This window comes from Phaseolus vulgaris, chromosome 9 (assembly GCF_051622355.1).
Source record: "Phaseolus vulgaris cultivar YP4 chromosome 9, ASM5162235v1, whole genome shotgun sequence".
In the NCBI taxonomy this organism is placed as follows: Eukaryota; Viridiplantae; Streptophyta; class Magnoliopsida; order Fabales; family Fabaceae; genus Phaseolus; species Phaseolus vulgaris.
In genome coordinates, this window is record NC_143506.1 from 8,011,769 (window position 1) to 8,083,857 (window position 72,089).

General features: G+C 30.7%; 7 protein-coding genes across 8 annotated transcripts; 2 read left to right on the forward strand and 5 right to left on the reverse strand.

Moving 5' to 3' along the window:
* Window positions 1-2,609: 2,609 nt before the first annotated feature.
* On the reverse strand, window positions 2,610-6,426 carry LOC137821847 (uncharacterized). 2 transcript variants are annotated; one of them, XM_068626623.2, is made up of 2 exons: window positions 6,310-6,426; window positions 2,610-4,105 (listed from the first exon to the last, which is right to left on the reverse strand). In XM_068626623.2, the coding sequence occupies exons 1-2, from the start codon at window positions 6,364-6,366 to the stop codon at window positions 2,717-2,719; spliced, it is 1,446 nt and encodes a 481-aa protein (XP_068482724.2). In that variant the 5' UTR covers window positions 6,367-6,426; the 3' UTR covers window positions 2,610-2,716. The 2 variants fall into 2 exon arrangements, with proteins under 2 accessions (XP_068482724.2, XP_090151600.1); XM_090295474.1 differs by having other exon boundaries at window positions 2,610-4,108; window positions 6,310-6,389.
* A 10,532-nt stretch (window positions 6,427-16,958) lies between these two features.
* LOC137821996 (BURP domain protein USPL1) lies at window positions 16,959-18,408 on the forward strand. The gene is made up of 2 exons (XM_068626835.1): window positions 16,959-17,310; window positions 17,429-18,408. The coding sequence occupies exons 1-2, from the start codon at window positions 17,251-17,253 to the stop codon at window positions 18,305-18,307; spliced, it is 939 nt and encodes a 312-aa protein (XP_068482936.1). The 5' UTR covers window positions 16,959-17,250; the 3' UTR covers window positions 18,308-18,408.
* Window positions 18,409-29,548: 11,140 nt separating this feature from the next.
* LOC150025135 (uncharacterized) lies at window positions 29,549-30,285 on the reverse strand. The gene is made up of 2 exons (XM_090295975.1): window positions 30,128-30,285; window positions 29,549-29,962 (listed from the first exon to the last, which is right to left on the reverse strand). The coding sequence occupies exons 1-2, from the start codon at window positions 30,173-30,175 to the stop codon at window positions 29,738-29,740; spliced, it is 273 nt and encodes a 90-aa protein (XP_090152101.1). The 5' UTR covers window positions 30,176-30,285; the 3' UTR covers window positions 29,549-29,737.
* A 12,166-nt stretch (window positions 30,286-42,451) lies between these two features.
* LOC137820800 (BURP domain-containing protein BNM2A) lies at window positions 42,452-44,157 on the forward strand. Its single transcript, XM_068625049.1, has 2 exons — window positions 42,452-42,721; window positions 42,990-44,157. The coding sequence occupies exons 1-2, from the start codon at window positions 42,665-42,667 to the stop codon at window positions 44,040-44,042; spliced, it is 1,110 nt and encodes a 369-aa protein (XP_068481150.1). The 5' UTR covers window positions 42,452-42,664; the 3' UTR covers window positions 44,043-44,157.
* A 4,296-nt stretch (window positions 44,158-48,453) lies between these two features.
* LOC137822158 (uncharacterized) lies at window positions 48,454-50,543 on the reverse strand. The gene is made up of 4 exons (XM_090295630.1): window positions 50,379-50,543; window positions 50,207-50,299; window positions 48,626-48,985; window positions 48,454-48,528 (listed from the first exon to the last, which is right to left on the reverse strand). The coding sequence occupies exons 1-4, from the start codon at window positions 50,541-50,543 to the stop codon at window positions 48,454-48,456; spliced, it is 693 nt and encodes a 230-aa protein (XP_090151756.1).
* Window positions 50,544-51,643: 1,100 nt separating this feature from the next.
* Window positions 51,644-55,152, reverse strand: LOC137822160 (uncharacterized). The gene is made up of 4 exons (XM_090295631.1): window positions 53,004-55,152; window positions 52,613-52,921; window positions 52,415-52,520; window positions 51,644-52,336 (listed from the first exon to the last, which is right to left on the reverse strand). Exons 1-4 carry the CDS (start codon window positions 54,257-54,259, stop codon window positions 51,644-51,646), a joined length of 2,364 nt encoding a protein of 787 aa, XP_090151757.1. The 5' UTR covers window positions 54,260-55,152.
* LOC150025136 (uncharacterized) lies at window positions 54,289-55,257 on the reverse strand. Its single transcript, XM_090295632.1, has one exon. The coding sequence runs from the start codon at window positions 55,255-55,257 to the stop codon at window positions 54,289-54,291; it is 969 nt and encodes a 322-aa protein (XP_090151758.1).
* Window positions 55,258-72,089: the final 16,832 nt, after the last annotated feature.

Here is a 72,089-nt window from a genome sequence, read left to right on the forward strand (position 1 = left end):
CTGAACAGACCAATATAAATAATTGTACAAGATTCTCAGGCTTGCAAAATTTGAGTTGTAGACAATAAATCAGAACTTAAATAAATATCTTCAAGATTAAGCCAGCTAAGACGTTCAACATATTACTAATCTACTAAACAATGCAATTCAACAAACCATCCAAATTATAGGCAAGAAACTACTTCTGGCAAAGGTTGTGTTTGCAAGAACAATCATCAGAACAAGAGTTGTAATGGTACTCAACTGTTGGCTTCTCCTGCTTCATTTACTCTTTAGACTCTGGAAACAAGCCAGAGGTAATTTTCGGAGTCATTAGGCTGGTCTTCTGAACAATAGGTGGGAATTGCTGACTTCCAAAGTGATACAATCTTTCAAGCAAAGAATTCTTTTCTACTCCCCCATCATCAGTGTTGGCCACAACATAACCCATAGAAGGTAAAGGGTGGAAATTAATCAAACCCCAAGAATCCAGAAACTCCATTATCTCTTGCCAAGCTTCCACATCTCCAAGATTAATCTCTGACAAATCTTTCAATTCAATCTGTACATTTGGATTTGTGTGAAACCTCTTCATAATATAATTTCGTATCTGCTTGTAAGTATCAGAAATCCGGTTTTCAATTTTGCCATTAAAGAACGAAGGCAGTGGCGAGTTTCTCAATCTGATGGACATTTGTCCATGAAAACAACCTGAACGAAGGCAGTGGCGAGTTTTGCCTTCAGATTAAAGTTCAAATATGAAAACTGCAATTAAATATTTAGTTGGAAAATCAATAACTTCAAGAAATTTTAATCATCTTTCAGAAATTAAGGAAGATTTAATGTAAACAAAATTATTAAATAAAAATCAATTTTATAGAAAAATAATTAATCACTTTATTAATTAAATTATATATTATTTTAAAAATTAAAAACATTATTAATATTTAAAATAATTTTTATTATTAATAAAATTTATAAACTAGTAGTTATCAAAACTTTAACTATTAATTATTTAGTTTCTAAAATTAGTAACTAAAATCTTGGTAACTAATTAGGTGCCAAAATTAGAAATTATTTTATAAATTTAATTAATAATAAAAATTATTTTATATATTAATAATTTTTGTAATTTTTAAAATAATATTTAATTTAGTCATAGTTAATTATTATTTTTCTTCAAAATTGATTTGTATGATTTTTCTTACAGTGATGACACTAAAATTGTGCATTTGCATAATGTCATTCATAATAAGTTGTCAAAACCATGGAAGCATTGTACTTACAAGTTACCACTAAAATCTAAAAAAGAATTTCTTAATTGTTTTGCAGCATATTTTACTCTAAGGGTGATGATTAGTTGTGGTAATTTTTTATTTTTAATCGCAAGAAGGTTCTGATTAACAATAAATAGATATACATACTATGCAAGTGAGTTCATAAGTCATTCTAGCTTTCATTATCCACTATCAGAATTGTTGGCTTTTTTTCTGAAAAAATATGGGATAATTCGGTATGAATGAGTCATGAATATTTTACTTAAGAAAGTCAAATACAACACTTATAATTCAAAACCTTAAAACCTTAAGACAACGGATATGTGAGTCTTCCATATTTTTATCACAACGAGACACGCATATCTAAAATCAATCAACATAATGCGTATATATCAACTTTAAATAATTAACAAAAGATTCATTTAGGTATTGAGTTTAAATTTTTAAGGTATTACATTATAAATCAAGTAGCCATACAAAGTAATCTACTTTACCAACTCTAAGAAAAATAAATAAATTATTTTATTTTATTAAGAGATAAAGCTAGTGAAATATATTAAATAAAGTTAAATTCATCATATTGACTTTCTCTTTACATGAACATCTAGATAATGAAATTGAAGTATAACAAGAAGTTCTAAAGTGTTCCAATAATTAATTACTTCAACAGTATATATATATAAGCAAATAAGTATTTGAAAGCATAATATATAACTAAACAAAACTATTCAAAATACATAACAATTGAATGATTGCGTTTTTTATTACTTTTAAATATTTATTGTCTTAGATATTTTTGGGAGACTTTAGATCAAGCCTAGTTTCATATCCCTTTATATTATTAGACGTGTGGAAATGTTCCTAACTTTAGTTATTATTTAAGGGTATCTTTAACATGTTTGGATTTTGTATAAGGGTTAGAGTATCTCTGAAATGATACACTTTAATTTTATTTCATTCTTTAATGATAAAAAAAAAGACATTGAATTCTTAGTTTCAAATATTTACATCATCATTATAGTGTGTTGTAATCCTGAAAAGACTTGTTTGAAAGAATATTGGGGTTCATTGTTTAGGAAAAAAATTGAAAGAATTAGTTTGTACATAGTGAAACTTGGTGGTCTAAAAAAAGGTAGACATGGTCCTGGTGGTAAAGACAAATCGATATAAAAATTATCTGTTGAGTTGTTCTTTCTTATGTTTTGAAAAAAAAACTTTTTTTATTAATGTTGACAACGAAGGAAAGGTTGTTATTTGAAAAAAAAAATCCTTTTTTTTGTGTTTTCACTAGCAATCTACCTTCAAATAAGTTATATTTGTGATTTTCTAAACAATACAACCAACTATACACTCTTTTAAAAAGTCACAATATATCATTCCATATTATTCATTAGATATATAGCACACAAACTTTTTTATTGATAAGTTACATCATTGGTTCTAGTTGTAGTCCACTTCGTTTACTCATCATAAGTAGAGACATTTGGCCTGGGCTCAAAATCTCCCTTTGCAAAGTCATTTCTTTCCTTAGCATAGATGTCATCATTTTCATAAGCTGAAACATTAGGTCTTGGTTCAAAATCTTTCATGGTTTTGCTTTTTTCCTTCACATTAACCTTATTATCACCATAAGCTGAAACATTGGGTCTTGGTTCAAAATCTTTCATGGCTTTGCTTTTTTCTTTCACATCAACTTCATTATCACCATAAGCTGAAACATTAGGTCTTGGTTCAAAATCTTTCATGGTTTTGCTTTTTTCCTTCACATCAACCTTATTATCACCATAAGCTGAAACATTGGGTCTTGGTTCAAAATCTTTCATGGCTTTGCTTTTTTCTTTCACATCAACTTCATTATCACCATAAGCTGAAACATTAGGTCTTGGTTCAAAAATTTTCATGGATTTGTTTTTTTCTTTCACATCAACCTCATTATCACCATAAGCTGAAACATTGGGTCTTGGTTCAAAATCTTTCATGGCTTTGTTTTTTTCCCTCACATCAACCTCATTATCACCATAAGCTGAAACATTGGGTCTTGGTTCAAAATCTTTCTTGACTTTGTTTTTTTCTCTCACATCAACCTCGTTGTCACCATAAGCTGAAACATTAGGTCTTGGTTCAAAATCTTTCACATTTTTGCTTTTTTCCTTCACATCAACCTCGTTATCACCATAAGCTGAAACATTAGGTCTTGGTTCAAAATCTTTCATGGCTTTGTTTTTTTCCTTTTCATCAACCTCATTTCCACCATAAGCTGAAACATTAGGTCTTGGTTCAAAATCTTTCATGGCTTTGTTTTTTTCCTTCACATCAACCTCATCATCACCATAAGTTGAAACATTGGGTCTTGGTTCAAAATCTTGCATGGCTTTGTTTTTTTCTCTCATATCAACCTCATTGTCACCATAAGCTGAAACATTAGGTCTTGGTTCAAAATCTTTCATGGTTTTGCTTTTTTCTTTCACATCAACTTCATTATCACCATAAGCTGAAACATTAGGTCTTGGTTCAAAATCTTTCATGGCTTTATTTTTTTCCCTCACATCAACCTCATTGTTACCATAGACTGAAACATTAGGTCTTGGTTCAAAATCTTCCATACCTTTTTTTTCCATATTTTTTTTCTTTTCCATGCAATCAATATCATTGTGATCGGGACTTGCTTCAAGATTTTTCACAACTTTCTTCTTTGACTTAACATCAATGTCATGGTTTCTATAGTTTACGGCATTAGATTTCACATCAAAGTTTTTTAGAACTTTAAATTCTTCCGGCACATCCTGATGTTTCGTCACCATTTTCCAATATTCTTCTCCCATCTTTCTTGACTCAACGTTTGTTACAAACTTCTCAAATTTGGTAATAAAAAAAACAAAATATACTATCAGAATGCAAATTGTAGTAAAATATATCTTAATAAATAAATAAACTGTCACTGTTTTCACTAAAAAATGAATAGTATTATTAAAGTCACAATTAAAAAAAATAACATGATAATTAAAAATAAAAATAGGATGGGTTAAACAATATTTTTCTTAATTAAAATGTCTATTATATTTAAAAAATTAATGGTGTAAATATTTTTTAGCATCTTAACATAACCTTGTTAGGTTTGACATGACTATTTGAAATTTTCACTTGCCATATTAATTTGTTAAAAATTTATTTCAAATTATAGTTTTAGAGATGTATAGATTTATCTTTACACATATTAATCAATTAATTAATGCCTATAAAAAAATAATCATAGTCCCTTAGAAAAATTCAACGTAAAACAAACTATATAGAAAAATGCAACTGCAACTTATGGCTTAGGATGAGGTAGAAATGTCTCGATTATACATTGTAAGAGATGAATCTAACTTTCCTGACAAGATATAAGTTTATTTTTAAGATTTTATATGAATTTTCCAGTAATTTACTTAAAGGTTTATTTTGCATACACGAGGTGCAATTTTATTGTTAACAAAATAGGTTTGACTCTTTAGGTTATAAACATGCTTGAAATTTACGAATATAAATAATATATTATTTTAAGAAATTATAAAATATAAACATAGTAATAAAATTAAAAAAATATATATTTACTTAAATAAAACGGACATTTACATTTGAAAGCTTTTGAATAATATAAATTTTGACTTTTAAATTTATTTAATCAAATTTAAACAGGTCTTGATTTAATTTATGTCTTAAAACATTTGACGTACGCATATAGGTTGTCATTCTTATGGGAATGCTTGACCTATTTATGTGGTACGACATATAGGTTGTCATTCTTATGGGAATGCTTACCTATTTATGTGCTACAAATTCAAAACTTAAGCCAATAGATTACAACACATAAACAAATAAATAAAGGGGGAAAAAGTTTAATTACTTGTTTGTGTGCAATTTTAAAAAACTTGAGTTAATATATAATCTTAGGAAATATGAGAGGTGTAAGTGCAATTTACTTTGAAGTTAAATAAATTTTTCATTCATAGGAAAAATAATTGTTGAGCATAATTTATAATGCAAATATTACATAATTATAAAGATGAAATAATAATTAAATCACTACAATAAAATTATTAAATAACAATCAATTTTAGAGATAAAATAATTAGTCACTCTATTGACTAAATGGACTAAATTAAATATTATTTTAGACACTAAAAAAATATTGATATTTAAAGTAGTTTCTATTATTAATACAAATTTATAAAATAATTTATAAATTAATATTTATATTAATTATCAATATTTAGTTAATTATATTTTAATTTAAAATTAAAATTTAATAAAAACTAATTTAATACATAAAATAGTTAATAACTAAAATTTTATAGTTAATGATTAAATACTAATTTAAAAACTACTTCATAATTAATAATAAAAAATACTTTAAATATTAATAATTTTTTTAAGTTATAAAATGTTCTTTAATTTAATGAATATAATAATTAATTATTTTAATTTTAAAATTAATTTTTATTTAATAATTTAAATTTACTAAAATTATTTGCTTTCTTGAATTTCTATTAACAATTTGTTAATAATCTCGGTTCAGATAAATATTATATGATAGGCGAAATCATAGTCTATGAATTTCCTATTAAAGGAATATAAAAGTCTAATTCCAGTGCATAAATTATTCAATCCGGTTCAGAGACAAAGTATTTCTAATTTACGTTCTTTTTTATTTTCTTCATATTTCCCTCTTAACAGCTGTGAAAATTTTATTTTTGTGACAAAATAATATCCAGTAACAAGACATGATAGTGTAAAGACCAAAGTGAAGAGAAAAGGAAGATATAATTAATAAATGGTGCAGTTGGTTATAATATAATAATATTTTGTGTGTTTTATGATCACCTTAGCATAAGAGAAATGGATCTTTCTACAAATTTTAATTTGAAAGACATTGAGAATATGAAATGCAGATGGTTTGAAGTGAAAAGAGAAGATTAAGTTAAAAAAAAGTGAAGTAAAAGTGGAATAAGTATTGAAGTTTTGACATGAATTAAAAATAGACATTTATATGCAAAATGAAGAAATGAAAACATACCAGGAAGATGAAGAGGAGAGGAAGCACAGCAATAAGAGATCTCATTTTGTAGAGCATTTTGTAGAGTGAAATGAAAGGCTTACTATGAAGGACTTGCAAGTAACCTTCCCTATTTATAGCCACACACATAACATACCGTAGCTGACGTGTCTTTTCGCATGTTGTGTTTGCAAAATAAAATTAATCAAGCCACAACAAATTGTCTCCACTATACTAGGTTACACAATATTATAGTTCCCCACGTTTTCAGTGCTGAGATATTTATTTGATCTTTTAGTTTTAGTTTCTCTGCTTTTTCATGCAAATTCATTTGTATATTTAAAAACTAATTTATTTCTTACTTTTTTTTTCAATTTTTTTATCATTAAAAAAAAATGTGGTGCACTTAAGAAATAATTCAACTATTATACAAAATAAATAAAAAACAAACACTTCACTTTCCGAATACAACATATCCATATGAAATCTCCTGTTATTATTATTGACAAAACCAAATAACAAAGTAAAGTTAACTCTCTTACTAACAATTTCATTTTTAAATTATACTAAATAGGCCCAAAGGTTGAAAAATCGTTAATGTATTAAAAGATAAATAAAATTAAAATAATATAAATAAATAATAAAGTAAGATGATATTGTATCAAGAGTAAAAAAATAATTCAAAAACATTAAAAATATATTTAGTTACTGCAACCAAGATGTGAAAAGTAAAAACTAAATCAAGTTAAAGTCCAACAATATAAATAGGTGATTTGTTTAATAGGTAAGTATAGAGTTTTTATTTGATAATTAAATAAATACTTTATCATGAAAGCACATCGCAGATACATACCCAACCGAAAGTTAATCTGGATCTAACAATCAAAAGATAGCCCAAATTCAGTAGTTGAGAAAATGTTCAATCCCAAATAGAACCGTCCAAGTCAATCGATCCAGTAATCGAAAACGCAAAACATCACTAAAAGACCAAAAAATCGAGAGAAAGAGAGAGAAAGAGAAGTTAGTTGATCCAAAAGTCGTATAAAAACATAAATAATATTTTTAATTAATATTGTTGACTTACTCGAAGATAACATTTTATTATTAAAATAAAGTTTTTATGTAATGATTTAAAATAATAGATAATTTTCTTTTCCTACTGTAAAACGAAGAGATTGAAAATAGAAGCGGAATAATATTAATAGTTGTACTCGATATGACCGTGATTGAAATCATGTATGAACCGAGAACATTTTATGAACCAAAAATAAAAAATTTAATTGAATTATATTATCAGATTAAATGAGATTAACTAAAAAATTGTAATAATCTAAATATATAAGAAGTGTTCTCACTCATCTTTATATATACATAAGTTAATACCATGAAGTAAAAAGTAGGCTTTTAATAACTTTAAATACTTCAATAATATTGATTGAAGTGGGAGACAACTATTTTGCAGATACTTCGAAACGACACTTATAAATAAAAATTTAAAACCAACAAAATCGATCATGACACCTTCATGATTAAAAAAAATTAAAATTAATAAATATATATATATAAAAAAATATTATTTGAAATATGAAATAATTGATTTTAATAATGTTTTCATAATTAATTGTGATTAACAGCACATCTCATGTTTTTTATATAGTAATAATAATATTTTTATCGAATTAAATCATTTTCATTTTATTTTTTGTCAAATAAACATATTTTTTTACCAAATAATAACATGTATTAATAACGACTCTGATACTTTATTTTAACTTATACTTTAAAATATTGGTTAAGATGGAATGAAAACTTTCACTCTCATTCCTTCAATTTCCTTTTATTTAATTTATCTAAATAATAAAATTTAATATCATTTATAGAAATCCTAACAATTGTTTTTTAAATTTGAGTTGAATTAATATACATTTTATCCTATAATCTTCACACCATTTTTTTTTCTTAATCCAAACTTTAAATTTAAATATTTATAATAAAAAAATTATTAAAATGAATTATTGTCTATTTATTATTCACAAATGAATTTTTAAAACAAATTAAAATATTAAAACATTTTAGGTTAAGTTATAATTGACATGAATATTATAACGTTATAGTTTAAGCTGAAACTTTAGTTACAACATTCATATTTTTTACCTAAATTCTTCACATTTATGAATTTATTACTCACGGAAACAATAAATGTAAATAAAATAACAACAACATCTAATTTTTTTTATTCATAAAACTTGAAAACTCACGCAATTGTTTAACTAACTAATCTAAATCCCTTAATAATACATAGTACTCAACGGAACCTACATCCGTACTTGTTTTAGATACAAACGCAATTTGTTTTATTAAAATAATTTTTTATTATATTTATTAGTTTATTTAAAAAAACTTAAACGTAGTTGAAAAGAAATAAATATAATCTCTAATATCATTTTTTTTTATCTACAAAAAATAAATAAAATAAAATGAGACATTTCAGGAGGTGTCCAAACCCTTATACAAATAATTCAAACACAAACTTCTTATCCCCAACTAGCTATATACATTACAATACATCAACTACATTAACATACCAAAACAAGATACAAGAGTACATCAATATACAATTACATCAATCCTCCAAAGGAACACATTCTCAAGACAAGACACAAAAGTACAACAATTAAACTCAGTCTTTGCGAGCAAACAAAAGTAAACCAAACACCTCTAAGCGCCAAACCCATCAAACCGATCCTGCGATGAGGATATAGAAACCAAAAAACCTACACAAAACACCTCACGTCTTCCAATTCTGGACAAATCGTTAAACAATAATCACCAAACATCAATCTCTTAAATATCTCATATAACATAAAGGTTCTAAACACCAATCTGAGTAGGATAAATCAACCAATCTTTCTTTTACCGTAACCCAAGACCAAAATCTTCACACCAACCCTGCCAGGAAGAAACAAAAACCAAGAGAAGCTGCACAAAACACACCACAACTGCCAAACCTGCACAAAACGTTAAATATAAATCACCAAACATCAATCTCTCAAATATTTCATACAATAAAGGAGTTCCAAACACTAATCTGAGTAAGAAAAATCAGTCAATCTTTCCTTTACCGTAATCCAAGACCAAATCTTTCTTTTTACCGCAGTAAAAACCTCAACTAGATCAACATACTCATTCTTAAAAACCATCATATTCCTATGATTCCAAATTTAACCTATAATATCTACCCAAATCCCCCAGCACCTAGCAATAACATCTTTCAAATCTATAGGTTTAAACATCTTAAAATGCATTTATGCATCACAATGTAATACCGAAGAAATCTTCAGTCACTCGAGACACAATCCTCAAATTCTCCATAAGACCATACACACAAAATACAGATAATTTACAATCTCTTCTTCCACACTACATACATAAAGGACATTAATCACATTATAAAAGCACTCGTCATTTTATAAAAATATCGTATTATTATAAAAAACATCATCATATTATAAAAACGTTGTCCTAAAACCTAAATCTCTAATCATCGTCATATGTTCATATGTTGTAATTTTGTATCTATCTCATTGTTGTGTAATGAGTTATAATTTACTCAATATCACCTAAAAACTTGAAAATCATGTATGCAACTTTTAAAAACTCATATAATTAACCTTGGTAGTTAATGATATATATATATATATATATATATATAATTAATTATATATATGCACACACTATAAATTCAAGTTTCTTAATATAATTAATTGAACAAATAAATATAATTTATGATTTTTATCGTACGACTACCATGGGTTTTACAATTTTTTCAGGAGGTCTTTTGAAGTCATTTATGTTCTCTCGTGAGTAAAAAATATTAATAATTCTAAACTCAAAATCTCGAACAGACTAATCAGATAGAACATACACAGTCAACAACAAGATTCGTGTTACGTTAAATTCAAAATATTAACATTAGTTTATGAATCAATTTCAAGAATATTTCAAAAAAAAATTAAACTAATGCTTAAAGTTGAACTATTTTGCCAAAAAGACTAGCTCTGTTGGTCTGTAAGGCGTAAATTGTTGTAAAATTTCTCTGACCACATGCAATTTTTAGGCATAAAAATCATAACTTTCCGTTACTCCAAATCTTTTTTATTTCTTCTCCTTTACATAAAACTGTAATAGCATAATAATACATCTATTGTATATCTATAATTATTCAATTTAAATATAACTTAAAACAAAGAAGCAAGGTTTGAGCTGCTATATACGGTGGCATTCAATTTTGTAGTAGAATAAAATAATTCAATATCGGACAGAACAAACACACATTTGAAAACAATATCCGGTGAATAAAAATTGGATCTAAGTGGACCGTCGTGTAATTAAAATACAAAGATAATACGTGGATGGTGTGACATTAACTTTAAAAAATTAACCATATTATATGATAACAACGAGTAGCATAAATTTTAATGAATCAATTTTAATATAATTTAAAAATAACATATAGTTGCATATAATTTAATAATTAAATCAATAAAAAAATATTTTTAAATAAGAAAAGTTTGCGAAAATCTTATTATAAAAACATGTATAAAATCTTAAGTTATTTGTAATTGAGAAAAAGAACATTATTCGTGTCATAAAACAATATAAAAGAGTGAATTATTCGTGTCATAGAACAATATAAAAGAGTGAATTACCCTGTATGTAACATACATCTCTTCTAAATAATAATATAGTGATTTTTTATATTATTTTCTCTATAAATCTTTCGGTGTTAGTCAAACGTGATTTTTGTTCAACTAGTACTTAATTTTAACTATGAGTAGTTACATTTCAAATAATACTTAGTTGTGTTAGTTAGAAGGGGTTGAATTTCAAAAAATACTCAGCTTAGTCATAAATGGTTGTGATCCAAATAATACTTGATTTTAGCTAGGGCTGTTTGCATTACAAATAATACTGTGTTTAACCATAAGTGGTTGCGGTTCAAATAATACTCTCTTCTAATCAGGAGTGACCACGATGACTAATACTCAATTTTAGTCAAGAATGAGTGGGATCCAAATAATTATCGTTTGTATCTTCACAATATTAATCAGTTTACTAAAACTTAATCGAATGATTGAATATCAGATGTAATTTTTTTTAATAGATCAACCAGTGTAAAAACACATTGTAAATCTTTCTTTTTTTTTTCTTATCTCTTTATATTGCATGTTATTTAATTGGAAATGATTTTATGAGAAGAAATTTGTGAAAACAACTTTTAGAAGTATTTGTAGACACAATTCTCTCATTAAACACAATTTATTAAGAAAAGCACTTGAACACTTTGTAGGTCAAATGTACATTTTATTATATGTGTACGTGTGAGTGTTGAATATAATATGCCTGCATTGAATAGACAATCTTATTTCATTCCTTAATTAGTTAAAATTTTCATTAAAAAACAATTATATCCTTATAACACTCATAAACAACTTTAAAAAGTTTTAAAATAAATGAAAACTATACATGACAAATTAATTTCAAATATAGGATTAATAAATAAAATTTAATTCTTTTATTAAATTTGGCCAGAAAATATCATTTGAATGACAAAGTGGAATTTCTTTTTTGTTAGATAAATATGAATAAAAACTCTACTATCAACGCTATCTCTGATCTGTTAACAAATTTAATTTTTGAGCTAATTGCGCAAAAAAAAGTTTACATGCAAAACTCAACATTTTTGTTTAAAAGTTAATCATATTATTTTCTTCAAAACAAAACTAAGCTTTGTTCCCAATTAAATCAAAGTGAGTTTTTTTTCCAATTCAAAACACTTTATTCTCAAAATATACCTTTTTATAATTCAATTAGGTTCAAACACTCAATTGTTAATTAACAACACATTCAACACTAAATCCAACTATCACAACACAATAAGAATAAATTCAATACAATATCAAAATAATTCAACATATATAACCTCATTTTAAAATAATTCCACCAACTTCAAAGATTTGTCTAAATTTATTATTTTTTCACTGATATAAATTGCAACTTAAATTTAGCAATTTTTTTGTCAAACAATATAACTCTCATTCTCAAATCAAATATCACAATCCTTATTTCTAGTTTGAGACCAACCCAATATCACAAACAATACATTTACATTATCTATCTTAGTGTTTTTTTTTAAAATCAACATATATTCTCAAAATTTATAATCCTCGTCCAATAAAGTGATTTGAGTTAACTTTAATTTTCTTAACTTTATGCTTTTAAAAAAATTTATCAAAAAAATTAGGAAAATTAGAGAAATTATATTTTACTTATTAAATACCTAATTCATAACTCCAACATGTTATCACGAACTTAAATTAACACGTGGTCATTCCTTTTTTACTTATATCTCACATACAAGCAGAAAAGACTTATCCATTCTTATAACAGGAAAAGAACTACAGAAAAACCAAAGTATGAGAGTCTCATACTTTTAACTCTGATTCATATATTTTGACAAAAAAAAAAAGAGAAAGGACTTCATAAACATAGAGAAGTCAAATATTTTATATTATAAAAAATTAAATACTTCAAATAAATAAAAATACACTACAAGAAAATCATTTAATAGAAACCAATTTTAGAGAAAAAATAATAATTAGTGGCTATAGTGTTTAAATTAGAGACTATTTTAGAAACTAAAAAAATTATTGATTTCTAAATTAGTTTCTATTCTTGATAATAGTTTCTAAATTGGTATCTAATTAACTACCAAGGTTTTAACTACCAATTATTTACATTTTAAATTTGGTAGCAAAAACCTTGGTAGTTAATTAGATATATAAGTTTAGAAACTATTTATCAAAAATAGAAACTAATTTAAAAATCAATAATTTTTTTAGTCTCTAAAATGGTCTTTAATTTTGTCATTATAATAACTAATGATTTTTTTTCTCTAAATTTGGTTTCTATTTAATGATTTTCTTATAGTGATAAGTTTATTTTATAACTTTTTAAATAATAAAATACCAATTCTCCATTTAATTCAAACTTATTATTTAAATCCATAAAATGGGTATTTACATTTTAAATTAATATTAATTATAAATTAATATGTAGGTTAAATTTGTCTTTTATTGATAATTTGTTAATCTAAAATTGATTATATGTTAATTAATAAAAATAACAATACCTTGAAGTTCTATAGATAGATAGGATCTGGGAGTTATTGGATCCAAGTGGCCATATAGTATAACTAAACACGACAATGGTAGATGCTGATAGTGGGCCATAGTCACATGAATGAATGATAGTAAGGATAACACTGATTGGGCCAACAGTGATCCTATTTAAAATTCATTTTAGTACTAATAAATTTAGATTTTTTAAGAGGATTCTTTACGAATTAATTAGTTATTTAGATTTTTTGCAACTGCTATTTTGAAATTATGGAAAAATTTAATACAATATTTATTACATAAATGGAAATGAAAAATTATTTTTAACTAGAAAAAAACATTAAAAGTACTTTTCAATATTTAATTAATATAAATTACTCAAAAATATTTTTAACTTTTCAAGTATCATGAAATAGAAAAAAAATTTAGATAAAAAAAATAATTAGTTGTTATAGTAACTAAATTAGAGATATTTTAGAGACTAAAAAAAAATTGGTTTCTAAATTAGTTTCTATTATTGTTAAATGGTTTCTAAATTGGTATCTAATTAGTCAAAGTAGCAAAAAACGTGGTTAATTAAATACTAATTTAGAAACCAAAATTTTTTTAATCTCTAAATTGGTCTCTAATCTAGTTATTATAACAACTAATTATTATTTTTTTTCTAAAATTAGTTTATATTTCATGATTTTCTTTTGTATTTCACTATAAGTGATTCTTCATTAATTACTTTTAATTACATCTAGATACATTATTAAAAAAAACTAGATTAAAAAAATTATTTATAAAAATATTTTTTGAAAATCATTTGCTTTTGTTTTAATGTTGATGGAATTTAGAGTCAACATCTTACGCTATGCACTAAAAAAACTAGTTATTTAATGATGTATTATCATACATTTAATAAGTTCGAGGTCTCGTAATTCTTATCATCATCACCAAATCCTTTTAAAAAAATTGCCTTTAAAATAATAAAATAAAAATATATTTATCTTAAATTGTATTGAGTTAAAACTACTATGTATTTTTGAAACGAATGATAAATATACATTATAAAAAAATCATTAAATACAAACTAATTTTAGAGACACAAAAATAATTAGTTGTTATATCACTAAATCCTTTTAAAAAAATTGGCTTTAAAATAATAAAATAAAAATATATTTATCTTAAATTGTATTGAGTTAAAGCTACTATGTATTTTTGAAACGAATGGTAAATATAAATAGAAACTAATTTTAGAAACACAAAAATAATTAGTTGTTATAGTGAATAAATCAAAGACATTTTAGAGACTAAAAACATTATTGGTTTTTAAATTAGTTTTTATTATTCATAAATAGTTTTTAAATTGATATCTAATTAACTACCAATGTGTTAACTATTAATTATTTAAAAACTATTTATCAATAATAAAAACTAATTTAGAAACCAATAATTTGTTTAGTTTCTAAAATGGTCTCTAATTTAGTCACTATAATAACTAATTATTTTTTGATTTTAAAATGAATTTGTATTTAATGATTTTTTTTAGTGATATAATTTCTATCCACTCATTCAGAAATAAATTTAATTTATAAAGATGTCATTCTAAAATCAAACTTTCAAATTATATAATTTTTAGAGTTTAATAATTATGTAATTTATGTTTAAAACTATTTAATACATTTCTATGTTATCATATATTACATTAATTTATTTTCATTTTTATTTTAAATTAAACGATGAATTTTTATACCGTTAAACTATTATCCTTTGAATTAGGGTCTTTTGCTGATAAATTTTTTTTCTTTAAACTAGGGTTTTCGAGTTTAAATTATATAAATAAATAAAAAAATGTCGAAAATTTCAGTACTAATAAATTTAGATTTTTCAAGAGGATTTTTTACGAATTAATTAGTTATTTAGATTTTTTGCAACTGCTATTGAACTTTCACATTTTGAAATTATGGAAAAATTTAATACAATATTTATTACATAAACTATGGAAATGAAAATTTAATTTTAACTAGACAAAAACATTAAAAGTACTTTTCAATATTTAATTAATATAAATTACTCAAAAATATTTTTAACTTTTCAAGTATATTTGTGTTTCACTATAAGTGTTCTCCATTAATTACTTTTAATTACATGTATACATTATTAAAAAAAACTAGTTTAAAAAAAGTATTTTTAAAAATTAAAAATATTTTTTTGAAAATCATATGCTTTTGTTTTAATGTTGATGGAATTTAGTGTTAACATCTTACGCTATGCACTAAAAAAACTAGTTATTTAATAATGTATTATCATACATTTAATAAGTTCGATGTCTCATAATTCTTATCATCATCACCAAATCCTTTTAAAAAAATTGCCTTTAAAATAATAAAATAAAAATATATTTATGTTAAATTGTATGAGTTAAAGCTACTATGTATTTGAAACTAATGATAAATATACACTACAAGAGAATCATTAAATAGAAATTAATTTTAGAGAGACAAAAAATAATTAGTTGTTATAATGACTAGATTAGAGACCATTTTAGAGACTAAAAAAACCTAGGTAGCAAAAACCTTGGTAGATAATTAAATACCAATTTAGAAAATATTTATCCTTAAAAACCAATAATTTTTTTAGTTTCTAAAATGGTCTCTAATTTAGTCATTATACCAATTAATTATTTTTTGTCTCAAAAATTAGTTTCTATTTAATGATTTTCTTGTAGTGATATAATTTATATACACTCATTAAAAAATAAATTTAATTTATAAAAATGTCATTCTAAAATCAAACTTTCAAATTATATGATTTTTAGAGTTTAATAATTATGTATTTTATGTTTAAAACTATTTAATATATTTCTATGTTAACATATATTAGATTAATTTATTTTTATTTTAAATTAAACGATGAATTTTTATGCCCTTAAACTTATCCTTTGAATTAGGGTATTTTGCTGATAAATTTTTTTATTTAAACTACGGTTTTCGAGTTTAACTTATATAAATAAATAAAAAGAATGTCGAAAATTTTCACTGAAAATAAAAAATTCAACAAAAATCGGTTGATCCTTGGTATAACAAAAACATAATTACAATATATTGAAGGATATTTGGGATAAAAGATAAAGAAAAAGAAAATTAGGGTTTTGAGAATGGGTTGGAGGGAGAAGAATGATTGATTTTTTTTTGGAAGATATGTTGTAAAGAGAAAAGGACAAGAAAGAAATAGGGCCAACAAAAATCAACCTACTCATACATAATACATCATATGCCAAAATGTTTCCATATCTAATTATAATGTTAATTATTTGAATCCAAGGTGTCATAATCTACCTTTACTTGTCGACATGAAAATCTCCCATGATTTTTCTTTGTTAACGAAATCCGCAATAACTTGGCATTGAGACATTTCAATACAAAATAGCTTAATCTATGGTGCAATTCTTAATTCGATTATACTAAAAGTGGCGCATTATATGCAACTACTACATTGTTTGAATCTGTTGTTGACTAGACAAGTAATTTTTATTGCATCCAAGATTGATCCACCGAAACCCACGTTTACATCAAGTACAATGTTTATCATAGAAAGAACAGAAAAGGAAAAGTATTTATGACAATTTGATGGAGGAACATCGTATTCAATCAGTTTTGAAAATAATTTGTTAGATATTAGAACCTTGACTACAACCAAGTGGATTTTATATTTGAACATTTTTACTTATTGCCCTGCTCAGTTCAAGATAAACTAAACTCGTAACTGGGAAAGGATTCAATAGTATACAGAAGCAGAAATGTACAAGGGCATGAGTTTTATGTTTTGGTTCCTCTTTATTTATCTACTAGTAACCCTGGTATACCAAATGTTTAATTTTGCTTGAACCTGTTTTCGTTGTTGGTTAATTTTCTTTAGTTAAGAAGCAGTAAGAAACAGTTTGTAAGCAATGATCTTTTCTAATCTTTTTGTTGCAGTGCTCCTATGGATGCGGAGCCAGAGAATTGGCTGGAACAGAAAACAAAGTCTTGGAAATTGCACTTGAAGAGGGTCACAACACCTCTAACAATATTCAAGATCATGCCATGAATCACCCAAATAAACCAGGTCACAGTGTTATTCCAAAACTAGACACTCATGAGCATAGGCATATGGACCCTTCACTAATGGTGTTCTTCACTTTGAAAGATTTAAGGGTAGGGAAGAGAATGGCCATTCACTTTCCAAAGAGAGATCCATCAAAATCCCCCAAGTTGTGGCCCAAAGAAGAAGCTGATTCACTCCCTTTCTCGTCCAAACAACTGCCATACCTTCTCAAACTCTTCTCTTTCTCACCACACTCCCCCCAGGCCACAGCTATAGAGAACACCCTTAGAGAATGTGAGAGCAAACCCATCAAAGGAGAGGTAAAGTTCTGTGCCACCTCTTTAGAATCCATGCTAGACTTTACACAAAGAATTCTAGGGGTGACATCAGAACTCCAAGTTTTGTCCACCTTGCACCAAACCAAGTCAAGTGTCACTTTCCAAAACTACACTATCCTAGAAACCCTCATGGAAATCCCTGCTCCCAAGATGGTGGCTTGTCACACCATGCCTTACCCTTATGCTGTTTTTTATTGTCATAGCCAAGATAATGGGAATAGGGTATACAGGGTCTCACTAGGTGGTGAAAATGGAGATAGAGTGGAAGCTATGGTTGTTTGTCACCTAGATACCTCCCAATGGGCACCTACTCATGTTTCATTTCAGGTTCTTGGGATTACTCCAGGAACCTCTCCTGTGTGCCACTTCTTCCCAGCGGATCATCTCATTTTTCTCCCCAAACTGCAAGCTCACGGTTCTTCAACCATGTGATACTACTATTCTTACTTACTTATGAACCAATGCAAGACCTTAATAATGTACAATTTCTTATATGAATAAGCAAGGGTTTCTGCCTCCTAAGTTCATCATAATTCTGATCCTCACTTTTTTTCGCAAAGTTTTTAGTTGCTTCACTTACGTAGAATCACAACTCAACATAGGAGAGGTTCCAACTGGTGCTAACTCAAATCGTAAAAGTCTGAGATCATAGTTAATGGATTGGTTTTTTTACCAAAATGGTGCACTTTTTTTTAGATTTACGGCAAAAGCAGAAAAATTTAGTTGGGCAATTCTTAGTGAAAGTTGCTCATAACGTAGTCAATATCAATTAAATTCATTAATTTCCCTACTTTTCTTCATTTAATTAGAGTTTCCAACCGGATTGACAATAATAGTTTAAATAAAATTTTATATTGGATTGGCAACTTAGGTATATTTTATCTCAATTGAAATTTTCAATTCTGTTGGCAAGTTTAGTTGATTTTTTGAAATAATTAATATTTTTTAAAGTTAAAAGATGTATATAGTAATAATTTAAAAATTACAAGTGAATAAGAATAAGAATATTGAGACAAATTGTATTTTTATAGATAATTAATATTAAAAAATTAAACTAAATTTTGTTTTCACAAAAAATAAAGTTACATAAAATTAAGTTGGATTTAAAATAGGTTGTGTAATAAATGTAAAATATTTAGTACCTTTTAAATATTATTAAAATTAAAAATATTTTTGTGGTTTTTAAAAAATTGAAATTATGTTCGTGAAATAACGTTTATAGTTGATACAATTATAAATAAAAATGGTAGCGTTTAAACAATATTTATAAAATGATATTATACATGATTAGAAAATAGAAATATAGGAAAAGTTGTCATCTATGAGAAGTTGTGCCACATGGTGGTCTTCTTTGTTGTCTTTGTGGTCGTCCTTGTGGTTGTTGTTCGGATGGAAGGGTAGAAGGGGGGCGGAGGTGGAATGTCATCGTCAGTGCCTTCGATTTCATTGTCATCACTCTGATTTGCGGACACTTGTGAAGGCATTGTTGGTCGATAATACTGCATAAATGATATTGGATTGTAGGCAGATGGGGGGACATGGTAGAGGTTGCAAAGGGATTTGACGGGCCAGCAAAAAATTGTTGTTGAGATGGAAATGTTGAGTAGTTGAAAGGTGGTTGATGGAATGATGATTGGAATGACATGTGAGATTGATCCCTATATCCGAACAACTGGGTCGGTTGAAAACCTGGTGGACGAAAAGATTGTTGTTCAAATGATTGAACTTGAGAAGAAGACCCGACATGATGTTGATAGTGAGGTTGTGTAGTCTCCTGTGGCATATCATATTGTTTTGAAAATATGTGTTAATTTTGGATGAGTGAATGAAGAATAATAAATAATTTTGTAATTGAACTTACATCGTAATCAGACGATGACTGTATAGGCGTGATGTAGTGGATAGTATGGTTGATGTACCATTGCATGTATGTTGAGTTGTCATGCAAATGGCCATTTCCATTAAACTGATTTTCGTGAATTAGATGATTATGGCGGTCATTCCACATAGCTATCCATGCGACATGATATTGTGGCATGTATCGATCAGTTTGTCCTCTCATATCCTCTTTGTGAAGTTGATCAAGGTTGAATGGGTCACTTGGAATACTCTGTCAAAATCCAAATTGACGCATATCCCTATCAACCTGATGAAATTCAACAGTTGCAAAACATATGAGAGGAACTACAGCCCGTGCAGTTGGGGAAACCTCAATAGTGATCAAGCACCTAACATAATCCACTCGATATGGAGTCCAAAGAAACTGTAAATAAATGTTTGAAACATCAGTAATATGAAATATTCAGTTAAAATGATATGTTAGTTTATATATTGGTCACAACCTCTTTAGCTTTAATGCCATCAAACATTGCTCGTATTTGTGGAACAGTGGTTCCTCCTATGTGCATCCTATGCATCCTCCGAGTCCACCTAACGAAAACAAAGGAATATTAAGAACTTTGTTTTCTTATATCGAAAATTAATACAAAAATAACATACCTTTTTCCGAGTGGGAGACCAACTCCTTGTTGAACTTCTTCATTGGTCAATGGTTGAAGTTGTGGAGAAATGCATGTTAGGCGTTCCCATGCCCAACATTGTAAAAGCAACATGCAACCTCCAATATTATCTTGATTAAAGTCTATACCGTGATCGAGCGCACACAGAAGCCAATACAGCTGACCCCCAACTATAATTCCTGACGTTGTTCAAGTCAGCCAACAATAATAGATACATTAAGTGTACCTTACTACCTGAAGAATCAGGCATCAATAGACTCCCAATAAGTGTTAATATGTGGGCTCGAGCATGTTAAGCAATAACATCATCGGTTGCATTATGAGGCAGTTCCTGAAAGATATTAAATCACCACTAGTAATCTCGGTGACAACCTGTCCATCAATAGGTAAACCCAATATTAATTCAACATCTTCCAAAGTAACAGTTGTTTCACCAAGAGGAAAGTGAAAGGTATGAGTCTCTATTCTCCATCTTTCCACTAATGTTGTAATTAGTATGTGGTTGAAGTCAATGTGCTTAAATTTTAACACATGTCCAAAACCAGAATGATCAATTAACTGTTTGACTCGTTGGTCAAGTATATCATCATGCTTTAGTACCCAGCTTGCATGTCTTCTGGGTCTCAATAGATTTTCATTACATTCCCATACATATATTAGTAACATGTTTTCTCTTGGAGTCGCAATACAAACATATTCGCGGGAAGACGATGAGATGCCATAAAATTCTAATAAAATGATTCCTGAAAATACAACCAATTTTTAGAGTACCTTAATAGATAATTCCTACTAAAATCAATAAACATTAATTTTCTTAAATTAAAGATAAGAAAAAGATATTTACATATACTAATTAAAGAGTACTGAATATAACATATTAAAGAGTACTGAATATAACATATTATAAAAAAATTATTGAAAGTAATAAATTATGTACAAACAATAAAAATATAAGAAAAATAAAATAAAAATATTTTTTTAGCAATTGTTTGTCAATGTTTGAATTGTTAGACGGTTTTTTTTTTCATTACCGGCTCGAAGGAGAAAAAAATTGACAGAGGGATTTGATATCAATTAATTATATTAACTTGTCTTTTTTATAAATTGATATTGATTAAATTTCATGTTTTAAACTATCATTTTTAAATTCCTTTAACAGAATATAAGTATTAAAATATAAGTATTCAAATAAAAGTATTAAAATATAACATATATTACATGTGCGTCTTTTCTGATATCATTCATTCAACTATATTCAGTTTAATATTCAAAATTAAAGTTTCTGCGTGGATAATATGTGGCTACCTTACACTTTGGCCTTTTCTGTGTTAGGTCAAGAACTAGGCCTCTTCTGCCCATTGCCTATATCCCACTAAATGGAGAACAGTTCATTATTCATGTTTGTCTCTGTTCCATCGTCAGAGATTCTTATCCTACTCCTTACTATTTATAAAATACTAATTCTCTATTCTTTAAACTTAATCATAAGCTATAATGGAAGACATTGTATGAAAATAAAAAATATTAGTTGAATTTTGTTAATGTTTTTAAAACAGATTTTAAGTAGTTAACTTTGTTTACAAATTTAAAAATATTAGTACATTAGAACTAAATTATTTACATGTAATTTTCCCTCATATATATAGAACTAAATTTTAGTCAAAATCAAGATATAATTTTCTTCTGAAATGAAGGAGGGTTCATGAGTAATGCCACCATGTAATACAAAAATACATACAGATCCATCCACAGAAAATACAAAAAACAATTTATGAGAGCTAAAATATACTGATAATCTTTATTAGCATGTGTTTGCTACTACAATTAATTAAATAATTAAAATATTAGAGAGAACTTACCTTTGTGATTGAATGCCACCCTTAAGCACTTTGGAACAATGGCAAAGCTCGAGAATGTTTTGCATAGGAGACAGACTCTATTAAATAGAGTTGCTTGTGAGTTTGAATAAATGAAAGTTTGAATTCAAACTTCATTTCCAAAAAGAATATCTGCCATGAAAAAAGAATCTCTGCCATGAAAACTATAGCCATGTGAACGTAAAGTTGGAGAGAAAATAAAGCATTGCTTGGTGGAGCACGAAATTGCAATTGAAGTTGCCAATGGTGTGTGAAATTTTTTCATTTGGTGCCTATGCAAAGTTGCCAACCATGAAAGCAACTTTTAATATAAGTTGTCAATGGTGAATGCAACTTCTTCCAAAGTTGCCAATGGTGAAGTCAACTTCTTTGTTATGAAATTGGGAAAAAAAAATTAAACAAAGTGTAGCTTGGAATGATGCCTTTCTGTCACACAAATACCTGAGGACTTGACTTATGAATAAAAATTTCAAAAATTATGTTAAAATTATATTGTACTCATACAGAACATTTGTTATATAATGGAACAACAATGCAGCTCTGTAGCCTTGCACTCCTTCTTTGTTCTACACTTTTTCTTGTCTTAATTCTTGCATCCAAGTAAAAAAAAATTGAGGACAAGGTTTGTGAGATATATTATTTTCTCCTTCTAGTATAAAGTTCAAAGAAAGTTGTAAAGGTAGTGTAAATTTTCCGTAACATTCTTCTTTATCATGTTTTCTAAAAATGCAGATGGACACATGGAATGTCGGAGGAACGTCACTAAGTCGACATGAAGAACTAATAACTAGAGACATCGTGGATGACATAAGTGAAGATGGAGATAACTACGACCTTGATTTGGATGATGAAGATCAGTTCAATAGATCTTCACAATATATTCCGTCTGGTAGTCAATCCAGACATAACATTGACTGCAACCTCAATGAACACATGTCTTTCATGTCAAAGGAGGCGACATTGAATGCCATAAAATGATACCACATAAACAACGGTTACAAATTTGTTGTCGTGGAATCAAAGCCAAACAGATATGTGGCTCGGGGCATACATCATGATGGAGGGTGTGAATGGAGATTGCGTGCATCTTTTAGTAAAATCCGAAATCAATGGGAGATAAAAAAAAATTGATGCACAACATAGTTGTTTGTCAACAAATCTTAAGGCAGACCATGTTAATTTGGATTCAACCCATATTGCGTCCATGGTGCTAACTTCAGTAAAAGCAAACCCTTCTGTCCCAATTAAAAGCTTAATTGCAGAAATAAAAAATCTGTATGGCTATACTATCACGTATAGAAAAGCTTGGTTGGGAAAACAAAAAGCTCTTATTTTGGCATTTGGTGATTGAGAATAGTCCTACAATGATCTTCCTAGATGGTTGAAAGCAGTAAAAGAAAGCAATACGGGGACAATTGTGCAGTATGCTTCTCCTTGTATGGTTGATGGTGTTCAAGACAAATCTTGTTACAAGTTGGATCGCGTGTTTTGGTCTTTCAAGCCTTGTATCGATGGTTTCAATTTTTGCAAGCCCATTGTACAAGTTGACGGGACATTTCTAAACGGTAGATATAGTGGAACATTGTTGACCGCAACCGCTCAAGATGGGAATCGAAACATATTTCCATTGGCGTTTGCGATTGTTGAAGGCGAGACTCAGGAGGCTTTAATTTGGTTCTTCCAATTATTGCGACAATATGTGACACCTCAGCCGAATTTGTGCATGATTACTGATAGAGGAATCAGTATAATTTCAGTATTACAATCCGAAGAAGTTGGATGGGAAGGAGACAACCTTGTTTCTGTGTATTGCATACACCATATCGCATCGAATTTCAACAAAAAATTCAAAAATGTTGAGCTCAAACGACAATTGATTAACATGGGTAATGACATTCCATACCTTCTTTCACAGATAATTACGATCTTTTACCATTTAACTAATTTCATTTACTTCTTTATGACAGCTTATGAGATGAAACAACCCATAGTACAAGCAAAGTTATCAGTTATGCGATCTGAGTTCAAGCAAGCATTTTCCTAGATAGATCGCATACCATTAGAGAAATGGACTCAAGCATATGATGGGGGAAAGAGGTATGGTCATATGACCACAAATCTAGTGGAATGCATTAATTTCGTGCTTAAGGAAGCTCGTTCCTTGCTGATTTCTGCTTTGGTTAAGGCAACTTTCGAAAAAACAAAAACATGGTTTGTTGAACGAGTCTTCAAAATAGACACCATGTTACGTGCATGTCATTATTATTCAGAAGATATCACAACCTTACTTAGAAAAAATCAACAACATTCGGCTATGTGTTTTGTAGAAAGGTTTAATGCAAAAAATTCTGAATTTGATGTTCAAGAATTAGCCACCCCCCAACATGGTCGGCAACCTTAATCATATACAGTTAGATTAAATGATTGGTGGTGTGATTGTGGCCACTTCCAAGCTTTTCGACTTCCTTGTCGTCATGTTATTGTTGTTTGTTCCTCTTGTCATTTACAAATGACGACATTCATTGATCCAGTTTACAACCTCCACACGATTAGAAAGGCATATCAAGTTGAATTCCACCCCATTCGAAACGAGGATTATTGGTCTACTTATACCGGGCCAAATTTCATACCAGAACCCCACATGCGACGTAAAAACTCGGGACAACCAATTACAACTCGTTTGCGAAATGAAATTGATCAATCAATTCAGAACAAGACAAAAAAAATGGTCTTACTGTCGCAATGAAGGTCACAACAGAGGAAATTGTCCATTTAGATAATAGAGTCATCATTTGTAATTTTGTTCTCATCAAATATTTTAATATCATCTTCTTTTAATGACATATATTCAATAATTTAATTTATTTTACATAAATACATGTATATTATTACTTTTTACATATTATATAATTTATACTTTCATATATTATATAATCTAAAATTTTATACATAAATTATATCTCATTTTTATAAGTGTATTTTTAACTTTAACAATATTTATAAAATACTAAATATTTTTAATTTATCAAAAAAATATTTTTAACCCAATTTATTTAAAATTATTGTAAAAAATATTAATTTTAATTATTCAACTTTATATATCATTTTCTTAAATAAAACAAAATTAAATTTTGGTATTATTTATAAAATACTTTATTAATTATATATTTTTATTTTTAAAATACTAATTATCATTTGTTTAAACCCTAAAAATAAAATCAAGTGAATTTGCCAATTGAATTGACAACTTTAATTGAGATAAAATACACTAAAGTTGTCAATCCTGTATTCAATTTTATTTAAACTGAAGTTGTCAATTCAGTTGTCAACTTTAATTAAAAAGACAAGTGCGTCAGGATTAATGAATTTAATTTATGTTACCTACACTATTGGCAACTTTGACAAAAAATATTCATTCCTGTAATTTTTTCTCAATCTGTCCATTTAAGTAAATCTAAAAAAAATTACACCATTTTGGTAAATTTCCCTAATGGATTAACCTTGTTGTCAGCATCAAATCTTCATTCTCCATCCAGCCTTAATAATCTTTCAATTAACCCTAAAACGTGATGGCTAAATTTTATCAACTACCATTAACCCTAAACCTTCAACATCAGAAGATTATGATTGATTACACAATATAATCATCAAATAAAAACCAATTTTAAATACTAAAATAATTAGTTGCAATAGTAACTAAATTACACACTGAAACTAAAAACAATTTTGATTTCTAAATTAGTTTTTATTATTGTTAAATAGTTTCTAAATTGGTATCTAATTAGCTACCAAGTTTTAACAACCAATTATTTAGATTTTAAATTTGGTAGAAAAACCTTGGTTGCTAATTAGATACCAATTTAGAAACCATCTAACAATCATAGAAACTATTTTAGAAACCAATTTTTTTTTCAGTCTCTAAAATAATCTCTAATTTAGTCACTATATTAATTAATTATTTTTTTTATATTTCATGATTTTCTTGTAGTGACATATGATTTTACTTCCAATGAAATTGGATTCATGATCTATACTGAAGTTGAAATTATTTAAAACATTTTTCGTTTTTTATATACAATACCGAACATGAACTAAACCTTTTACCAGTAAAAAGTACATAGTTTACAAATAAGCGATCTCGTTGCAAAATTAGGTCAGATACACGATGTTAAATATGGTTGCTATAAAGTTTCAACCTTAAAGAAAAAAGGGCAAATAAATGTTGGAAAATGTTTTTGGGTCCAGAAGTCTTCTTGAGATTTATAAAATCCGAAGACTGTTTCTTCTTGCACCTCCATACCTTTTTCTCTTACCTCCATAAGTTTTCAAATTTCCAAAAATGCCCCTTTATAATATTCCGAATTATGTAATCCAGAAGTCATTTTTTAAATTTGTAATTAGGTACCGGATTACATAATCCGGAAGCCATTTTTCAGATGCATGATTATTCTCCAGATTACATAATCCGGAAGTCTTATTTAACTTTCAGATTATGTAATCCGGAAGTCTTTTTTCAAATGAGTTTCCGAATTACATAATCCGGAAACTACTCTATGGGGGTGACACAAGAAGGACAAAAATGTATTTTCATGTTGTGTATGGAGGTGGCAGAAGAAAATATGGAGGTGCAGGAAGAAACAGTCAAATCCGAAACTTTCTTTGGATTTGAAATAAGTCTATGGATTATGTAATCCGGATATATTCTGGATTACATAATCCAGAAGTCAATTATTTTGAAAGACTTCTGGATTATGTAATCCGGAAACTAATCACAAAATGCTTTCAGATTACATAATCTAGAAGCTAATTCAGGATCTAGAAAAAGACTTATGAATTATGTGATCTGAAATATTAAAAAATGGTATTTTTGAAATACAAAAAACTTATGGGAGTCGCACCAGAAGGTATGGAGGTGCAGGAAGAAGCAGCCCAAATTTTAGAGTAGCAAGGTCCCGAAGTAGTACTTGGAATTTGAACAAAGACGATGAAGGGTATAGGGCCATTTCTCTCTGCATCCCATCATGTCTATGAGCACTCTATGAAGGTGATTAAAAGATCAAACTGCCCCCTTATTGTTGGCCCCAGCCTCTTCCTTGCCGTCCCTTCACCTTTGTGTATGTGTTAGATGGACTCAAAAAAGAAAATGTTGAATAACTCGGAAGAAATTTATGGAATATGTAATTTGAAAGTAATTTTTTTTATATAAAAAAACTTTTGAATTGTGTAAAAAAAAAAAGTTTTTTTTATATTATATAATTAAAAAGTTAAAAAATAATTTTTAGATTGTGCAATTTGATTTTTTTGTAAAAAAAATTACTTTTAAATTATACCATCCATAAGTTTTTTTATGAAAAAAAGATTACGTAATATAAAAGTGAAAATTATAAACTTTTTCTTACTTTTGAATCATGCAATTTAGTTAATTTTCATGTAAAAAAATTCCTTATAAATTATACAACTTGAAAACTTTTTTTTAGGGCAAAATAAAAAAAAAATTATATTTACGAGAGTGCAGAAAAAAATTATGGGGCTTCATAAAGAAATTTCCAAGTATACTCTAACATAAACTATGTACGGCCCGTTTGTACGAAATAATTTTACTTTTTTACGGATGATATGTTGTTCCTTGTTACACTTGGATTTTTAGAAATTATCCCTACCTACCTTTAAATTTATGTTTATGTAGAGAACAATACTCACGTACAGTCTTACACGTGATTTGTTTACACTGAAAGATATAGAATATAGTTAATTAATATTTAAAAAATATAAAAATGAATTATGACATATTGAATAAAGGATAAAATTGAAAAATTTAAGAGCTATGAAGTTCGGACACTCCACACTCGTATGAAACCTATAGGATACGTATTCGTGAAGTGTCTAATTCAAAAAGTATTTGTTAGATTTCTAACAACTCTAGCACGGTTCTAACACAATTTAAAAAAAAATATAATAATTTTCTAAAAATTCAAATTTTATTGTATAAATTGTTATTATGATTATAAAAATAAGAAACAAATCATTGTGAATCAGTTATGAAAAACATCTTTCTGCTCCAAAAAATAATTTGAAACATACTTGTGATATAAATCTTTATTGTTAATTTATATAATTCATAATTATATAATATATAGATACATGTCCTCGTATCCTACATTTTAAAGATTTTATGTATCTCCGTGTCCGTGTCGATATCGTATTAGTGTCAGTGTATCGTGTCTCAGCTACATAGTTTAATTAAGAGAAGAGAAAAAAAAAAAGGAATAATATCCCATATTTAATAAACGTGACGGTTGAATAGATTTAATATCTGATTAGAGGGAAGGGCAAAACTACACGTAAGACAATACCCCTTAACCAAATTAATGAATAAGAAGTATTTTATTGAGCCAAAAGTCTTGCATGAATAAAGATTAAGGTCAAAAGCATTTTAGGAAAACCATGTTTTCTTAGCTACTAAGTCACCTTCAAAAGGTGTACCGAATATGTACCTGGTGTTCTACCGTGTTCATGGTTTTCTTAATTTAATCTTTTTTCCTTTTTTCAAATAAAATACTCATCAGCAATGAGACTTTATTCTACACGCACCATTCTGATAAACATAACTTCTACTCTAAAATATGCAAATTTTGTATAAATTCTAATTACTCTATGTAAGATAACTTCTCTAGCTAAAATAATACTATATGTACATGTATTTGTCAAGATAGAGACATATATATCTCACTTTTATTCAAATTTGACTACAATAATATTTTATACTAAATTTTGTAAGAGATTAAGCAAATGTATATAATAGTAGCAAACCAATATAAATAATATTAATATTTTTTAACTTATCAAATTATTTACTCGTGTCCTATTTAATTAATACTCAATGTTATGGCAGTTTAAAGTTTTTTCATATATATGAAAAACAACAATAAATATGTCACTTTTTGAAACCATATCTTCAAATATTTTCTCCTGTCCAATAAATACATTGTTTTATGCAAATAGAGAAATTAATTTAAAGAAATAAAATAGTGAATGCTTCATTAAAAACTGAAAATATTAGGCAATTTGAATTTTTCTAACAAAACTAAACTATTGTTATTGTGAAACCCAGGTAATATATTTCTTTTGTTTCTTTTAACTATCTGTTCTTCAAAAAAAAATTCACAATTATTTTAAAAGTTTGAGACAGCATTAACTATATCCTTTTATTATCCAGTTAAACTTTAATTTAATCTGTGAGATCCACCAAACAATCTATATGAGGATTCTGAACAATCTGGAGAGGAAAAGTTGCTTATTATGAAGAGAAAACTATTCTGACAGTATAACAGTGACAAAATTCAGCAAGACCAAAAAGAAGCAAGATGCTGCAAAGGGTTCAAAGTTTGAGTACAAAATTTGAAACAGCAACAAGAGCATCATAAATTTGGTGCTAAATAAGTCTGAAACTGCCAATCACATAGTCTTCAATCTTTATTCTTCTGCCTCTGCTTCATGGGCACAACATGTGTGTGATATAATATGACATTAGGCTTTACATCGAAGTCCCTAACAAAACGACCCTTCCCTGCTTCTGACACTTCTTCTGAATCCTCAATAAGGTCTTTGATTGCTTCTGGCATAGCTTGCTCCTTCATCATATCCTTCCAATACCCTCTCATGTCTTTTCTTGCGCAGCTGCAACTTCCAACCTATATATATATATTCACAAAACGTATTTTTCTATCAGTTTCAGTGCAGACAAAACTGAAAGGTTGTTACATATATATCAGCTTCAATTTTCCAAAAGTGTAAACAAAATTACAAACAGAGGTGAAAGAGCAACAGAGTTTTTGTAGAGAAGATTAAAGAGGTACCAGAAGAAGAAGAGAAAAGACTACGAAAATAGCAAAATTGGACTTCATGTTTACGCTAGTCTGTGCAGAGTTGTTGTCAGCCTCTGGACATTTCTTTAAGCCACAAGTCACCCACTATCAACACATATTTATGTATACCAGTTGACAAATAAAATCAAGTACATTATAAATTAAAATATTACTATTATATAGCTATCCACGTGATTCTAAAATTATACTATATTCTAAATATATATAATAAAAAACTCATCACTAATACAAAATGTTATGCAGAGTACTGGAGGGAGATTGCTTGTATTTTTCCATTATCCAATTTTCGGTTTTCGCTCTTTTCGTTCTTTCGATTTTTTCCTTAAAAATATTTGTCATGATAATTTTAAAGTTAATTTTAAGGTTAAAAGTGTTGTAAATTTTAGGTTAAGGCTTTGTTTTGATTAAGGTTATATTTTTTATATTTAAAATAATAATTATATTTTAAATGAAAATAATAATAATTTAAGTTTAAAATAAAAAGGATAAAAAAGTAAATGAAAATTAATTAATATATATATATATATAATATATATATAATATATATATATATAACTTTCTTCGTACCAAGAAAGTTCTGCGTGAAAACTTTTTTTTGATTGTTGTGTCATTTTTGTTTTTATTACATGGTTTTCTTCGTTTTTCATTACCAATACTAACTTTTCGTTTTTCTATGTTTCGAAACAAACACATCATAAAAGTGTTGTAAATTTTGAAAAAAGTTTTGTGTGGAAACTTTTTTTTGATTGTTGTGCCATATTGTTTTTATTACGTGGTTTTCTTCGCTTTTCATTACCAATAGTAACTCTTCGTTTTTCTATGCTTCGAAACAAAGCATAAAAGTGTTGTAAATTTTGAAGAAAGTTTTGCCAGGAAACTTTTTTTTGATTGTCGTGTCATTTTGTTTTTACTACGTGATTTTCTGCACTTTTCATTACCAAGAGTAACTCTTCGTTTTTCTACGCTTCGAAACAAACACAACATAAAAGTATTGCAAATTTTGAAAAAAGTTTTGCGTGAAAACATTTTTTTGATTGATGTGCAATTTTGGTTTTATTACGTGGTTTTCTTCGCTTTTCATTACCAACACTAACTCTTCGGTTTTTCTACACTTCGAAACAAACGCAACATAAAAGTGTTGTAAATTTTGAAGAAAGTTTTGTGTGAAAACTTTTTTCTGATTGTCGTGCCATTTTGTTTTTATTACGTGATTTTTTTCGCTTTTCATTACCAACACTAACTCTTCGTTTTTCTACGCTTCGAAACAAACATAGCATAAAAGTGTCCTAAATTTTAGGATTAAATTTTCATCACTTACTTTCTAAAAAATAATTTTTTATTTATAGTTATAATTTTGGATGTTAGAGTATTATAAATTAATGTGATCCAATTGAATCTAATTTATCTATTAAAAGTAATTTTAGTGTGATTACACATGATATATGCTTAACGATGTTGAAAAGGAATTACCAAACTAGTTAGATGTTTGCGTGTATCATGTTCGACCTCTCTCGGTAATGCACAAAACATTTCATAAAGAAATATATTACAATTCTTGTTAATTTTTTTCTTCTTTAGTGACATCATTTGTTACATTTATTATTTTATATTCTTTAAAATAGATCTCTTTTATTTATCTTAATATATGCATTAAACAGTGTGTGGGTTTATTATTTTCCGGAATTAAATTATTAATTTGAAGGTGCAGATGAAGATAAAGCGGCATAAAGCACCCAAATTCGATCTCCACTGTTCACGCACACGCCACACAATAGAAAAAGGTTTTGACTGAATGAAGAAACCACAAGTCTAAGTTTTATATTAATTTCCAAAATTTTCATTGTTTAATAATTTTTTAAATTTTATTATTTATCGTATTTGTAATTCTAAAATATCTACTGAAATAATTTATATTATATGATTTTCTTATTTTAACTGGTTAACGTCACAGTGTTATACAAAACTTGAATGATGTTTTGTTGGAGAGTGGAAATTTCAACTGAAGAAAAGTACAGAGCATCTAGATGGAAAAAAAATAAAAAAAAATATGAAAAGTCTGGATATAATAAGAAATTTCATCGTCATAAAAAATAGAAAGAAATGAAATACAGAAAGTACGTATATACTCATAATAATCTAGAACAAATATTTTTTAATTGATAAAATAAAAAAGAGAAACAAACAAGTTTATAATTATATATTTAAGGTGACCATGTAAAATCATTAGTAAAAGTTAATTTTCTTTTTGTTTTATTATAATATATTGTGTTTTAACCTTGTCATCCAATGTATTGTCTTTTTTAGTTTGTAACAGTATTACAATTTTATTCTTAAAACGTGTGTTAAAGATTAAATGAAGAAGGACGTCAATTCTTTTAGAAAAAATATTATTAAGATTAATTACTGTATTTAAGATATTAGTTAATTGAAATTCTATTATGATATTGTTCTTAATCAGCATCTCCAAAATTAAAAGAAAAAATAAATAAATTATCATTAATCCTATTTTTTAAATAATATATAAGACTATTTAACTTATCGAAATATATTATATTGAAATTTAATTTCGTATAGAATATTATAACTATGGTTAATTTATCCAATGCAATGAAAAGGCAAAAGTTATAGCATTCTTCTTTTATTAGCTCCTATCAAACATTATGCAAATGTCACATTTTTTTAAGTATGATTTTTAATTTAATGTTGTCATTGTCAATGAATTGTGCATAAAAAAGTCTCTATTATCGCTTACACAGAATGATATTTTATAGTATTTAGTGAAAAATCAGTTATTGACAGAATTATCCAAGGAATTAGAGACACATCAATCTACGGTCACACGTGTTTGCAAAAAGTCATAGCATTTTGTCGTGATATATATATATATATATATATATATATATTATCATTATTATTATTTTTCTATAAATAATTTGATAGTTTACTGTTATCAGGTAGTGCAAGCCCACCGTGTATGTAAAGCAATCCGTTTTTCTTTTTGAATTCATAAATGTAGTGGAAATGGGAGGCACCCCAGTGGGTATTTTTTATAAGGGTTGTTAGCTTGTTCACCCAACTGAAACAATAACATGAAAAAGATTTGAATCTACTCAAGAAAAGAGTTTCTTTTGCTACTTAGCCACTTATTATAAGTTGAATTAGTTTTAAATACATGTCTTAAAAAAATTAAATCTTATAAAATTGGTTAGTGTATTGTATTCACTTCTAGGTCTGTTACACATGTCTAGATGATTTAACTCGTCGTGTGTAAGACTATATATTTATGGATGATTCAATAGTAGTCTGATAGCAGGTAATCTGACAAATCCAACAAAACTTATTAGGGTAGACTCTAAATGACTCTAATATCATGTTAATTTAATCTTGTAAAATCATTTACTTATATACTATGAAATATATTTATCTCTGGTACATGTGCGATTTCTAACCATATCTACTTAAAGTTTGAGCGATTTCTAACCATATCTACTTAAAGTTTGAGTGAGAGTAAATTAAAAAAAAATAAAGTTGTATAAAAATTAAATTGTCATATTATTTTAATTTTAAATATGTTTATTATGGAAAAGGTGTGAGTGAGAATTAATTTTAAAAAAAAACATATATTTTTTTTTATAAATGAATGGTATGAAATTCAATGAAAATGACATTTTTATTTATTTTTGAATAAAAAAATAATTTGTTTCTACTTATTGTCACTTTCACTCCACCCTTTTTATTGAAAGAAATGATAAGAAAAAATGGTGGGTTTGGGCTGGTTTGTTTGGAAAGTCAACTTGAAACGTGCATACTAAGAAGATGAATGTGATGGAGATGAATAAATGAATAAATAGGGGATAAAAATGTAGTTGCAGCACTTGGTTTTGTTCCCTAGCACATGTTCATGCACATACCTATCTATCATATGCTTTTTTTTTAGCAAAGTCAACTATATTTCTGCATCAGATGGCCTACTTATTGTAATAATTATAACAATTCTTTCTTTCAAAAAGGGGTTTCTATCACTTCAAATTATCAATTCATTATACTAAATAAACACAAAATGCCATACTTCCTTACTTCACCACATAAATTAAATCAAATTTGATACATGTTGCAAATAACCCCCCAAAGTTAAGTTAGCTCTTCAAGTTGTTCTGTTTAAATAAATAAATGATAATGTTGAAGTCTTTTAAAAAAAAAATAACATTCCATTCTTGTCATGTTATTTGAGGCTTCAGCATTTTTTTTTTCATATTTAGATTGTGATTTTACAAACTAGTGGAGTGTAATTATTGTTCATTATATATTTAAATATTTACTGTATAATTATGAAAGACAAAAAGAATTATTTAGGAATTGCATATTCATTTTTATAATATTTAAAATATTAGTTACATTTTTATATATTTTTTATCTAAACTTTAAACATGAAATAAAATGAGAGTAGTAACTTGTTTAGTTTAACATTATATTTTTATTAGTTAAAATACATGGGTTAGCGTTTATATATATATATATATTTTAATTTAAATAATATAGTTTTTATTAATATGTATAATTGTGATTGTAGGATTGTCTTTCTTATAATAAATGGAATTTAAATTTAATTCAATCTTATACAAAATTAACTTATAATATTTCTAGTTACTTATATAATATATGAAATGTTTTTATTTATAATCTTTATCTATAGTTGATGTGCAATCTCTCAATTCATATGTGTGATTATATATTCATGGATGATCTAATAATAAATGACCTGATAAGCTCAAGAAATTCTTGTTAAGATACACTCTAAATTGTTTTGATATCATCTTAAGAAGTTGACTTTAATCATAACTCAACCTTACCAAATCCACTAATAAAGTGAGATTTGTTTCTATTTATATAACATAAAATGTCTTTATCTCTAATCGATAGAAAGACCTTCAACAAATGTTAAAACTTAGATGAAATAAAGTGAGAGCAATTACATGTTTAGTTTAATATTAAAAACTTGAATTTACATTTTAAATGTGTAAAACTAAAAATCAAGTGAGTATAACTTAAATATGAATAAAGAATTTTTATTTAATTTAATTTTTGTGAAACTAAAATGTACATCCCTTTTGACAAAACATTGATAGAGTGGAAGAAAGCTAGGTCATGTACCTTTCCTCATTTTCCACATCTTACTTCATCTTTTTCTTTTTCTTTTCCTTTTTAGCTCTTTGGCATATCCATTAAAGTGGGGGCAAAATCAGAGGCACAATTTAGTTTTGGTCAACGAAAATATTGTGTTGATGGTACTATAAGGTCAAAAGGAGGTTAAAAAAGGTTTGGAAGGAATGGAAATGGTTCACACTTAAGTTGAAAAGTAGAAAGTTGGTTAGGGTGAGAGTTTGAGAAAGCATATTTGATGATAATGGGGTGTTTGTAGGTGGATGATGTGATGTGAAGGAATAAGAATAATAGAAATGGGTTTGTGCATGAAGGTTGCCACTTTAATTGGTTTGCAACAGGTGTTGAGATGGGTTTGAATGAGAACCATTAACAAAGTTGAGTGGGTTGTGAAAGGTGGCGCAGAAAGAACAGTTTGGTCAACCTTCTTGGTTTCCCACTATGCATGTCACACTCCCAATAGTCAAAAGCATTGATTATGACACACCATTGTGCCTGCAAAACTCAAAGGAGACAACCAGATTGGATCGTATCATACTTTCATATAGTCAAAAGTTGCAAATTTACTTTAATTAACCAAGTCGTTTTAAAAAAACACTACTTTCAAATAGATATATTCAAAAACAATTCTGCAAAAAAAAACTTTAAAACAATTGTTTTTATATTATTTTAACACGTGAATTTTAAAACCAAAAATGTTACACCATTTACAAGAAAATTATTAAAAAATTAATTTTAAAGATAATAATTAATTACTTTGCAATTTTTTATTAAGATGTTAGAAAATAAAGAAATTTGTATTAAGAAAAAGATTTTGTATTAAGATGTTAGAAAATACATTCTCTTGTAATTTTTTTGTAATTTTTTTAGTATGTTTTGAAACACTCCAAAAATACATCTAACTTTTGCAATACAAATACTACATGTTTATATACAAGCTTAGAGTTTTTCAAAAATATTCCTAATACATGATTAGGACTTATAGAAATACAAATATTTACAATATAAGTTTCAAATCAACAACTTAAAGCTCTTCAGACCCTCCGACACCTGTATGATCGTGTACGCAGTACATTCATCGCAGTTCAAACACAACAAGAAAATAAAGGGTAAGCTACTGAAAATATAATTTCATAATATGCACAATTAAATCAAAACAGAAAACCAAATTACATTAATCAATTTCTTAATTATTCAATATTCTTCAAATCCCAACATAAAATAATCACATGGATCTACACATTCAAGATATTCAATAAACAAAATAACATCTGACGCTTTCAGAAGACCCGTATTAAGTAAGTCCTACTAGATACTAACACCTGATCCAAAGATTACTAGCGAATCCAATAGAAAGGATTAGGGTAAGTTCAATACAACCCAAGTTGTGCATCTCATATGTCACGGTGTGCATGAACTCCCTCATCAGCTTCTCATCACCTGATATCTTAGTCTATGTGACTTAAATTATCAGTGAAGCTCGAAGATCTTTGTTACCACATAGGCATCAATACTTAATACACAACAAACATTACTCTATACATTATCTCAAATGTATGAATTCAATTCCATACCATTTTCATTATACAATATCATTCAAAATGCAATCCACAATATTCAAAATCCTATTTAACATTAAAAAAACAACACTTAAATACTAAACCATCAAAATTTAATATTTCTAGAAGTTTAAATAATATATAAACAAACAACACAATATATAAACATACAACATCCCTACAAGAGAAATTGAATATTGGGACCACGTCCCCTCCACAACCGGATTTTCTAGCCTAGGGTGCTATTAAAAATTAAATTTAGCTTTCCTTACCTTAATTGCTTGATTTCCAAGCAACTTTTAGAAATTTATTCCCTCAGTTTGGATAAGCTTCACGATTTAAGGTCCAATGGAAGTTTTCCAAACAAAATTTTAGTATATAGTAGAATAAGTTAAGAGGATTACTCTTCTCAACTGACCCTACCAAGATTGATGACTAAATTATAAGGAAACACATATAATAAAGGATCTTTAGAGAAAAAATGAACTTACTTTGTTTGAAAATCTGATCGGGTAAAAATGTTCCTTAACTCTTCAACTACAACGCGGTGCAATCAAATTCTAAAATATATGATTTATAGAGTGAGAAATCAAAAGAGAAAGAAGAGAGTTGGAGAGATAGAAAGAGAAAAGAAAATGAAAAAGGAATTGTGGTGGTGGGATATCTGGCTTTAGAAAATGTTGATTTTAATAATATTATTAAAATATTAGTTTATTTTATGAAATAAAAATAAAAATAATATTATTAAAATATTAGTTTGTTTTATGAAATTAAAATTAAAAGTACATTTAAAAAATGTGAATTTTATTAAAAATAAATTTAAAATCATGTTTTTAAAATTTCAAATTATGTAACTAACTTTTAGAGGATGTTGATTCATTCTAAGTAATAAAACCATCATATAACATCTAACAAAAGCTTTAAAAAATATAGTATTTAAAATGGAATACACACTATTTACTAGTATACATAGTTATCTTCTATTCTTTCAAGACTTTTAAGATCATTTAGTCATTTATCAAATAAGTTTACATTGAAAAACATAAAAAAAGAAAAAGCTAAACCCTAAACTCTAAACCATAACCTCTAAACCCTAAATCCTAAAAAAATAATGTTAAATTACTGAAAGTAACACCTTAATTCATTCTAAGTATTTTTGGTCTACAAACTTCAATTAGCATACTAGCTTAAATTCATTCCATAAAGTTGTATTAGTGTTATGTATAATTGATGTAAGAACTCTTTTTCCACTTCTCATCACATGATATTTTAATATATATGTGATTTAGATCACCATTGAATTGTAGTCATCTCGTTTAATTGCAAATCACAACTCATTTCAATTCAAATACTCAAAGTAAAACATTAACAACATAAATACAAAATATTTCATGAATTATTACCTTAATTCTTATATTGTTCAACAATTATTCCAGAAACTTAGAAAACCTGAAGAAATCATAATTTTTCTTATGATTTTTCATTCATAACCCAAACATATCTAAGGACCTGATTTAACATATATTAAAAAAAACTTGAATATGAGAAATGAGAAAAACTTTAGCCTTTATTACTTTTTAGACGCAACTTACTATTTTTAAGGAAATTTCTACATTTTAATAGTGTCAGTCCTTTTTAGTAAATCAATTAATAATATTTACACACTTCTAATTTTACTTTTATATATATATATATATATATCATTAAAAAAAATTATGAAATAAAATAAAAAAAACAATTAATTATTATAGTGACTAAATTAAAATTTACTTTAAAGATTAAAAGAAATTTAATTTCTAAATTAATTTATATTATTGTTAAATAGTTTCTAAATTAGTATGTAATTAGTTATTAAAGTTTTTATTTTTTTTAAAAATTAATTTTTATTTCATGATTTTCTTGTAATATATATATATTAATTATAATGTTAGATGAAAATATTTTATAATCTAATAAAAATAAATATATTTTTCAATATATAAATAATAAAATATAGATTGTATTTTATAAATCGATTTTATAAGATTAAATTAAACTTAAAATTCATTATTTATTTAATATTATGTTAGAATTATTTAAAGTTTATTTAACAAAAATTTGTTAAACTTATTATTGCATTATTCACTATTAACAGTTATATAAACTTTGTTGTTAAGTTAATACATGCAAAAGAAGAAGAAAAACTGATAAAAAAATATTCATAATTAGGGTGCATATAGTTTTTATGATTTCTCAAATGTAGATGCATGAGAAGCATTTTTAACTAAATCCCTTGATTCAACATCATTGGTCATTACTAGTGTTTCAAGTTCATATAATTTCATGAGGGTTTTTAAGTGATAAAAAATATGGAGTTTGGACAAATAATAAATATATAATTAGACTTGAAATGTTGAGGCAACATGATTGTTTATACGAGTCAAGATGAACGTGGCAAGGACTTAAAACACACATAAAACATAAAGCGTAAAGATATAATTAAATTAAAACGAAGAAAGAGTAAGCAAAAAATAATATTAATGTAAGAGAGAGAGAGTTTATTTTATAATAGTATCATATTTTGTATTAATTTGCCTCCTTTTCATTCCACTTTAAATACTGTTGACAAAACATGTAAAATTGAAAATATTTAATTAAAAATAAATAAACATGAGAAGAGTAGTGATAGAAGTAACTCAAAATATAAATCAAAAGAAAATTATTAAATAAAATTTAATTTTAGAGATAAATAATAATTAATTATTATTAATTTGATATTTAAAATAGTTTTTTTCATTAATAAATAATTTATAAATTAGAAATTAATTACTTAACAAGTTTTAACTAAAAATTATTTTTGTTAGTTAATTAGATATCAATTTAAAAATTATTTATTGTTAATATAAATTATTCTAAATACTAATAATTTTTTTGAATATTTAAAATATTATATAATTATTTTTTTATTGAGAATAATAAATGTTATTAAGTGGATATGATATTATCAAGTTATTTACATAGGTGTTCTGAGTTTTTGTGTAGATGATCCAAATTAGCACAATTGATTATAAATCCTTTCTAAAATTTACCTTTAAGTGACTTTCGCTTTAAAATGCTGAAGTGTTTTTAATTCCAATAGTTAAGGTATTATTCGATCTATATGTTTAAGAATAACTCAATCCTCACTAGTCACATTTGAGAACACATATATTATAATAAATAAAAAGTTTTAATTGTTGATAACTAAAAATAAATTGCTCATATTACACTTGTTACAACTAGAAGGTAAAATATTGATATTTAGGAAAATTGAAAACTTTTAGAAGATTGGAAAATGTGTCTTTGACCATGTAATTATCAAAGTAAAAATTTTCATAAATAAATTAGAAATAAATTGCTCATATTACACTTGTTACAAGTAGAAGGTGATATGCTGACATTTAGGAAAATTGAAAACTTTTAGAAGATTGGAAAATGTGTCTTTGACCATGTAATTATCAAAGTAAAAAATTTCATAAATAAATTAGATATAAATTGCTCATATTACACTTGTTACAAGTAGAAGGTGAAATGCTGACATTTAGGAAAATTGAAAACTTTTAGAAGATTGGAAAATGTGTCTTTGACCATGTAATTATCAAAGTAAAATTTTTCATAAATAAATTAGAAATAAATTGTTCATATTACACCTGTTACAAGTAGAAGGTGAAATGCTGACATTTAGGAAAATTGAAAACTTTTAAAAGATTGGAAAATGTGTCTTTGACCATGTAATTATCAAAATAAAAGTTTTCATAAATAAATTAGAAATAAATTGTTCATATTACACTTGTTACAAGTAGAAGGTGAAATGCTAACATTTAGGAAAATTGAAAACTTTTAGAATATTGGAAAAAGTGTCTTTGACCATGTAATTATCAAAGTAAAAATTTTCATAAATAAATTAGATATAAATTGCTCCTATTACACTTGTTACAAGTAGAAGGTGAAATGCTGACATTTAGGAAAATTGAAAACTTTTAGAAGATTGGAAAATGTGTCTTTGACCATGTAATTATCAAAGTAAAAATTTTCATAAATAAATTAGATATAAATTGCTCATATTACACTTGTTACAAGTAGAAGGTGAAATGCTAATATTTAGGAAAATTGAAAACTTTTAGAAGATTGGAAAATGTGTCTTTGACCATGTAATTATCAAAGTAAAATTTTTCATAAATAAATTAGATATAAATTGCTCATATTACACTTGTTACAAGTAGAAGGTGAAATGCTGACATTTAGGAAAATTGAAAACTTTTAGAAGATTGGAAAATGTGTCTTTGACCATGTAATTATCAATGTAAAAATTTTCATAAATAAATTAGATATAAATTGCTCCTATTACACTTGTTACAAGTAGAAGGTGAAATGCTGACATTTAGGAAAATTGAAAACTTTTAGAAGATTGGAAAATGTGTCTTTGACCATGTAATTATCAAAGTAAAATTTTTCATAAATAAATTAGAAATAAAGTATTCATATTACACTTGTTACAAGTAGAAGGTGATATGCTGACATTTAGGAAAATTGAAAACTTTTAGAAGATTGGAAAATGTGTCTTTGACCATGTAATTATTAAAGTAAAAATTTTCATAAATAAATTAGATATAAATTGCTCATATTACACTTGTTACAAGTAGAAGGTGAAATGGTGACATTTAGGAAAATTAAAAACTTTTAGAAGATTGGAAAATGTTTTTTTATAAATAAATTAGATACCTTATAATATTATCCCTCGATCATGTGTTTTTATTTTCAATATTTAAATTTCGTATAAAAAAACTTAACGCTAGTTTTTTTTTTTTTTTTTATCTTTTTGAATACGCATAATTTAAGGACTAATGCATGTGTTATTGAAGATTTTCTTCATAACGATTAACTGAGTTCCTGGCTCTCTTCACCGTAAACATTTTATAATTAGTTAAGGAAATTTAAAAGTCAGAACAGAATATGAGTTTTACTCTTTATGTTTAATATGATTCTTTCAATTCTTTTAATTTTTTATTAAATTCTAATCAATAGTAAAATATATGATCATAGAAAAAATATGTTAAAATATGTATTGGGGTTTACTACCATTCTTTGAGTATAGAAAATAGAAGAATCATTCACAATTTGGATGATATAAAAGGGATTTTTTATTTTCTGATTTGAAAATATAGAGTGGGGTTTATATGCAAATAAAGAATTCAAACAACCAACTTCGCTGAAAAAATAACAATCAGATCTCACCCGTTTATTAAAATTTGTAAATAAAACTCATTAAATAACTCTTATGAATTTTCTGAATTTTAATAAATTTTAGTTAATAATATTATTAAAATTATATTGTTAATAGTTATATATATATAAAGATATTTCGTTTTTTTATTTTTCAAATATAGTGTATAAAATTAGTTATTCGGTATAGTTATTGTATTTTAAAAAATGAACATTGAAAATGAATCTTATATGTTGATTTGATTTAGCATAATCAAATTCTGATTCAAAGGCAAACTTAATTTATTATAATCAAACATTAAATTATATATATAAAATGGCTTAAGAAAAAAGCAAATTTTTGCTTGGTGCCATGTAAATAATAGGAAAAGCTCCCCCCAAAGACGCGCCATAAAATACCGAAAACTATGGCACGAGAAGGTTCTGAATATTGATTTCCGAGCTTTCTTGTTTTCCTAGGACCCAATATCTTTAGTTGTCTCTGTTCCTTTTCTGATACAAGCTTCAAAGAAGAACCAGAAGTTTCAAGGAAAAACCAAAAGAAAAAATGAAACTTGGATTTGCTTCCTGGAGCTTCATCCTATGCACCCTGGTCGTCTTTTTGGTAAGATCCAGTTCTGGTATTCGATTAAACTAAGTCATATCTCTGTTGACTTGAAACTTTATTTTTATCTCTAATAGACAGATCTTGCAACTTATGTTTTCTTCTTCTGCTTCTTGAAAAATTTCTTTTGTTCGTTTGTTTCCTTTGCTTGAAATGACTTTATCAGTTCCTAAGTTAATTTTCATCATCATGTTGTTGATCCTCTTGACTTTGCATGGTCTACCTCTTGATTATTCAACTTTATTTGTCTTCTTGGTTGACGTTGCAGATTCTACAAGAGGGTGGAGCTAGAAAGATAACTGCAACATCTAGTAGAGAATTTGAACTGAAGGAGGCATCCTATAATTTGCAAAAGCTTGCAACAGAGGGTCTTGTACTTGACAGCGTTATTCAGCTCGAAGGCGCTGATATAGACACGAAGAAGAAGCATGTCCATCATGATGACGACGACGACGAAGATCATGACGACGACGACGAAGACGATGATGAAGACGACGACGATGATAAGGATAAAGTGAAGAAAGGAAAGGGAGTTGATAAAGAAAAAGACAAGAAGAAGGAGAAGGAGAAGAAACATAGAAACAAAAAGATCATTGAAAAGGATGTGCAGGCTTATAAGCCATCTCATGATGATCACAAACCTGAACTGAATGTGTTTTTCATCCCAAATGATTTAAAGGTTGGGAAAATCATGCCCATCTACTTTTCCAAGAAAAACTCTTCAAAGTCTCCAAAATTTTTGACCAGAGAAGAATCTGACCAGGTTCCCTTCTCATCAAAATACCTACCATACCTTCTAAAATTCTTCTCCATCTCAAAACACTCACCCCAAGCCAAGGCCATGAAGTATACACTCAAACAATGTGAATTTGAAAACATGGAAGGAGAGACCAAGTTCTGTGCCACATCCCTCGAGTCCTTGTTTGATTTTGCACACTATCTGTTTGGGTCCAATGCACAGTTCAAAGTTCTGACCACTGTCCATCTCACAAACTCAACAACTCTTTTACAGAACTACACAATCTCGGAAGTGAAAGTGATTTCAGTTCCAAACGTCATAGGGTGTCACCCTATGCCTTACCCTTATGCAGTTTTTTACTGCCACAGTCAGCACAGTGACACCAATCTCTATGAGGTGATGGTAGAGGGTGAGAATGGAGGAAGAGTTCAAGCTGTAGCCATTTGCCACATGGACACATCTAAGTGGGACCGGGACCACGTGTCATTTCGTGTGCTTAAAGTTGAGCCTGGAACCTCCCCTGTTTGCCATTTCTTCCCTCCTGATAATCTAGTCTGGGTACCTTTTCCCGTGGCTCCATAATCTGTTTCTGGTGTATTAGGAATACGCATCTTGATGAAACACCATGTATCTATGTTAATAAGTATGTTGTTGAGGTGTGCTTTGGAATAGAATAATGAAATCATTATCTTCTGCATATGCTCGTTCTATGTATACTTGTTTTAGCATGTTTGTTATTCTGTCTGCTCATGTTTGTAATGAGAGACAACCTTTGCAAGATCTAGATTACAAAATTCAGAACGAAGAACTTTCAGATGATCTTTCTTTAATAAAACCAGGTGTAGGCTAATATTATTGGAGTGTAGAAAGAGAATGTCTGTGACATGTCTAGGTAGAACTTAGTTTGTGGCCATATTAATTTTGGACCCATACATCGTACTCTGAATAGTTCTCACTTCTGCTTCAACTTTTGTAGGACAGTATGAGAGGCACGGTTTTGGCAGAACTTGTTCTGTGTTAATGAATTTTTGGGCCTACACAGGGCACTATAAATAATTCTCACTTCTGCTTGAACATCAGGGCATGATGTTAGTTTCATGAAAGTGACATTTTCTTAAACTTCTTGTTCCTTGTAGTGGCTGCAACACAAATTTAATAAGCTTAGGTGAAGGACCAACTCTAACAAGTATGTGAGTGAGGACCAACTCTTATGATTAAAAGAGGAAACTTAGGCTACAGAAGTAGCAAGAGTACATTACAATCTCAAAAGAATAAATGAGAAGAGAAGCTGAGAATGTGTCTTCTATGGAGAAGAAAAGAGTCCTATATTGAACTCCTAAGGTGCATAGTTGCAAGCTCCAAAGTAAGAGTGTATTGGTCAAGAGTATTCGGAACCTCGGTCCAAGCATTTAGGATGGTCAGTTCGGTTTTGGACGAGTATGGGCTCAAAGGGTGGGCCATGAGCTCAACCCAGACGTTGACGTTGATCGAGAACACAAAAAAGATAATAAAAATAGAAGAAGTATTATGATTATTGATGAGCATATATTTATTCACACACAATAACCTTAATAATAAATTATTAGACTATAATAATAAATAAATCCATTGTTTTAATTAATATTCATATAATTGGGTTTATTTGGACCTTAACTATTATCTTTGGTAATTTTGTGTTTTAAGGGTAAACTATCTAAAGCATCTGCCTTTGTGAATGGGTCAAACATGCAAAAGTCCAAGTTGTTTCTTTGAATCAAAACAGAAAACAAATTCTGAGGAGAAGAAAGAGAAAATAAAAGTTACAAGATCCCAGAAACAAAATTGGAAGCAAATCTTCTACAAAATAAAAAGAATTATGGAAAGTGGAAATTGTTTACAAAATCTAAACTACAATATTTTCCCAAGATCCTTGGAGCAGAAAAGCCCTATAAAAGAACACAAGCATCAAGTAGAAAGGGAGAGAGTTTCATAGGGTTTTCTTAGTTTATTTTCTTTTTAGTAATTCTTTTGTTTTGCTTCCGCATGGAAGGCTAAATCTGTTGATTCCTTTGTAATTTTCCATTGAGTTCTAAGGTTTTTTTCAATAAAAGTTTCAATTTTTAAGTCTATATAGCAGTTGTTTTTATTGTCTAATCTCCTGGAAAACTAGTTTCTGTGAGAGGTTGTACTTGAACGCATGATTGAGAGTCTTCCTTGTCTTAAACTTTGGTTTCTTAGTTAGTTCGCATCGTTCTAATTAATTTCTTGGGCGCATGATTCAAGAGAGAGGAGGTAAGCATTCCCATGGAGTATACGCATGGAACAAAGTGGGTATTGATTAAACCAGTAGACGCATGTTTTACTGGTGAGTTTCAGTTGAATTAGATTGGTGCATGTTCAATCTGGGTTAACTCTGTTGGAGGATTGAGAAAAGATTAATCTTTAGAAAACCTGTGAAGAATTCAATGGTGGAAGAACTTGGGATCAACCGCTTTTTATTTGTTATTTCAAATCTCTTTTGTATTTTCTGCAAAACTATTTCAACCCCTTATTTTTATCTTTATTGTTATTGCTAACTTTTATTGCTTGCAGATAGATTTTAAACCCTGATCAACTGATTTTACTATTGGATTCGTTGGGAGACGACTTGGGGACATTTGTCCACAATTATACTATCATCTCTCTAGTGTTAGACAAGTCTACGCTAGAATCATATTAATTTGACAGAAAAACGACAGCTATCAATTATTTATAATACATACACTAATTAAATACCAATAAAAGTTGTTGAGAATAAAGTAGTTAGCACCCGAGAATAAAGGTGCATGTGAACAAAATGTGTTATTGTTGTTAAGCACTTGAAAATAAAGGTGCACGTAAGCAGTATGTTTCTGTTATGATTATATGCTTTTTGTTGATATTATATTTTCCCTGTTGAAATCTTGCTCTGTTGAGATTGGAGAAAACCGTTGAAGGAATATCTATAAAAGGGTCTTGAGACCCCAAGTAAAGGTATGATGTTTCTGAATACTTGAGACTGTAGCTGATTTGATATTTTTGAATGTTCTCACTGACTTGATCGTTGGAGTGTGATCAACAGGTAGAGCTCCCTTTGTCTTAGCGGAGCACCAAGTACCTCAAAGCACTAATTGGAGATAAATCAGAAAAGGATCTTGCCCATTCAATTCGTCTGAGGTCAATCGGCGAGAACATTTGGCGCCCACCGTGGGGCCCTTATCTGATCCCATCCACATTTACAACTGATCTTTTGGACGTGATGATAAACACAAGGCAAGGCCTACTGGCATTCGAAGGAAGCGATGCCCCTGCCTAACAACAACTCATGGAGGCCATGAGGGCCCTCCAAGAGGTGAATGAATAATATTGAAGAGAGAAAGAGCGAATCCAAGAGGAAGCCAAGGCTGAGCAGGAGCGGCTACGAGTAGAACCCCAAGTTGACCAAGAGCTGTTGCAAGATCGTCTGATGGCAGAAATCGAGGCCTCTTGGATAACTATGGAGGAACACGCGCAAACCAATGAGGAGTTGCGCAAAATCAATGAGGAATCGTGGAAAATCAATGAGGAATCGTGGAAGGACCTGCATTGACGTGGCCGATGTTCCACCAGGGAACCTGTCGAACCTACGGAGGCCAACATGGTTAAGAGGAATGCAGAGCGATATACCCTATTGATGGAAACCTTTTTCTTCACGGTTATACCCACCCGATCCTCACATGTGTAAGTGGAGATTAGTGCACCCGCATAATGACCGAGCTCTATGAAGGCATTTGTGGTAGCCACATAGGAGGACAAGCTCTCTCGTTTAAAGTCATCTGAGCTGGGTATTACGATGAAAGAGGATTGTGTGAGATATGTCCAATGTTATGAGCAATGTTAGAAGCACGCCAATTGGTGTCATGCACTCACTGAGGAGTTGCGATCAATTTATAACCCATTACCTTTTTCCATATGTGGGGGATAGACACTTTAGGCCTTTTCCCTTTGGTGATACGTTAGATGAAGAACCTCATTGTAGCCATTGAATACTTCACCAAATGGATTGAAGTTGAGCCAGTTGCACAAAAAACTGCTCATAAGGCCCAACATTGTGTGTGGAAAAACATTGTGTGCCGTTTTGGGATTCCGAGACACCTAGTGAACTACTCGATTGTAAGCAAACTCAATGTGGGGAAGATACTCATCCCAAGATTTATGGTTGCCCTTCATGATAGCCCTAAGCATAGTCCCAAGAGATCTATTGACTACTTCGGTTTGGCCTTCCGCTTGAGGATGACAAGAAGTTGAAAATTTTAGTCTTCACTACAAAAAAACGTGTATAATGCGGCGGTTATTTTCGTAAAAACTGGCGTTTTTAACTGCCGCATTATACGTCTGTGGCGGTATTGCGTACTGCCAGAATTCTTGCCGCCACAAAGTTTAATGTGGCGGTCAAATGAGAACCGTTGTAGCAGACGCCATAGTATGCATTGTATAATGTGGCGGTTTTAAGCGTGCAATTGACGTCAGTTATAAATGTCGTAATTTTAAAATTGGGTAAACCAATTCTTACGTAAATAGTGGCAGTTTTAACCGCCACTTTATAACTGTAATAATTCGAATATTAAATATTTAATTTTATTTTTAATATTTATAATAATTTATTTAATTCTATTTTATAATTTGATTTCATAATATTATTTAATTTGATATTATAATTAAACTTTAATTTTATTTTTAATATTTATAATAATTTATTTAATTCTATTTTATAATTTGATTTTATAATATTAATTAATTTGATATTATGTTTCATAATATATATAATTAAGTTATAACATAAACTAATTTCATAATATATTTAAAATTGAGAAATATAATAATCAAAAGATGAGTTCATTCATTCATTGAAATAACAAAGTTGATAATGTCAAATTAATCCAAACAACAAGTAAATTAAATTGTCAAAATGTAAATTGTTTCATTTTCTAAACATATTACAAGTAAATTCTCAATCCTAATTTGTCTTACTCCCTCCACTTGATCTTATATTCTGGTTTGGTGATGGAGCACCACTAGCAACATCCGGTGCCTGGAATAAGTTAAAATATGTTTAAAATTAATTGACAATTTTTAAAAAATAAATGAAAACAATATTATAATAAAATTTTAAGTATAGTAATTTATACCTCATTAATAGATGCTTGTACCAAATTTGCTACCATTGCAGCAAAATGTTCCGGCACGTCTGGTCTAGAAGCAATGTAGGCTAGCATAGTATGCATTTGGCTCCTTACAACTGCAAGTTCTGTTGCCATCTTTTCTACCTTTTCTTCAACATTTGTTGAAGACCCACCACTAGAGGAACCATTATTCATATTGCTTACCCTTGTTGTGGATTTCTTGAAAGCAAGGGTAGGACAAGCTCCATATGAAAGTCCTCTGACCCTCCCTGGATGCTCCTTTCCAAAAATGACACCAACAGGATCATTTGGAGATATATGTGATGCAGTTTCTGGATTTTCCAGCATTAACTCATCAATTTTATCCTACATAAAAATGGAAGCAACCAACTTTAATGTTCGTCTTCCCAAAACAGTCCAAGACAGTATCCAAAATAGCCCAAAACAATCCAAAACAATCCAAAACAATATATACCCATGGTAGAGACAATATGTTCCCAAAACAGTCTAAAACAGTCCAAGACAATATCCAAAATAGCCTAAAACAATCCAAAACAGTCCAAAACAATATATACCCATGGTAGAGACAATATGTTCCCAAAACAGTGTCCAAAACAGTCCAAGGAAGTATCCAAAATAGGCCAAAACAATCCAAAATAGTCCAAAACAATATATATCCATGATAGAGACAATATGTTCCCAAAACAATCCAAAACAGTTCAAGACAGTATCCAAAATAGCCCAAAACAATTCAAAACAGTCCAAAACAATATATACTCATGGTAGAGACAAAGTGTTCCCAAAACAATCGAAAACAATTCAAGACAGTATCCAAAATAGCTCAAAACAGTCCAAAATAGTCCAAAACAATATATAGCCATGATAGAGACAATATGTTCCCAAAACAATCCAAAATAGTTCAAGACAGTATCCAAAATAGCCTAAAACAATTCAAAACAGTCCAAAACAATATATACTCATGGTAGAGACAAAGTGTTCCCAAAACAATCGAAAACAATTCAAGACAGTATCCAAAATAGCTCAAAACAGTCCAAAATAGTATATACTCATGGCAGACACAATATGTTCCCAAAACAGTCCAAGACAGTATCCAAAATAGCCCAAAACAATCCAAAACAGTCCAAAACAATATATACCCATGGTAGAGACAATATGTTCCTAAAACAGTCCAAGACAGTGTCCAAAATAACCCAAAACAGTCTAAGACAGTATCTAAAATAGTCCAAAATAGTCTAAAACAATATCCAAATCAGTATCCAAATCCAAAATAGTATGTCTCAAAAATAGTATATACAGAAAACAATTACTCTGTTCAACATAAAGAAGAAAATGAGAGGTTCAAAACTGATATAATTAGAAGTTACCCCAATCTCCATAGCTTCATCATTAACATACGTGCCATTCTTCCTCTTGTGTGTGATCTTCCACATCTCAGCTCGGCCAATGTTCCTACCAGTCTCAATTTTCTATACATTCCAAAAAGGATAATATAATTACAAAAATACATAATATATTATAAATCAAAATATATGCCAAATTCACAAAGCTACATATATGTAAATATACCAGATTATCCCTCCTTCTTGACAATGCCATAGCTCCACCAGTGTGAGGAATAGTTTGTTTCTTTCTTATCTCTCTATTCCTGTTACACAGTTTCTACACAATAAAATGAAATCAGTTTTTGCAAATTTAAAATCAAGTTGAGTGAGAAATATATGAAATGAAAAGTATGTACCACTGTGGAAGGCTTGAGACGATAATCCACAAATATAGCCCACTGCTCCATGTTAAGACCATCTGGAACATTCTTTATCAAGTCATTTCTGCTTAACACTGGGTCATAGAATTCATTCCAGAGCTTGCATCTATACTCCCTCCACAATTTGCCAATTTTGAACATAACATCTCTCTTAGCGAGATCTTCATTTACCATGAAGCAAAAACGACTCTTCAAATAATACAATTGTTAGTCCACATATATATTCAAAAACTGAAATAAGAATGTACATATTTAATGTTTTATTGAATGTAGGGTCAATTACCTTCAGTGCACTCTCCCATATAGTATCCTTGTAAGTATCAGGCACAGATGACCAACTTTCAAAACTTATAGGCAACAATATATGATTTGCTGCTAGCTGTCCACAAACTCCAGCAAGCAAACCACATGCTTCTCCAATGGGTTGAAAGTTATCATCATAGTTGACAACCACACGTGTTCCAATGGGCAAATTATGAGCATCCCTAACCTTGAGCTTCGTTTTCTGAGTAACTCCATGCTCATCTATAAAGTATAATACATTAAGGTATCTGCAATGAAAGTAATTAAATGAAAAAGAAAAACACAACAACAAAATTAACATATGTTTACCTATAGTATCAACAAACCAATAGTGGTTTGAATGTCTGCCTTTTTTTGGTGCCACCCTTTCTGCTTCAGATTCTAATGTATGCGGTTGTGCAGATTGAGGGGTATGTGGTTGTGTAGACTCGGATGTATGTGGCAGTGTAGACTCAGATGTATGTGGTAGTGCAGAGTCAGATGTGTGTGGTTGTGCATACTCAGATGTGCCTTCAGGTTGTGCAGATTGTGAGATTGGTGGTTGAGTAGACTCAGTTTGTGGTAGCGCTGCTGATTCAAAAGTAAGTTGTAAATCTCGTGGTTGTGCAGATTTTGAGATTTGTGGTGGTGTATGTCCAGATGCTTGTGGTAATGGAGATCCAATATGTGGTTGACCAGATTTAGTTATTTGTTGACGTGTAGTTTGAGGCGTGTCATTAGGTTGAACATAGTTCCTCACAGATGTGTCTGAACTATGTCCACCAATTGCCTTAAACAAGTTCTTAATCCTCTTAGGCTTAGGCATATCTGCACATAAAAAGGAAAGAATAAAATACAAAAACAAGATATAACAATGCATATCAAAGTACATAATCAAATAGATGTGCAACTAACAATAACCATACATGTGCAATTTTATTAACAGACCAAGCTTATTATTACTCTGACATTGAGTCATTTTCATGAAGTTCGTGATCATTGTTATCCTCGTTTAATAATTCATCATCTTCATCATCCCTAAACAATGGCAAATGTTCAGACTCACTGAAAAAATGGTTTAAATCTTGTTGTGGACATGGTTCCAGTTCACAAACTTCATTATCTCCTTCTCCCATATCATACAAGTCTCGTGGTTTCAAGTGGACGACAATTTTCCAATCCTTGTTAACTTCATCATTAACATAATATACCATTTCAGCTTGTGAAGCTTCAATATATGGATCATGCTCCTCACGATCTCCCATGTGAATTAATCTTGAAAATTTAATAGAAGTAAAACCCCACGGATCCTTTCTAAGCCCCCTATCTCTTGTGGTGTCAGCCCATTTACATTTGAACAATGTCACTTTAAAACGACCATAGTAATTAAGCTCAATTATATCTTCTAATTTTCCATAGTATGCCAAATCCGCTTCCCTAATGTTTTGATCAGCCATACTTGCAACACATGATGTTGATGAAGTTAAGTAAACTCCATTGTTTTGGGTTTTTAACCCATGTTCTCGACTTTCGGTCCTAAACTTGAATCCATTTACATTGAAGGCAGAAAATCTTCTAGCATGTGGAGTCGGACCTTGAGATAGATACTTAAGATCATTTGACACTGTACTTGAAATGTCTGGGTTATTAATCTACAAAAATAAGGATTGAATGTGTGAACATATGTTACAAACTTTAATAAAACAATTATAAAAACAGTTTCTACGTACCCTTTGAGGAAACCAATTCATGAAATCCTTATTAACAATCCTTTCTATCTCTATATTTGAAATTCTTCTCCCTCTAAACCTCCTTCGCAAATGACTTTTAAATTCCCTAAGAAAATAATCATAACCAATGTGTTACTAATGATTCCATTAAGGACACATTTTGAATATAATTAAATTTATAGTTGTGTTAACACTCACTGAATGAAAGGGGTAACTTCAGGGCCATTAAATAACACATATCGATGTGCTTGAGTTCTTTGCATGGTTGACAACTCAAAAGTTGAAGAGGCACTTACTACTCTACCAATTGGTGGGAAAATGGTACTCAATTGTGGCATATTTGTATTACAAGAATCATCCACACGTGAAGGCCTGTTACTTCTTGTCTCAACCCCTTCCATATATTCAGAGGTAAAGGTCAGAACCTCTTCAGCTAGGTATTCTTCGGCAATGGAACCTTCAGGTTGTGCCTTGTTTCGAACATATGATTTTAAATGTCCCAAATACCTATAAAATATTTTTTCAATTAGGATAATCAAATATGAAGCTTAAAAAAACTTCAAAATCTATGTGTGCCAAAAACATTTACCTTTCTATGGGATACATCCAACGATAATGAACCGGGCCTCCAAGTTTGGCCTCACCAACTAAGTGACAAGTTAAGTGCACCATAACTGTAAAAAAGGTAGGAGGGAACAACATTTCCATGTGGCAAAGAGTTTCAATGATGCGGGACTGAAGTTTATCAAGTTCGGTTTGGCTTAAACTTTTGCCACATAATTGTCGAAAAAATGAACATAGTTCTACTATCACTGCAGTCACATTGTTTGGTAAAACATTACGTATGGCAATGGGTAGTAAATGTTCCATAAGAATATGACAATCATGACTCTTAAGGCCAAAAATCTTTCTAGCTTTCAAATCAATACACCTTGAAATATTACTCGAGTATCCATCTGGCATTTTCACATCTTTCAGTGTTTGTAAAAACGTTTTTTTCTTTGGTTTTGACAATGAAAACACACTTGGCCGAAATCTTCCTCTTTCATCTGGCCAAAGTTCATTCCTTATACCCATTTCTTTAAGTACCTTTCGGGCTTTTAAATTATCTTTTGATTTCTTAGGGTCATTGAGTATTGTATACAAAACATTGTCACAAACATTTTTTTCAATATGCATGACATCTAGACAATGGTGTAACAAGTTCGTCTCCCAATAAGGAAGATCAAAAAATATACTTCTCTTTTTCCATTGTTCTGCTCCAACAACTTCAAGAACATTCTTTCCCCGACCCCTTTTACTTGTATCCGTAGGTTCTAATGGTTTTCCAAATGTAACATTGATACCCTCAACTTGTTTAAATATGTCTGACCCTGACAAATGTTCTGGTGCTTCCGTTAGTTCAGTTCTTCCGTCAAAAAGAGAACGACTCAATCTGAATCTATGTTCTTTATGTAAAAATCGACGGTGTCCCATAAAGCTGTATTTGCCCCTATACAACAAAGAAGACTCAGTGTCAAAGTTACAAGTTGGGCAAGCAAGACCAGTGTGCGTGTTCCATCCAGATAAATTGCCTAGGCCAGGGAAGTCACTAATTGTCCACAACAAAGCCGCTCGCAATGTAAACATTTCTTTTTTCGAATAATCAAAAGTTTGCACTCCATCGAACCAGAGCTCCTTTAATTCTTTTATGAGTGGTTGTAAGTATACATCAATGTCGTTTCCTGTCATTTGTTTTCCAAGAATTATCATGGATAGGATAAAAGAGGTTTGCTTCATACACTCCCAAGGAGGACGATTGTATGGGATGAGGACTACTGGCCATATACTATAGCTTGTACTCATGGTTCCGAAAGGGTTGAAGCCATCACTAGCTAAGCCCAGTCGTACTCATTTGCAAATTCTGGATGTAATACATCAAATGCTTTCCAAGCCTCAGAATCTCTAGGATGCCTCATCAACCCATCCTGGTTATCCTCTGATGCATGCCATGTCATAGATTCAATTGTCTTAAAACTCATAAACAATCGTTGCAATCTTGACTTTAATGGAAAGTAACGCAAGATCTTTGCATATTGTTTCTTATCTTTATCTTTCCACTTAGACATTTTGCACCGTTTACATTCTTCTAAGCTTTCATTCTCTTCACCCCAATATAGCATGCAATCTTTTGGACAAGCTGGTATTTTGACATAATTAAGACCAAGTTTGTTAATCACATTCTTGGCCTCATAAAATGAGTTAGGAAACTTAGCATGTTCAAATGCGTCCTTTAGCAAGTTTAGAATCATGGTCATTGCTTTATCACTCATTCTACACATGCATTTTATATGATACAACTTCAACATGAATGATAACTTTGAATACTTGGTACAACCTTCATATAGTGGTTCATTATTGTCCTTCAACAACGCATCAAAGTTTGTATTTCCTTCACCATGCAACATATCATCTTGTACACCATCATCTTGAGTACCCTCATCAATGTGATCATCGTGGTGCCCCACAAACCCAAATGCATCGTTCAACATGTCTTCCATTGGATTATGAGATTCTATGACATCTTCAATGACATGCGCACTTGGAACAACCACAGACTCATTTCCACTTAGTCCTTCACCGTGCATATACCAAGTTTGGTAGTTTTGAGGAAAAGTGCTACATGTTAAGTGTTCTTGAACTACATCCCTTGTTTGCCACTTATTGAAACCACACTTTGAACACGGACACTTTATGACAAGACCATTAGCATGTCCAAATGCAAATTCCAAAAATTCATTCAAACCATTTGCATATTCAATGGTGTTTCGTGGTTTAGAAATCCAACTTTTATCAATTGGCATGACTACAAAACAAAACACCATAACAAAAAATTACTTACATAAATGTGTTAACTACATAAAATAGTTAATCAGAACCTACATTTACCAAACTAGCTTTTGGTAAATTTTATGGGTCACACAAACAAAATTTTAATTATACAACCAATCTATACGCTTCAAAACAGATCTGGATGGTTGAATATAAAGTTAGATCCAAACCAATTTGCAAGTTGGTTTGGATCAATTGTTGTCTCTATGAATTTCTTAATCATTCTATAAATAATCATTATCAAATAACCATTATAAATAACCATTATCATTCTATAAGCTAACACAATGCAATCAAAATTTAAGTACGTGCAGGTCATCTTCAAATTAATGAAACTAAGTCTGTAAAGGCTAATATATAATAAAAGTTGAAGTAAGACATGAACCCTTGCTTTTTGTAGTTAACCCTCTTCTTAACTTCATCTTTTTTATTTTATTACTTGATTATTTCCGTTTCAGGGAATTTCAAGCACTACTCCATTACTGGCAAATTCATCTGAGGAAACACCTGTTTTGTCACCTTTAGTCCCAGTTTCATCTTTGGGTAGTTCAAAAGGTGAAGATCAGAAGCAGAAAGATGTTACTAAGCCAGAAAAAGTTCAAGCAATATTAAAGGGAATAAAGCAGGTTTGAGATGCATATCAGTGTTCATGATTGTTTGCTTTTGGTTTTCTTGTATGCAGTAGTTGGTATTCCTTCATTAAGAGCATGTTTGGTAGACCTGAACAAGTATATATTGAACGAATTTTGAATGAAATGATTCCAATTTTAAGTGCCGAAAAGTACAAATGAAAACTTTTAACATTTAATATACCAGACATGGCAACATCGAAGGAAAAGTATTTTAATTACTTAAATAGTGAAACAGATCCTACTTTATTCATTCAGTATAATGCATGTGATGAATGTATTTAGAAATGCTCAATTTGTAGCATTCTCTAGCCGCTCCACAATGTTGTTCTGTGATTGCACTACTCCACGGGGTGCTATTGACAAGCCAAAAAATATTTTTAAAAAGGAAATAAATTTTATTTTATGAATTAAACTAATTCAACTGCATGCTATTATGGAAACTGTTTTTTTTCCTTTAAAATCATTTCGAGAGTGGAGAAAGTAAAAGAATTTGCTGTACTCTGTTGGACTGGACTAGTTTCATCTTTCCAAGTGCAACTGCCACTGCCAAACTCAAGAATTGCACCATCTTTGATATCATTTCAGAACTGCTATATATATATATAAATATGGCATAATACTGATGAAAAAGAGGTGAATATGTAAACCCAAATGACATACTTTTAAACAATGCTTGTACTTCTACAACCAAGCTAATACAGTACACATAATGTTGATCGAACAATCCACAGTTGAGTGTTTTGACAAAATCAAGTGCATGTGTAATTCCTAAACTTTGGGTATAACTCTAACCTAATCTTATAAAACTGGCTTGTAATCACCCCACTTGTGTATTGTACTTTAGTCATATCACTAAACAATGTGAGACTAAACCATCATCATTTAGGTAGCAAAACAAAGCCAATAAAGTGTAGTTATAACTGTTGATTGAACCATCAACAGTTGAGTGTTGTGACAAAATCAAGTACATGTCTAATTTCTAATCTTTGGGTATAAGTTTAATTCAAACTCATAAAAATGACTTATAAATCAAGGTTTGCACCCGAGTATATACTCTACTTTAGTCATATTTCCTTTGAGAACAATTTAGGCAATCCCCAATGAGGTTGTAACTTAGGTAAGTCAGGAGTGATTCCAACAGTAACAAATTCTGAAGTTAATTACAATATCAACTTTCAATATTTTAATCAGCAATTGCTGAATTGCATTCCTCTCACTTTAGAGGAGCTAAATCTATGGACATTTGCCCCCATGGGTGTTCAAATGATCCTAATCTGTTAGATAAATAAAAATATTAAAACGTGTCTCTATATAACATTCAAATAATTATATTCCATCTTGCCCCCCAGTTTCATAGTTCCCCATCCTACTTCTACTTACCACTCTTTCTTTGACTGTATCTACTATATTTTTTTATCTCTCCATTTCTAACCTTCAATGTTCCCACACATCTGTGCGTTTGGTTTTCAAGTAAGCACTAATGCAGGCTAAAGAAAACCATTGATTTGATTTGGCAATATAAACAAGTATCAGAGTATCATCACAAGTATATTCAGCATAGCTATAATAGGAGTATTAAAAAGTTGTAATGCTTTATTTCATAATGCTATATTCAGTATCTGTTATCAACTTTTGCAGACAAGTTAGAACATATTTTTTAAGCTATTGGAATACCTTCCTTGGTTTGATGTGTAAACTAATTGATTGTTTAAGGGTCTGGTTCATATCTGACTGATTACACTTTTTATATACCCTGTCTTCTGTGGCATTTTAGAGTCCAAAGAAGGTCAACTTAGTTGCTGCTCTGGTTCGTGGCATGCTTGTTAAAGATGCATTGATGCAGTTGGAATTGACAATAAAACGAGCAGCAAAAACTGTCTATCAGGTAGCAACACTAGTTGTCTTTTAACTTTCCCAATTATAAGACCAATATAAAATTCTAAAGTATCCTCACTCGTACTTCAATTTTGTCTGCATTTAACACAACAATTTATGATTATTTAGATTCAAGTTATATTCATTTTCAGTGGAGAGAAAGGTTATATTCTATTACCTTCTATATGGTAAAGCAAAATTGGTAGCATTTGTTTTAAAATCCTACACATTGTAGGTCATTCATTCAGCCCGAGCAAATGCCTCTCACAATCACGGGTTAGATCCAGAACGTCTCCTAGTAGGTAATATTTTGAAGTTCATAATTATTTGAAGTGAAGTTGTTTTGTTACATGAATTAGAATAGAACATGGCAACATTGTTTAATCTATATAGAATCCCAAATCTGCTAACGATTTTAACCTATAACAATTTCAAAAAATACACTCCCAAGACAGAGGTTTAGGGTTTCGTGAGCACAGACCTGAAAAACCTGGCGCGAAGGCGACAATGGCGGACTCAGGGTTTCTTGAAGGTCAGAGGAACAACCTTGAGCGGAGCGGCAATGGCGGACAGAGGGTTTCGTGAAGCTCGCCTGAGGGTTTCGTGGGTCGTGAAGGTTGCGTTAGCGGAGAAGGAGAACAGAAGGTGCTGGTTTCATGAAGACACTACAAGACGGTTTCCAAAGTGGGAGACAATGTTGGTTTCCAAAGAAGAGGAAGACAAAATGCTGCTGGTTTCATGAAGACACGAGGGAGAAGAAGTTGGTTTCCAAAGTGGGAGACAAGGTTGGTCCAAAGAGTGGGAGACAAGGTTGGTCAAAAACAAAATTAATTTTTAACAAATTTTTAATTTTTTTTTAAATGAAAATAAAGAGGAATGGTATAGGAGGGAAAGAAAAAGCGAGAATTTTATTTTGGAGGATAATTATGGCGGTTAAAAATGCCATATTCTAAAGGATCATTGTGGCGGTTACTAAAATGTCGTATTATACGGCAGATTGTGGCGGTTATTAATAACCGCCATATTAAAACCGCCGCATTATACAAGTTTTTTTGTAGTGCTTGTTCCAAGTTTGCCCCAAAGAGTTTTCCAAAAGTGGCTTATAAACTTGGGATCTCTATCGGATACTATACTTCTAGGGAGACCATGAAGTCTCACCACTTCTCTAAAGAAGAGTCTAGAAATATTTTGAGCATCATCTACCTTGTGGCAAGGAATAAAATGGGACATTTTGCTAAAACGGTCCACTACCACAAAGATAGAGTCATGGCCTCTTGCAGTCCTAGGGAGTCCTAAAATGAAATCCATGCTAATGTCTTCCCAAGGAGCATTTGCAATCGGCAAAGGGGTGTAGAGTCCATGAGGCATTGTTCTAGACTTTGCTTTTAAACATGATATGCATCTAGAACAATGTCTTTGGACATCTTTCCTCATGTGTGGCCAACAAAATTTTGCTTTTAAAAGGTCTAGAGTCTTATCAACTCCAAAAAAGCCCATGAGTCCCCCCTCATGTGATTCCTTGACAAGGAGTTTCCTATGTGTGCCTTGGGGAATGCAAAGTTTTCCCTCTTTAAAAAGATATCCCTCGGACACATACTAACCTCCTTGCGCTCTATGTTGACATTGGGCATAGATGGATGAAAGTTCTTGATCTTCTTGGTAAAGCTCTCTTATGTGATCAAATCCAAGAATTTGGGCACCCAATTTTGAAAAGAGTGTATGCCGCCTTGAAAGAGCATCGGCCACTATATTGGTGCTTCCTTTCTTGTATTTGATTACATAAGGAAATTGTTCAAGAAATTCCATCCATTTAACATGTCTCTTGTTGAGCTTGTGTTGGCCCTTTAAATATTTTAAAGACTCGTGATCACTATGGATGACAAATTCTTTGGACACAAGGTAGTGTTCCCAAGTCTTTAGGGCTCGCACAAGAGCATAAAGCTCTTTGTCATAGGTGGGATAGTTGAGGGTGGCACCATGGAGTTTTTCACTAAAATATGCAATGGGGTGTCCACCTTGCAACAATACCGCACCTATGCCTACCCCCGATGCATCACATTCTATCTCAAAAGTTTTGGAAAAATTTGGAAGAGATAGAATTGGTGCATTGGTGAGTTGAGCTTTTAGCCTTTGGAAGGCTTGCTCATGCCTTTCATTCCAACAAAATGCAACATCTTTTTTAACAAGTTCATTCAAAGGAGAAGTTAGGCTTGAAAAATTAGGCACAAACCTTCTATAGAAGCTAGCTAACCCATGAAAACTCCTTACATCACTTACATTTTGTGGAGTGGGCCACTCTCGGATGGCTTTGATTTTCTCGGGGTCTACATGCACCCCCCTTTTGTTGACTATGAAACCTAAGAAAACTACACTATCTACACAAAAGGTACACTTATCCCTATTGGCAAAAAAGCTATTTTTCCTAAGCACTAGAAGAACTTCCCTAAGGTGACTTAGATGGTCTTCTAGGGTTTTACTATACACTAGGATATCATCAAAATAAACTACTACATATTTACCTATGCAATCTCTCAAGGTATGATTCATGAGCCTCATGAATGCACTAGGGGCATTAGTGAGCCCAAAGGGCATCACCAACCACTCATATAATCCAAATTTGGTCTTAAAAGCAGTTTTCCATTCATCACCCTCTTTGATTCTAATTTGGTGATATCCACTTTTAAGGTCAATTTTAGAGAATATGGTTGACCCATGTAGTTCATCAAGCATATCATCAAGCCTTGGGATTGGATGCCTATACTTGATGGTGATGTTGTTGATTGCTCGACAATCACAACACATGCGCCATTTTCCATCATTTTTGGGCACCAACAAGACAAGACAGGTACAGCACAAGGGCTTAGGCTCTTTTGAACCCAACCCTTCTCCAACAAGTCTTGAACTTGTGATTCTATCTCCTTGGTTTCCTCGGGGTTTGTTCTATAAGCGGGCCTATTTGGTAGGCTTGCCCCCGGGATGAAGTCAATTTGATGTTCTATACCTCTAATGGGAGGGAGTCCAATGGGTCCCTCATTAGAGAATATATCTTCAAATTCACTTAAAAGTTTTTCTACTGGAGGAGGTAGATTCATGAGTTCACTACTTGTGGCAGTGCATGTAAGTGTTCCTTTACAAAAGACAAGGCTTGGTTGTTCAACAAGAAGCAAATTTTCCAAAACGTTTTCAAAAGGCTTTTCTTGTTGAGCAACCTTGTGGGAAGGAACACTCTTCTCCCACGCCTTCCTATCCCTAAGGATTTTCTCTTTTTCTAGCGCTCTTTTTTTTTATTTTCCTCATCCCTCTTATGTTTCATTTGTATTTGGTCTTTCACCACTTGAGAATGTGGTAAAGGACTAAGTACAAATTTCTTAAGCTTGTGGGTGAAGGAAATCTCGTTAGTGAGACCATCATGCAAGGTTTTCTTGTCAAATTGCCATGGTCTCCCTAATAAGATGTGACAAGCTTCCATAGGCACTACATCACATAAAACTTTGTCTTTGTAGTTCCCTATGGAAAACTTGATTTCCACTTGCTTGTCTACACTTAGTTCCCCATTTTCATTAAGCCATTATAGTTTGTAAGGTTTTGGGTGAGGAACTACTTGTAGATTAAGCTTTTCCACCATTCTAGCACTACAACAATTACAACTAGATCCACTATCCACAATGAGGGAACATATGTTTTCTAAAACATTGCATCTTGTATGGAATATGTTCTCTCTTTATGTTTCGATGGATGTGCTACGGTGATTGTTGAGGGTTCTCCTAATCAAAAGCAATTCTCCCTCTAGTGGAGCTACCCTCTCATCCTCTCCCCCCTCCTCTCTCTCACTAGGCTTATCCTCGCCACTAGTGTATTCATCTACACCCTTGAGAAACAAAGTCCTTTGGTTTGGGCATTGTGCTTGCACATGCCCTCTACCATAGCACTTGAAACACTTAACATCTCTAACTCAGATGGATGGGGTGGAGGTTTCTTTGGTTAAGGGTTTGGTAGGTTCTTTTTGTTTTTCTTTTGATGTGCTACCCTCCCTTCTAAACTCTTTCTTGGGATAAAAGCTAGAGTAGGAACTCACCCTTTGACTTGAAGTTTTGCGCAAGATTTGTTGTTCAACTTTAATGCAAAGTTGAACCAAGTCATTCAAGTCTTGGTAAGTGATGGAGATCAAGCTCAAGAGGACATGGAGGCCAATCATCAAGCTCAAGAAGAGGTGGAGGCACAAATGGAGGACGCCCATGGAGGTCAAAGTCCACCTCAAAGGATTACAAGAAGCATGTTCAAAGCTTTGGGAGCTAGAGGACATTTATTTTCTCTTTTTGTAGTTTCTTTAGTTGAAGGTGCTCAGAGGGAAACTTTAGAAACCTCTTTTGTTATAGCATCTTTTAGGCTTTAGTTAGGAGCTTTAGGGGGGGGTGTTAGTAGATAGGTGTAGAAGTAGAATAGGAGGTGCCAAAGTGAAGGAAGGAGTCACACCTTCCTCATGGCTTGAAATAGGCGCCGGTTTTAGCTAGCTTTGGGAGGGAAATTTGAATTGTTTTAACTTGCATTTTCAGCACCTTAGGCTATAAATAGAGGTGCTCTCTTTGTAAAATTCAGATTGGAATTAATCTAAGAAAACTCTACTCAAATTTTGAGTGACCTTTGGAGAGCTTTTGGAGCCTTCTTCTCTAGTCTTATCTTGATGGATCAATGGAGTCCTCAAGTGGCAGCATCACTCTCATCTAGGAGCATTCCACACTTCTAGTGGCGAGATCATCCATCCTCCTTCCATCTTCATGAGCATTCTCTTCTCCTTCCTTTCTTCTTCTTCAATTGTTCATGTTGCTTTGTGTTCTTGAGTTTTTCAGTTTCGGTTTTTCTATTTTCCAGCACTATGTTCTGTTTCTGTTTTTAATTTCTGTTTTGGTTCGGTTCATTTGATCATTTGTTCAATTCTGTTCGGTCAATTTCAGTTTTAATATCTTTGTTGATTCAATTTGACAATATTTGGTTCATCCAAATGAGTTTGGGATTTGGTACTAGTTATTGGTGAGTTCTTGTCTTAGAACCATGATCCAACTCTAAGAAAAGTGCCTCTATATTTTCCAGCTCAAGGTGATTCCTAAAAATGTCAAGAATCTTGTTCTATGTGGCTATTGGAATCACATCATGTGGTATCATGAGTCTTAGGTTCATTCTTGTTTAATTGTTGAGTTGTGTGCACTTTATTTCAAGAGCTCTTTAATTTCTTGCAATTTAAGTTTCTGTTTTAGAATTTTATTTGAGTATTCTTGCTGTTTTTTTTCTTTTGCTCCAAGTGCTTGTGAAAAGGTTTATGGCACTCATAATTCTTATGAGTATGGTTTCTCTTTTGGAATGGCATTATCCTTCCTAGAGTTTACCTTAAGCTTCCTTTCACTTGTTGTTAAAATTTGTGTTGTGTCTTTTAATTTTGTAATCATGTCAAGTTTTGTCTTAGTCATGTTATTCCATATATGTCATTACTTCTAGTAGTACTTTTATTGTTTTGATTGTTTCTTGCTTTGGTGTCATATAATTTTTCTAAATTGATGTTGATCCTTTGTGCATTTTCTTTTTAGATTTGAGTTCATACTTGTATTCTAGACCTATACAAGTTCCAATACATCATTTTCTATTATGTCTTTGCTAGTTCATCATCCTGTTTTTTATTCCTATTAGGATTCCTCTGTTTCTGAAAAAAGTGCTTACTGTTTTTCCTTATTGCAATTGATTTACGTACTTTAAAATTCTGAAATTCTGGATTTGAGATATTCAAAGTGTTAGAAAAGAATAGAAAAAAAATCATTAAAAAATATGAAGTACACAAAAAATGATAAATAAAATAAAAAAAGTGTACATTCCTACCGAAAAAAAAATACGGTAATCTGGCAGCGATTTTAAAAAATTTATTTCTCTCAATTGGCTTACTGTTTTTAATTGATTCCAGTGCCATTTTTGAGTTAACATCTTGAAGTTTCTGTGGTATAAATTTCATAATCCAGTTCGCTCTACAACGTTCCAGTTAAATCAGTGAATATCAAGCACAGTTTGCATTTTTTTTAAAAAAAAAAAAATTTCCAGTAGCTAAATTTTTTTGTTTTCTTCATCTACTCTAGAGCTTTTCCTTAAGTATTCTTTTGTGTGCCTACTTTTCTCATTGAGTTCTTTATTTTCTTGATTGTCTTTCATTCTTACTCTTTGAGTTTGTCTTACATATAGTATTCCTTTTGCAATTACCTTTCCTTGCTTATACCTTTTCTTGTTTGTCTTTATTGTTTCTTTGGTTTTGTGGTGGTTTGCTCTTAAGATTGGTGTGCTTGCTTTGACATATTTCATTTGAGGATTCCAAGGCCTCAAGATCAGATTGGTGCAAGAACATTATTTCTTTGAGAGTGATATCTTTTCAGCCTTAGTTCACTTCGGCAGTTTCATTGCCAAAAAGCTCACTGTTTTTGCTAATTTTTAACTTGTTTGCTGTTTTTGTGTGTTTGCTGTTTTTAATTACAAATGGCTGGATTTTCAAGTGATGCATCCTACAAGCAGAATTCTCCTTCCAAAGCTTCAATTCTTGGTGAATTACATGAAGCTCAAAGAACAATTAGACGGTTGGAGGAGAAAATGCTAAAGATGGAGGTACAACAAGCTAGACCATCTCCTTCTATCCATGATGGACATCATTCTCATAGACCATCTTCAAGAGCTTCTTCAAATGATGTTGGCCGTGAAGATGAGCATAGGAGAAGGAGACCTCCACCCCAAGTCCATGGACAAAGACATCATCACCAAGGGGAAAGAATTCACTACGGCAATGGCTTCTACCATGATGCAAAGTCCAAGCTTCCTTCGATCAAACTACCTTGTTTTAATGGTTCTAGTGATCCAAATGTGTATTTAGATTGGGAGGCTAAGTGTGAACAAATTTTTGAGATCCATGAGATCCAAGATGAGCATAAGCTCAAGCTAGCCACCCTAGAGTTTAGTGATTATGCCATGAAATGGTGGCATGGAATTGTAAAGGACATTATCTATCACAAGGGTCCTCCCGTGGACTCTTGGAACTCTTTAAAGGATCATATGCGCGCTAGGTTTGTGCCCCCACATTTTAGGAAAGACCTCATGTTGAGACTCCAACGGTTTCAACAAGGCACGCTAAATGTGGATGAATATTATAAGGAGCTTGAGACGCTTGTGCTTAAAATTGAATTAGAAGAAAGTGAAGAAGCCATGGTTGCTAGGTTTGTGAGTGGTCTTAGGAAGGATATTCAAGACATTGTTGAGTTACAAGAGTATTCATCATTGGGTTCTTTAGTTCATCTTGCAATGAAGGTGGAAGCCCAACTTGGTAAGAAAAACTCTTTTAAAAATGCTTCCAATGATGGATACTACTCCAAGTCTTGGAGGAACAAAACTTATTTTTCTAAACATCCTTCCAAAGATTCTTCTTTCAAACCCAAGGAATCTAAGCCATCTACTTCTAGACCTAAGTCTCCCACTAGAACATCTAACACTAAATGCTTTAAATGTATGGGTTATGGTCATATTGCTGCAAATTGTCCTTCCAAACGAAGTATGTACATGCATGAGGGCATTGTAGTTAGTGAGCATGATTCGGATTCTCCAAAGCATTCATTGCATTCTCATGCATCTAGTGAGGAAGAGAGCGAATGTCCACTTGAAGGGGACTTGTTAGTTGTGAGAAGACTTCTTGGACAAGTTTCACAACCTTTTGATGAAAGTCAAAGGGAAAATATTTTCCATACAAGATGTCTTATTCAAAACAACATTTGTTCCTTGATAGTGGATGGGGGTAGTTGTGCAAATGTGGCTAGTACAAGAGTAGTAGATAAGCTTGGATTACCTACTATCTCTCATACAAAGCCCTACAAGTTACAATGGCTTAGTGAAGTAGGAGAAATAATTGTTAATAAACAAGTCCTCATCCATTTCTCCATTGGAAAATACAAAGATGAGGTATTATGTGATGTTGTGCCCATGGAAGCCACTCATGTTCTTTTGGGAAGGCCTTGGCAATTTGATAGAAAAGTTTTACATGATGGCTTTACCAACAAATTATCTTTTGAATTCCATGGTCACAAGGTTACTTTAAAATCTCTCTCTCCAAGAGAAGTCCATGAGGACCAAGTTATCATGAAGAAAAAGAGGGAGAGTGAAAAAGATAAAAAAGATAAGAGTTCTAAGCCTACACTCCTTGTGTCTAGGCGTGACATTGAAAGGGAAATAGTGGCTCATCATCCTCTTTTCTTAGCCATCCCTAGAACTCTTAGAGTAGAATCACTTGTTGATAGTCCTCATTGCTTGGAAAATTTGGTAGAAGAGTTCAAAGATGTGTTTCAAGATCCTCCAAATGGACTTCCACCTTTGAGAGGGATTGAGCACCAAATTGATTTGATACCGGGCTCTTCTTTACCAAATCGTCCAACATATAGGACCAATCCAAGTGAAACCAAGGAAATTCGCCAACAAGTTGAGGCTTTGATTGAGAAAGGGTGGGTGCAAGATAGCATGAGTCCTTGTGCTATGCCTATCATCTTAGTGCCAAAAAAGGATGGCACATGGCGAATGTGTTCGGATTGTAGGGCCATAAATAACATAACCATTAAGTATAGGCATCCCATACCTAGACTAGATGATTTGTTGGATGAATTACATGGTTCTAAAATCTTTTCAAAGATTGATCTTAAAAGCGGCTACAATCAAATCCGTATCAAACCGGGTGATGAATGGAAGACGGCTTTTAAGACCAACTTTGGTTTATATGAGTGGTTAGTTATGCCTTTTGGTTTAACTAATGCACCAAGTACCTTCATGCGCCTCATGCATCATGTTCTTAGACCTTTCATTGGTAAGTTTGTTGTGGTTTACTTTGATGACATTCTCATTTATAGCTTATCTTTGAATGACCATAGGTTGCATGTTAGGCAAGTTTTAGAAACCCTTAGGAAGGAACATTTGTATGCTAACCTTGCTAAATGTATGTTTGCTCTTGATCATATAGAATTCCTAGGGTTTGTTGTGAGTTGTAAAGGGGTCCATGTGGACAAAACAAAGGTGGTGGCCATTCAAAATTGGCCTACACCGAAATCTTTGAATGAGGTCCGAAGTTTTCATGGACTAGCTTCTTTCTATAGAAGATTTGTCCCAAACTTTGGTACCATTGCCGCACCACTCAATGACATAGTGAAAAAGGATGTGGTCTTTCATTGGGGAGAAGCACAACAAAATGCTTTTGATACTTTAAAAGAAAAATTGACTAATGCTCCCATTTTGGCCCTTCCTAATTTCACTAAGACATTTGAGATTGAGTGTGATGCTTCAAGTATAGGTATTGGGGCTGTTCTCCTTCAAGAGGGCCACCCCATAGCCTATTTTAGTGAGAAATTGAAGGGAAGTCATCTCAACTATTCCACCTATGATAAGGAATTATATGCACTTGTTAGGGCTTTGTTTACTTGGCAACACTATCTTTTTCCCAAAGAGTTTGTGATACATAGTGATCATGAATCTCTTAAATATTTGAAAAGCCAAAACAAACTTAACAAGAGGCATGCTAAGTGGGTGGAATTCATTGAGCAATTTCCTTATGTGATCAAACACAAGCAAGGCAAAATAAATATTGTGGCGGATGCTCTTTCTCGAAGATACACCTTGCTAAATCTTTTAACCTCTCAATATCTTGGTTTTGATCACATTAAGGAACTTTATCATGATGACCTTGATTTTTCTCCCATCTATCAAGAGTGTCTTAAAGGAGGACACAAAGACTTTTTTATTCAAGATGGCTTTCTTTTTAAAGGAAAACGTCTTTGTGTTCCCCAATGCTCTATTAGATTATCTCTTGTTAGAGAAGCTCATGAGGGGGGTTTAATGGGACATTTTGGGGTTGCTAAAACTTTGGATGTGTTGCATGAACATTTCTTTTGGCCTCATATGCATAAAAATGTTCATAGTTTGTGTGATAAATGCATAGCTTGCCGCAAAGCTAAGTCTAAAATGCATCCCCATGGTCTTTATACTCCTCTTCCTATCCCTTCAATGCCTTGGGTAGATATATCTATGGATTTCATCTTAGGCTTACCCAAGACATCAAAGGGAAAGGACTCCATTTTTGTGGTAGTGGATCGTTTTTCAAAGATGGCTCACTTTATTCCTTGCCACAAAGTGGATGATGCATGCCACATTGCAAACCTCTTCTTCCAAGAAGTGGTTCGCTTGCATGGGATTCCTAGGTCTATAGTGTCCGATAGAGATCCTAAGTTCTTGAGTCACTTTTGGAAGACCTTGTGGGGCAAGCTTGGCACTAAGCTTTTATTTTCTACCACTTGCCACCCACAAACTGATGGTCAAACCGAGGTGGTGAATAGAACTTTGGGACAACTATTGAGATGCTTTATTTCGGGGAATCCTAGAGTGTGGGAGAATTTACTACCCCATGTTGAGTTTGCATATAACCGAGTAGTAAATTCTACCACCTCCCATTCTCCTTTTGAGGTGGTCTATGGGTTTAATCCCCTAACACCTCTTGATCTTCTTCCTATTCCCCTTCTTGAAGATGTCTTGTGCAAAGATGGGGATGAAAAGGCTTCTTTTGTGAAAACTTTGCATAAAGACATCAAGAAGAGAATTGAGAAGAAGGTTGGCAAGTATGCTGAACTTGCCAATAAAAGGAGAAAAGCATTGTTGTTTGATGAGGGCGATTGGGTTTGGCTTCACTTGAGGAAGGATCATTTTCCTACTCAAAGGAAGTCCAAACTAATGCCTCGAGGGGATGGACCTTTCCAAGTCCTCAAGAGGATTAATGACAATGCTTATGAGTTAGATATGCCTGATACATTCTTAGGTAGTCATACTTTTAATGTCAGCGATCTAACTCCTTTTTCTGTAGGTCTCCAGAATTCGTGGTCGAATTCTCTCCAACTCGGGGAGTATGATGGAGATCAAACTCAAGAGGACATGGAGGCCAATCATCAAGCTCAAGAAGAGGTGGAGGCACAAATGGAGGACGCCCATGGAGGTCAAAGTCCACCTCAAAGGATTACAAGAAGCATGTTCAAAGCTTTGGGAGCTAGAGGACATTTATTTTCTCTTTTTGTAGTTTCTTTAGTTGAAGGTGCTTAGAGGGAAACTTTAGAAACCTCTTTTGTTATAGCATCTTTTAGGCTTTAGTTAGGAGCTTTAGGGGGTGTGTTAGTAGATAGGTGTAGAAGTAGAATAGGAGGTGCCAAAGTGAAGGAAGGAGTCACACCTTCCTCATGGCTTGAAATAGGCGCCGGTTTTAGCTAGCTTTGGGAGGGAAATTTGAATTGTTTTAGCTTGCATTTTCAGCACCTTAGGCTATAAATAAAGGTGCTCTCTTTGTAAAATTCAGATTGGAATTAATCTAAGAAAACTCTACTCAAATTTTGAGTGACCTTTGGAGAGCTTTTGGAGCCTTCTTCTCTAGTCTTATCTTGATGGATCAATGGAGTCCTCAAGTGGCGGCATCACTCTCATCTAGGAGCATTCCACACTTCTAGTGGCGAGATCATCCATCCTCCTTCTATCTTCATGAGCATTCTCTTCTCCTTCCTTTCTTCTTCTTCAATTGTTCATGTTGCTTTGTGTTCTTGAGTTTTTCAGTTTCGGTTTTTCTATTTTCCAGCACTATGTTCTGTTTCTGTTTTTAATTTCTGTTTTGGTTCGGTTCATTTGATCATTTGTTCAATTCTGTTCGGTCAATTCCAGTTTTAATATCTTTGTTGATTCAATTTGACAATATTTGGTTCATCCAAATGAGTTTGGGATTTGGTACTAGTTATTGGTGAGTTCTTGTCTTAGAACCATGATCCAACTCTAAGAAAAGTGCCTCTATATTTTCCAGCTCAAGGTGATTCCTAAAAATGTCAAGAATCTTGTTCTATGTGGCTATTGGAATCACATCAGTAAGGTAGGAGTTCTACCCTATCTCTTATCTCAAGTGATAGGCCACTAAGGAACCTAGCTATGGTGGTGTCCTCCTCTTCCCTAATGGATGCTCTCATCATGTAGAACTCCATTTTCTGCCTATACTCTTCCACACTCATGTTCTTTTGTTGGAGTCTTTGGAGCTTGTCCATCAACTCCCTATGGTAGTAGGAAGGTATGTAACGACGTCTTAGGGCTCCCCTAAGGTCATTCCAATATGTAATGGGAGGTTCCCTATGAAGACGTCTTTCTCTTTCGAGAGAGGTCCACCAATACATAGCATTCCCTTAGAAGCTAAGGGCGGCTAGGGGTACCTTACGTTCTTCACTCACCCTATGGCAAGCAAAGAGTTGTTCTACTTTCATCTCCCAATCTAGGTAGATTTCTACATTCTCTTTACCATGGAAGTGAGGTAGGTCTACTCTAACCTCCCTTGGCCCCTCTTGTTCCCTTTGCCTATTTCTTCTAGGGGGTGGTTGGTAATAGTCATTGATTCTAAGGCTCCCCTCCCCTAGAGACTCATTACTTTTAGATGCATGAGTATGAGATTTTTTTGATTTTTGTGATTTTTGTGATTTCTCTTCTTGGGCTTTAGCCAACTCATTAATTTTAGTCTCATTCTCCAATTGTCTAAAAGAAATCATTTGCACAGCTTGTGAAACTTCTTTCAAAAGAGTTTTTTTATAGATTTTACTTCACTTTCAATAGACTTTGGAGAGTGAGGAGAAGAAGACATGGCTAAAGTTTTGTGTATACAAATATTTTACCTTGAGAAAATTTAGGAAAGTCAAAGAAGGTAGTTTTCCAGGTAAGGGAGGTGATTCACAAAGGACTACTTCAATACCAAGCCTTTGCCTTAGCCAAAAACTATCCCTCAATGTCTTCACACAAAGCTTTCTCTTAGTAAACTACTTAGAACACAATTAAGTTGAGAAATTAGATTTTAATGCAAGAAAACAATGCAAGCTAACTAAGTAACCAAGCAAGACGAATTAACAAAGCTTAAACAAGGCAACACACATGAAAAACGTAGCTAATTAAGCAAGGAAATGTAATTAAAAACAATTAACAATTGCTAATTAGTAAACTCTACACTAGTCGGCCCCAGGTGAGGCTTCTTGGACACTTGGAGCCCTTGAAGACACACTCACCGTCTAATCACGTAATTAAAGAAGTAATTAACACAAGTTAAGTTGCAAAGAAAATTAAGAAAACTCCCTTTGTTGATCTTTTTTTGCTATTGGCACTTCCTTGGTTGTCTTTCTTGTTGGGCCCTCCAAGTGTTTGTGGTGTTTTGAGAAGTATTTGTTTCTGCCTTTGCTTTTGTTCCCCTTAGAATTAAGGACTTAATTCTCCAATTCCAGCACCTATCAAGAAGACTAGACCTTACTCAAGTCAAATTTCCACTCAAATAAGCACCAATTGAGAATCAATTCCAGCACCAAATCTAGAAGCCAAAGAATGAAAGCAAGAAACAATTTAATTGGAAAAACAGTACCACACAAATGGAGTTAGATTGTGACAACTAGAAAGAGTTCCAAGAAATATTAGACAAGCAAATAAAGGTACTCAAATAAAGGTAGGCACACAAAATGAATCCTAAGAATAGCACTAGAATAGATTTCAAAATAAAAAAACAGCACCACTGAAAAATTGTTGTGGGCCAGAGAACGTGATTTTCCCCGATTTATGCTGAGCTGCCCCTTTAAGATTTGATTCTGAAAATTTATATGCAAAATATTCAAGATCTTAAATAAATTCTGGCGTTGGTTTCACTCCAAACGCATGAACCATTTTTTTTAATAAATTTTTCAAATTCAGTGTTCAGTTATGCCAACTGTAGCGCCCAGATTTGCACACTGTTTTTAAAATATTTGTCATTTTTTTTCTATTGAATCTTTTGAGCTGATTCTTTTTTTGTCTTTTCTGTAACACCTCAATCTTGCATAATCCAGAGAATAAAAAATTTCCTATGTAGGGAAATAATTTTCTTAAACAAAACAGCCAGCATAGAGTGTGTAAAACAGGGGATTCTGTAAAAAACTGGAAAAAACAGCAAGATACCAAAAGACAAACACAATTGAATTAATGAAAAGGAATTTGTGTAGATCTAAACACAAATATGAACTCAAACTAAAAAATAAAAGGCACCAAAAGATCAAGAACACAGCAGATTCAAAACAAAAATTTAGACCAAAATCAAGAAACAAATAAGCCAAACAAAGTACTACTTATGATTTGATGACATTTTGGAAAAACAAGACTAGACAAAACACATATGGATTCAGAAATTAAAAGACTCAAAGAGCATAAAATGAACCAAATAAAATTGCAAT

Excerpts from the sequence above, each read along its gene's own strand:
- LOC137821847 (XM_090295474.1), bottom strand. The coding sequence starts at position 6,366 with ATGCTCTACAAAATGAGATCTCTTATTGCTGTGCTTCCTCTCCTCTTC. Across the intron at positions 4,109-6,309 it reads CTCTCCTCTTCATCTTCCTG|AAGTTTGTAACAAACGTTGA; the intron begins GTATGTTTTCAT and ends ACCAAATTTGAG.
- LOC137821996 (XM_068626835.1), top strand. The coding sequence starts at position 17,251 with ATGTACAAGGGCATGAGTTTTATGTTTTGGTTCCTCTTTATTTATCTA. Across the intron at positions 17,311-17,428 it reads TTTATCTACTAGTAACCCTG|TGCTCCTATGGATGCGGAGC; the intron begins GTATACCAAATG and ends TTTTTGTTGCAG.
- LOC150025135 (XM_090295975.1), bottom strand. The coding sequence starts at position 30,175 with ATGAAGTCCAATTTTGCTATTTTCGTAGTCTTTTCTCTTCTTCTTCTG. Across the intron at positions 29,963-30,127 it reads TCTTTTCTCTTCTTCTTCTG|GTTGGAAGTTGCAGCTGCGC; the intron begins GTACCTCTTTAA and ends ATATATATATAG.
- LOC137820800 (XM_068625049.1), top strand. The coding sequence starts at position 42,665 with ATGAAACTTGGATTTGCTTCCTGGAGCTTCATCCTATGCACCCTGGTC. Across the intron at positions 42,722-42,989 it reads GCACCCTGGTCGTCTTTTTG|ATTCTACAAGAGGGTGGAGC; the intron begins GTAAGATCCAGT and ends TTGACGTTGCAG.
- LOC137822158 (XM_090295630.1), bottom strand. The coding sequence starts at position 50,543 with ATGTTCAAAATTGGCAAATTGTGGAGGGAGTATAGATGCAAGCTCTGG. Across the intron at positions 50,300-50,378 it reads GTCTCAAGCCTTCCACAGTG|AAACTGTGTAACAGGAATAG; the intron begins GTACATACTTTT and ends TTTATTGTGTAG. Across the intron at positions 48,529-48,625 it reads TACAAGCATCTATTAATGAG|GCACCGGATGTTGCTAGTGG; the intron begins GTATAAATTACT and ends AACTTATTCCAG.
- LOC137822160 (XM_090295631.1), bottom strand. The coding sequence starts at position 54,259 with ATGAGTACAAGCTATAGTATATGGCCAGTAGTCCTCATCCCATACAAT. Across the intron at positions 52,922-53,003 it reads TGGATGTATCCCATAGAAAG|GTATTTGGGACATTTAAAAT; the intron begins GTAAATGTTTTT and ends AATATTTTATAG. Across the intron at positions 52,337-52,414 it reads TGAATTGGTTTCCTCAAAGG|ATTAATAACCCAGACATTTC; the intron begins GTACGTAGAAAC and ends TTATTTTTGTAG.
- LOC150025136 (XM_090295632.1), bottom strand. The coding sequence starts at position 55,257 with ATGCCAATTGATAAAAGTTGGATTTCTAAACCACGAAACACCATTGAA.